This window comes from Ceratotherium simum, chromosome Y, assembly GCF_057802395.1.
Source record: "Ceratotherium simum simum isolate JZ-2026a chromosome Y, ASM5780239v1, whole genome shotgun sequence".
NCBI classification, from domain to species: Eukaryota; Metazoa; Chordata; class Mammalia; order Perissodactyla; family Rhinocerotidae; genus Ceratotherium; species Ceratotherium simum.
Window position 1 is genome coordinate 6549123 of NC_141941.1, and position 72089 is coordinate 6621211.

The window sequence follows — 72089 nt, forward strand, 5'->3', positions numbered from 1 at the left end:
GTGATGATGTGGAGTAGGCAGAGGTTTTAATGTAAGCAGCATTGTCATTTGACCAAGCAAGTAGAAAGGAGGGGAGAATACATGCAAAGGTGATGGTTGATATGGATCTCAAGGCGGTCATGGGGAGCAGAGAAGTCATCCAGGAGTTGAAGGATAGTACAAGGGGGGAGGACTAATGGGTTGGAATTCTCAGCAAGGTCAATAAAATATTGGCTAGTATTCCTAGGAGACGTATGCTGGCAAGATGGAAGGTGGTGATGAGACAGGTGGACTCATGAAATTGATACGAAATTGTGATTATGTGTATAGTAATAAGAAAAAAATGGAGTGCGTGGCTAAGAGTAGAAGACAGTCACTCAAGACAAGTTTAAGGAAGAGAAATTGTGGAAAAAGTCATCCACGTATATATAATTAAATAACCAAGAATTAAGGCAGAAATTACGTTAAAGAAAATGACAATGAGCCAGAAGCTAAAGTCATCCAGAAATGAGCATGGATGACCCAAGAGTCGTGGAATGATAGCAAAGATAATGGGAAATTGGTGATATGATGACATGACCTTCAAATTTAGGGGATTTAAGACAAGCAGAGGGAAAGATCTCAAAAAAGAAATAATACCGAGTTTGAAATCTGAACGAAGATTCTTAATCATGGGATTATGGAAACCAATCAAATAGAGATTCATACAGAAGAAATTAATAACCTCAGAGATTCATATAGAAATTACTAACCTCTTCATGTTTCCCTCTAATTTCAACCACTTACAGTCACAAATATGGTAGTTTGACATGCAATTTTCAATATTTACTCTGAGTCTTTTGAGACTTAATTTTTTAAAAAACTAATCAGTTGGTAAAAAAAAAAATCCATCACTCTCTATTGAAAAAGATTTTAAAGAGTATATCTCTAAGCAAAAGGTACTAGTCAGTAGCCCTTTCAGTGTATGGTGTAAGTGACTTGATTTCTCAGTAAATACACTCATCAAAAACTTCTCCAGTGTGACCTAAAAATATTACACAATGTCCTCCAGGCATTTTAGGAAATTTGTACCTCTTTCCTCAGAGATTACCCCAATTTAATGGTAAAGCATTAAATAAATGTTATCATTTGTATATCATATTTATATGACATTTCATTGTGGAAATATTGTGACACCAAGACAGAGAAGAGAAATTGCCCTTATGTTACATCTGATATGCAGTGTCACCTCTCTTCATTTCAGCCAAGGTTTCCAAAATCGATAAACTCAACGTAATAGTACTTCAACCAGTAACCAAGAAATAGGCAAGAAATTTCCTGGTGAAAAGTAACTTGAAATATCATTTTCCAGTAAAAATACTATGACACAGAAGAGAAAATGTGCATGAATTTTTTAAATTAAAAGAAGACTTGAAGGGGCTGGCCCGGTGGCATAGTGGTTAGGTTCATGCGCTTCACTTCGGTGGCCCAGTGTTTGCAGGTTTGGATCTCAAGCACAGACCTACACACCACTTATCAAGCCATGCTGTGGCAGGCATCCCACATATAAAGTGGAGGAAGATAGGCATGGATGTTAGCTCAGGGCCAATCTTCCTCAGCAAAAAGAGGAGGATTGGCAACAGATGTTAGGTCAGGGCTAATCTTCCTCAACAAAAAAAAAAAAAGAAGATTTGAAGAATCCCAACATTTAGAACATGGGATTGATTACATATGAGGTTGTTTTCATCAGTGCATGGCAACCCACACCCCTACCCCCAAACCTGGATATTTACTTTCTTTTGCTGTTGGATACATTGTTGGAGAAGCAATGCTTTGTGTTAACTAGTTTCATTGTTGGCCTGAAAACTGCCCTTCTTTTTCTTCCCTTTTTCCTCCCCATTCTTCCCTCCTCTGTTTCCGGAAAGAGGGACTTTACAGGTGAGACAAACTAAGAGACCCTAGGAACAGACCAGGTGAAAGGTGAGAGTGGAGCTATGGGTTCAGGTGACAGGAAAAGGAGAAGGATCCTGTGCAGAGGGGCTCCAGGAAATTCCAACCAGCTGCCTGACGACTAGAAATACCTTAGGTTGTCAGTATGAGTGTAAATGATTGAGAGCTACAATTATACATTCTTGCAAGTCATTCTGACACGGGTCAAATCTGTATATAAGCAAGGAGGCATTTCAGAACCACCTCCTTTAAACAGCAAAATTTTAATAACCATACAGCCACTAATAATTTACATTTTAATACTGCTTTACAGCTTTCAAAGCATTATCATAGATGGAGGCAATGTACAATTATCCATAGACTATTTACACATTTGTGGGTTCCCCAGAGCATTGGCATTTCCCCATCTTTCTGCAATTACCTTGCTTTTACGCATTTCACTGCCTCTCACTGCCTTTTCTAGCACTGTGGAGAAAGAGAAGATCCCAGTAAGTCAAGCTTACTATGTATTAGTAACCCCCACAATGGTGACACATGGAGGACGTTTGCCTAATAACTTCAGTGACGATTCTGGATCTGGGGACTGCTTTCCCATTCATGCATCCCTCTTATCCCTTAAATACAGAGGAGAAGTCATTTCTAGTATGTTTCTCTGTTATACCAGAGTCGTGCCAAGCATGGCTTCCAACAATCACAGTGCTTCTAACTCTCCCAAAGTCTGTACAGTTCTAGGGAAAAACACATTTCTTAAAGTTTCTGCTGCTTCTACCTCCAAAGATAACCTCAATTTTCTCCTGTTTTCTCCATTTTCACTTTCAACAATATTTTTGCCATCCAGACACCTCCTACAGAAAGGCCCTAGAATTTTCACTCTGATGTTGGCAGCCACATCCACCTTGGGAGGAATGGCCAGACGTGAAACTAGGTCTACTTGGGACCAGAAGTGGAATGTTAGTGAGAGGAGTGATTTTTTATTTTGTCCACTATACCTACCAGGGATGGTTTTGTCTGAAATGCCTACCAGGGAAAGAGTCTTTCTTATTCTTTATTTTTTCCTTTTGTGTGAGTGAGTATCATGGAATAGATAGTTGAGTTGAACTGTGAGGCAAAGTCGGAGAGAAGAGAATGAGACTGTTTAGACACCTTAATTCAAGTGGCTGCTTCAAATGCACATCCATCTCTGTTGCTTTGACTTCCCTGTTTCATCTTTACTAATTTGAACATACTTTTTAGATTGTTTATAAAGATATACCATACACCACAGAGTGCAAGGGATGTGGAGATGAAGGAGAAAATACGCGAGCATCCCATATGTGCAGGAAGCAGGCTGCCACCAAGGCAGGGTAGGTGGAGGAGAGAGGGTGGTGAGCAGCTGTGGCAGCCCTTGATCAGCAGCATGGGGGCCAGCCCCGTGGCTTAGCAGTTGGGTGCGCGCGCTCTGCTGCTGGCGGCCCGGGTTCGGATCCTGGGCGTGCACCCATGCACAGCTTCTCCTGCCATGCTGAGGCCACGTCCCACATACAGCAACTAGAAGGATGTGCAGCTATGACATACAACCATCTACTGGGGCTTTGGGGGAAAATAAATAAATAAATAAATAAAATTATAAATTGCTTGTGACATAGGAGTTTGCAAGCGAGAACAACTTTCTGCTTTCTCTGCGTACAGAGCCATGCTTCAGGGAAGAGTGTTGGAGAAGAATGTTTTGAGGCAGCAACTCAGTTGCCCCACCCAGGCCTTCCCTTCCCCTTTCCATGTAATATTTCCCCAAAGAGCCAGCATGAAATCATGAAATTCACTACATACATAAATGATGAGACAAAGTCCTCCACATGGAACACACACAAATCTATGGCAAGAAGATAAAAATAAAAGGAGATTTAAAAAACCCACAACTATTCTCTCAAAAAGCAGAGGAAAATGCACATCTTGTAAATTAACACAGTAAATAGAGTCAATTAAATTTGGATTCTCTGAGGAAAGGGCTATGGATGAAGAGCAAGGGCAACAAGAAATGCCAAAACACAAATGGAGAGGAAATATGTGCACACAGAAGCTTGGAAAGAAATTGTCAAGAAATATAAAATCATTGCAGAAATAAAAATCATATATGAGATTATATAAGGATAATAGGTCCCACTAAAAATATAGTTACGCGGGGCCGGCCCGGTGGCGCAAGCGGTTAAGTGCACGCGCTCCACTGCGGCAGCCCGGGGTTCGCCGGTTCAGATCCCGAGAGCGCACCAATGCACCGCTTGTCAAGCCATGCTGTGGCAGTGTCCCATACAAAGAGGAGGAAGATGGGCATGGATGTTTGCCCAGGGCCAATCTTCCTCAGCAAAAAGAGGAGGATTGGCAAATGTTAGCTCAGGGCTGATCTCCCTCACACACACACACACACACACAAATATATACATATATAGTTGGGATGATGGTGTAGGGGAGGAAGAATATTCCTCTACCCTCTAGGTCCTCCTGGCTGGTCTAAGAATTAAATTGACATGAGACAGAATAACGAGAGAAAATCAAATTTTAATAACATGTATACATGGGAGAAACCCAGGAAAACTGAGTAACTCACCAAAATGGCTGAAGCCACCACCTTAAATACCATTCTGCTAAAGACAAAGGAGAGTGTTGGGGGTAGTGGTTTGGGACTTCAAAGGGGAGGAAGACAATTTACATGGAGATGAAAAAGTAAATGTTTGATAAACAAATGTTTGCTGGGCCATCTACAGACAATGTGACCTGAGAGAGAACTTTGATAAAAATGGGCCTAGCAAGGTTTCTCCCAGTCTACCACACCTAGAGTCATCTATGGTGATAGCTCCTTCCTGGGACAGGCCTTCTATCCTAAATTCTTTTAGACAGTTTAGGGGAAAGGTCAAAGTTGCTTTCCGAGTCTTTTGTTCTTAAAAATAATCAAGCCAAAGAGACACATTTTGGGGTGGAAAATTCTGATCCCCCACAACAGAAAAGATTGTGCAACTGTATCATGCTCTCTTATTTTATTGTAGACTCTGTTCTTTTTATTTTCTTTGCTAATTGCGTGGTCAGTGAGTGAGCTGCCTGGCCTGGGGGTCCAACACCACAGTGGGGGTTCTGCTTCTGGTGAGGGATGTAAGGAAAGGCATATGTGAGCCATACATCTGCTGTGATCAAATGGATTGTTGTGGTTGTATCAAGGGCCTCTGTGTCACCAGGACCCAGCCCACTCCCAAGAGAAATGTCCAAAGGAAGAGAAAGAAACAGCCTTGTCCCAAGGGCAGACGTCTTCCAGGGAACGTGCAGTGGCTGGACCTGCTCCAAGAGATTTGTGTAGACTCATTAGTCCAACCTGAACGTCACCTTTGCTGTGCAAAGGTAGGCGCTCTAAACAGTGGAGTCAACTTTGAAGAAAGACCCAGGCCCATACTAAGACCAGACATAAGATCTAGGAATTATCTCCCCAGCAGACCATTCCAGGGGGTGACAAAGAAAAGACACAAATCCTTGGCATCGAGAACTTCCATTTCAGAGAAGATCAGCCACAGAGGAGCAACTTTGAAAAACATGACAGGAAAAATCAAGTAGTACGATACCTCATTAATACACCTTCCCTGGGAAAAATATTCCAGGCATATAACAAATCTGGAAGTAGCATTTGGAACGTGCTACAGTTTTTATTGTTATTTAATTACTATTTTATTATTATTATTTAACCATGTTGGGGCCTAGAGCAGGTCACACCAAAATATCCCACAATAGCATATTGATTATTTTGAATTAAAGTTACTTGAGAAGCAGAAAGGGCATTCTGACGCTCCTGTCTCTGTTCCCCCTGAAAGCAGAACTTAACTCTCCCATGTGAAAGGTACTCTCCCTTCATCCTTATCACCAGAGCTAGGGAATCCAGGGCCGAGAAGCCTGAATAAATAAATATTGCTAATTTACTACCTCAAGCCTAAACTCTGGTCAGATTCCTCATTATTTATGTACACCAAACCTAAGTTTCTTTGTTCTGTCAATTCTTCAGAAATTTATTATTTGTTTGTGTAAAAGATATATATACTGCCTGCTTTGTTCACTTCAAGCATCACTTGTTTATGATTTCCAATACGTACATATTAACCTGGGTTTTTCTCCTGCTCATCTGGTCTTGTGTCAATTTTATTATTTTATTATTCAGCCATAAGAACACAAGAAGGGAAGAAAGGGGATTTTCCCCACTCAGACAACGATCATCATCATTATTACAATTGCTATTATTATAACAATAAATATTTACATAGAGCTTGCTGCGTGCCAGCTGCTGTTCTAAGCATTTTTACATATATTAGCTCATGTAATCCCCAAAGCAACCTTATGAGCTGGTATTACTATTTTTAAAAATTTTTACTGTATTTATTTATACCATTGACTATGTCACCATGAGTTTACGGCATACACAAAATTTAATAGTGTACATGATATTTCTAGGGAAATACCAAGTTATTCTTAAACATTTCAGAAGCACTGCACTGTTCACGTATGAACAGTGATGCTGTTACTGTACAAGTTGGGTTCTCTTCCCGATGTGCATAAAAAAGAAAAAAAACAATTATTATGGCATCAGCTTTTGAGAAAAGACAAGGCTTTACCGTGAGGTTGACCTGCAAGGAGATAAGAGGCATAAACTCTCAGATCCGTCTCCCAGATTCAGGAATTGGGGCAAAATTTAAGAGGTTAGGGAGAACAGGCTGGTACATGGAAATGCTGGTGGGGCAGGTTTTGATTGGAGGGCTTTAAGCATTCATAGTAAGGTTTTAAACATTTATGGTAAGGTTTTAAACATCTATGGTAAGGTTTTAAACATTTATAGTAAGGCTTTACACATTTATGGTAAGGTGTAGAAGGGGCTTTAACACCGGGTCTTCCTGGACAATGGACCCCTCGCCTCTGACAAGCATCTGACTTTCAAGTTCCAGTCATGTCCCGGTCCTTTGGTTCCATGGGGGGTAGAATCTTTGGTTCCATGGTCATTTCAGGTCAAGATTTCCTCTTCTGTGCATGCTCTGGCTACGTGACTTTGCAAATTTTCTGAAAAATAACTCTTAATCACTCTGTTGATAACAGATGGAATCAGTTCAAACTGGTCCTAGTGGGCCCTAGTGGTTACCGTGTTGTTATACATATCTTTTTTGGAAACAGATATCCAGACCCCTGTTATGACAGTTCCTTTATTTCATTTTTTTAATTGACATATAATGACATATAACATTGTGTAAGTTTAAAGTTAGTATACTATTATTGTTACCACACCAGGTCCGTTTTTGCCCGCCGCCCAGAAAGCCAATCACCGAGACGACGAGATTGCAGAGACAAAGGGTTTAATCACAAGGCAGTCAAGTGTGGAAATGGGAGAATGAATCTCAAATCCACTTCCCCGAAAACAGGGACTCAGGGATATTTATGGGTTAGGAAGTAAGGTGGTCCGAAATGATTGGGGGTGAGGAGAGATGAGGTAATTGATGATCCGCGCAGGCTTCATGTCTCTGCATAGAACGCATGCTCACAGAATGGCGATGTCAGCATGCCCTGAGGGTGGAGTTCCAACCTCTTGCCGTCAAGAGGTCGCTCATCTGACACATGTCAACCCAGTTGATGGGTTGGTGGTCTCAATCTGGCCTGAAGTGGACAAGGGGTTCAGTTCCTGAAAAAAATAGCTCAGACACCCATTACCATGGTGACCCAGGCTCCAGGGGGATGTTACCTATAGGAACCTAGTAGGAGTCAGATAGCATATTGCCTAAACAGCACAGTTAACAATGGGTTAGTTGTTAGTTTATCATGCAGATTTAAGTCCTCATCTTCCGTTCTGATAAGTTTCTAGGTAAGCCCCCCCTCTTCTTCCTGGTACAGGGAAGAAGATACCTTTACAAATGGAGATTTCCTTTACAAATGAAAATGTCTCTTATAAAGGGTAACAAGAACTAAGAATGGGCTTAGCAAGGACCCTCCCAGATACCCAGAGATGTCTATGGTGATGGTCTGTTCTGGGGGCAGGCCTCCCCTCCCAAACTCTTTTGGTCAGTTAGTGGGGGTGGGGGCCAAAGTGACTTTCAGGCAGAGACACATTTTGAGGTGGCCAATTCTGATCCCTCATACTTACTAGCTGGTTAATCATCAATGGCTAACTGTTTGCCAGTTTCATTATCTGCAATGCTAATGAGGAAAACTGAAGTATGAGGAGCTCAGGAATCTTCCCCAAGTTCACACACTTCTGAGGGAGAGGAGTTCCTACTTTACCCACACTCCAAATAAAGGGGGAAACTGCCTTCTCAATGTACCGTGTGAGAGAAAGCTTCCATTTGTAAATCACAGCATCTAAGATACTGGATAATGCACACCGGGAAAGACAAAAGAGACAGCCTTCATATGAAAAACCACTGTGCACCACTCAGACCTCATTCAGCATCAAAAATTTCAGACCATAAAAAAAAAACAAACATGTCGAGATGGATGCTTTCAGGACCTGACATTATTTTTTTCCACCACAAAAGACATACTGGAAGGAGTCCTAGAATGCAATGAGAAGGAGCCCCTAGGGGTAACAGAGAAATAATAACGGAAAGAAACACAACAAATATGATTAGAGGGGAATAGCACTATGGCGTGACTCATTCAATAAATCAACCTACTTTGAGGTTATTTCTCAGTCAAGTTTATCTCCACTGGATGCCTTGTCATCCTTCAAATACAGGCTGTACATCCTGGCCCGAGGGTATCACCCAACTATCCCCTCTTCCTGACATCCTGCAGGCACCTGGGGCAGCCTCCTGCAAGTCGCTGCTTAAATGACAATGAGGCTAATCAAGATTCACTCCGTGTTTTTTGTCCTAACAACTGGGAGAAGGGAGTTTTCGTTAACTGCAGTGTTAAGAAAAAATCAGCACGCATTTGGAGACATGTTAAAATAGCTATGTGTTTACAATAAGAAGGAGTACAAGGAAGAACAACTGGGGGGCAGTAGGGATGCTCAAAGTAGAAATCACAGAGTGGGTGATGTCTGGACTCCAATGTGCTCTTTGCACTCTCAAGCTGCATGAGGCACACCATCTTTATTATGCATAAATCACGCTTCACAGGTTCAAATGTTTAATGGCAGTGCCAAGAGTCAACAAACACCTGGGCATAAATTCAATGCTCTTTGCAGTCGATAGTTCACTTAGTGTCAGCAAAACGATACGGAGTGCATACACAAGACCGGTATTACCAGATTTTCCAGTTTTTCAAGAAAAGCTGAAAAATCTGAATTTTTAAAATGTGAAATATTCTTATTTTTAAAGATTGGCAAGCCATTCAAAAATTTTTAAATGCTACAATCCAAAGAAAAGATTATGTCTTAAGGTTATATTCTTATATTCAAATGGGGAAATAATTTAATGTATAACATACCTATCGTGATTTGCTGGAATTTAAGATTTAATGAACTTTACTCCAAAACATATCACAAAGTTGAAAAAGAATTCTTACTGTCTGAAAACATGTGGTCTTGTCAGCAGGGATTATTTTTGGTTTTGATACAAGCTTAAGACAAGGTTGACATGAGGGAAGCCATATTGTAGAAAAGAAGCCCTACTGTAACTTTGAATAACCTCTGACAAACTAACCCAGCTGGATATGCACCCTCCAGGAGATCTAACTGCTCTGTAGATTTTACAACCCCTGCTTGTGCATGTACCTCCCAGCTGCGATAAGATGATAACTTTGTTCTTTTGAGTTCCTTAGGAATGTGATGAGCCCTGAACAGAGAATCTATGCTGATAGCCATCATCAAAGACAAATGAAAGACCTACGTATAGGGCATTGCTCCGGTCTCTGATGCATATCCAGTAAAACCAAAGACTATCAGAAACTAAGACCAGATGCCTCCTCCACCTGGAGGTTAGATGGATGCCCCCACCCAGAGACCAGATGCCTCCCCCACTGGGAGACCAGCCCCCTATATAATTGGCCTGTAATCTTTGTTCTGTAAGATGGTTTTTTTCAGACATTAGTCGGCCATCTTCCCTCTTGCTAGCAAGCTGTAATAAAAAGTTTTTCTTTCTTTCTCTGCCATCACCTTGCCTCTTGACTATTGGCATGTCTTCAGGCAGGCAGACGAACCCCCTTTCTGGGCAGTAACATTAGCACTATTTAGTTAATTATCAACTTACTAATTAATAATAATTAATATTAATGTTGCTAATAGTATTAGCCAAGAATAAACAGAAAAGCTTTTGGTCTTCCAGACATTTCATCCAGGGGAAGGGAAAGAACAAACCTTGTACGTGGAGGAATAAAGTGAGAGGTGAGCTGTGAGTTTATTCTATGAAAACTCCACTTTTTAAATACGAGTAAACTATTTAAATTGGAACACAATACGGCAAGATAAAAATCTTCCTAATTTTGTAAACTCTGAATTAGTATTTTGATTAAAAAATTCTAATCAGGTTGGCATAAATGTAAAACAAAGAAAAAAGCAATCATACTTATTAATGCAAGTAAAAACCACAAGCGAAATATTAGCAGAAATCAGAAGCAATTTTATTAACTAAAGTACCATCCCCCAAAAAGAAATAGCTTAAGGAAAGCTATTAAATCATTAACCATTTTTAATAGAAGGACATTTTTTCATGGGGATTGAGAAGGCACTGGATGAAATTCAACACCCATTCCTCAAGAAAACTCTCTTTAAAGAAGGAATATATGTGCCCATTCCTAAGATGGCAAAAATATGTATACTGTATATATATGTATCAAAACAAAAGTCAGTATCCTGCTTAATGAGGAAACATGGAGAACATACATGTAACACACACAAAAGGAAGACTAATTTTAGTAACATATAAAGATTTCAAATTGATTTTAAAAGTTCAAGAACCCAATTAAAAGAAATGAGCAAAGGGGCTGGCCTGGTGGCATGGTGGTTAAGTTCGTGTGCTCCGCTTTGGCAGACTGGGGTTCACGGGTTCGGATATTCGGATCACACTGCTTATCAAGCCATGCTGTGGTGGCATCCCACATACAAAAAAAAATAGAGGAAGATTGGCACAGATGTTAGCTCAGGGCCAAAAAAAAAAAAAAAAAAAAGAAATGAGGAAAAGACATATCTACCTGTTACATGAACAGGTAGATCACATCCAAGAAACAGCAATGGCTTATAAACATGAAATGACTGTTTAATTCTACTTCAACAAATGTCCCTTAAAAACGGAACTTTATTTTCACAAGTCCAGATTGGCAAATATTATTATGTATGGTTGAACACACAGTTGGCTAGTTTGTGAAGTAACAGGCTTTCTCATACACTGTTGATGAGGGTCAAAATTAGTATAATTTTGGAGGAAAATCTGGAAAAATACCAATCCTACTCTTGATTTCATCTTGCAGTGCTCTACCTGAGCACTCACATTTGAGTACATCGCAGCATTACTCGTATAAGCAAGAGGCTGCAAACATTAAAACAGACAGGAATTAGGCAGTCAGGAAGAAGATGTCTGCATGTAGGCAGCAGAAAACTTACTCTTCACCTCAAAATGTTGTAGACATTCTGGTTTGAAGCAATCCCTTTTGGGCAAGCACTGTGTTCCAGTTCAAGTTGTATAGCTCACAGCTCCCTTCAAAGGTTTGCTTCCCTTCGAAAGCATCCTTACTCCCCATCTTCCACTCCTCACTCCTAATCTCCCAGGGCATTCCGGCGCCCTGGTGCAACGGGGAAGGCAAGAGGAGATCGACGTTAGTGGGAATGCAATACTGAAACAGGGAGGAAGCTGCCTATTTCTTGGATCTCCTCTGCTTTTCACTCCAGCACGGGCACATACATTGCTCATGTCCATGATCATCTCTCCAGATGCTGATGGCGAATGAGGGAAGCTCCTTCCTCGGTCCATTACATGACCCGCAGGCACCTGGCTGAGATCTTGTGTTCAGTGGAAGCTTCCTGGCAAGGCTGATGTCTCTATGGCAGCACTGCTGCCCTCTACCCAGGATTCCCAGCAGTGGTCCATCTCAGCTTCTGCTGAAGGCTCCTGTGTGTATGTGCTGTGGTTCAGCCAGCTCAGACTAGAAGGGGGCTAGTCATCAGAGTGAATACTTCCCAAACGTCCAGGAGATTCCTCCAAGGATTTTCCAAGCCCGTCCATGCCACTACCTTGCACACTGTTCTTTCTATCCTGGGATATTGTCTTCTCTCCACCTTCTAGCTCTTTCAACTCATTTTATATCGCTTTTCCAGGCAAGGGGACAAACCACTTTCCTCCTGCTATGCCTCCAGGCACTTCCATCTTTTGTCTGATAAGGACTTATTAAAAGTAGCAGTTTGTATTCTCTTGACTTGGTCCCATTGGTGAGTGTGTCTTTGCTTATGTTCTGTGTGTGTATTTGTGGGTAGTGTGTGTGTGTATGTGTCTGAGTGTGTGTGTGTGTGCATGGTGGGTGGGGGGATGGACAGGACAAAAGGGAAGCAAACCTCATCATGCTGTGTCTCAGGTTATTACTAAGGGGACACGCATCACCTGCCTCGTTATACAACTGGAATATTCACAAATGGGGGTTGTTCACAGAAGAGTGCATATAACCTCTGCCATTTGCAGAAGCAACCTACATATACATATATTTCTGCTTGTACATACATTTACAATTTCGGAAAGCACTCTTAAGGCTGCTAACAATTTCTAGGGAGGGTGGCTCTAGGTTACTTTTGAATGTCTTGTTTTGCTCTTTAATTTTTTTAAGCATGTACAAGTGGATTTTTTCCAATAAAAACATAATTAATAAAAATGAAATTGAAAAACCAAAAAATTAAAATTAAAACAATGAGAGGAGGGAAGGAAGCTAGGAGAGATCCCTGGAGTCATTTTGTTTTGTTTCCTGTGTTGATTCTCCCAGCTGCGCTGGTCCCTTATGCTTCAATCATCGAAAGTCAGATCGCATGAACCCTCCCCAGAGGGTCATTTATGTCACCAGCGCTCTCCTCAAGGGTGAGTGAGGAGGCGTCTTCTAGGTAAGCAAACTGCTGGGTAATGAGTGTGCTGAGCAGCACGCTTACAGAAATGTTCCGGGGAATAGGTTTACGTGGAGACAGAATTAAACTCTGCTGCTATAGGAGATTGTTGGAGAAAGGCCTACGTATATAAAAATATGCCAGGGCAGTCCTAAAACTCTTATTTGGGGCGGATTTTCATTGGATTAACAAGCTCTTCTAAAGACCCCTGGGTCTCTTCAGTTCTATGTCAAGGCTGCCTTCCCCAGATGTGTGTACTGCCACCTGCAGGGTCCTGAACAATGCCCACCCGCGAGAAACACCATCTGCCACATTGTGGACCCCCACCCACATATCACCTTAAATTGCCCTGGAGAGCAAACTCGGCCACACACATCTGCCCCTGCCCCGGCGACTGTCCTGTTTCAGCTATCTCAAAGGCCTTCTCTTCCTTCTGATTCCCCCTGAAAAGGAGCCACTCAGCACATCATGATGTGGGTCTCTAGTTAGACGAGACAGGCACAGATCCTAAAACCTGCTCTCACCGAGAAAAGCATCCACTGCTTACAACTAATTGGGTTTAATTCCATGTTGTTAATACTCCTGGTCAAAACAGACAAAATTCTAAAAAGAAAACTCAGGCATCCAGTAAATCACAAACTCTCCAGGAATGTCTGTGTTTTCCTTCTCTGCTCACCGCTCAAGGAAAAGAGAAGAGACTCTGAGTACCAACCACCTTGAAAATGGAAATGGTTGAAGGGCCTCTGCTCACAGCTAACACACATAGCTCTCATCGCTGTGTCCAAGTGGGACCATGAACATCTGGGGTCCTTGAAGGCAGTGTTTTCAATCTCTTCCTCCCTCCCAAACAACACAATGTAAACATCACCAGGTGAAAAGTTTCCCCTAGAGTTGAAGTCCCATTCAACAGCTCATCGCAATGGGAAATCGATGGCACTGTTCTTGGATTCCAAATGAGTCACAATGACAATTTAGAATCCAGATATTCTGCCTCCTACTACTTGACTTAAAGATAATGAGACATAAGCACTTCATCTTTCCTTCCAAGGTGCCTTCAATGCAACTACAGCATTGAGCACTCAGAGCATCGTTCCTTCTCCAAATTGTCCCCCATTTTGTAACCTGTGTCTGTTTCTCTTTCTAAACTATGAGAGCGTCTTCTTCATGCTATCAGAGGAAGCCGCCCTTGCAGGGTGAACTCTCCCAGCTGAGCAGCTGACAATGTCAGAGCAGTTATAATGGGAGGCTATGGAATCATTGTTCTCATTGGAAATGGAACAAAAGGAGAGAATCTGTCAGGATTTTTCCCCTGTGTTTTATCCTGCTTACATTTAGAATAACCCAGTGTAGAACATGTGTAGCCAGGTTCTCAAATGATTTTGGATCTTCTTGAGATAAATTTAAGACAGAACAGGTCTACCGAAAACTTAAAACAATGCTGAGTATCAACAGGTGGGAATGTTCATGCGCAAATTTGTCCTCTAAAAAGATCTTTGGTTACGGACATCAGTGCTTAATAACAAGGTTTTTATAAACCCAAACTCCCCAATCCTCTCACCAAAAGAGAGCATTTAAATAAATCCCAAACAACGTGTCTAAAATTTGACAGCAGTCTATTTCCTGCTACAAATAAATACATCTTTGAATTTATAGATATTTCTTACATTGGCATATTTTTCCCTATGTTAATTAAAATTATTTTTCAAATTATATATACATTTTTAGAGGTACTGTTGTCCTTCCCTCAACTGGAAATATTTCATTTCATCTCCAAGGATACCACCCTCACAACACTGCCAAGAGCTAAAACATAGCAAGATTGATGACAAGCTTCTATAAGGAAAAATCAACCTGCAAATCCACGTTACAAGGCAATGACTTGGCTTTAATTAAAGTTAATGGTTATGCAAGCAACCACATCACATTGTTGAAGATAGAATCTTTCTTGCAGGCAAAGAATGATCGAACCTTATAGAGTGACTGGGAGTCTGCCATTTGGTCATCGCCTTGAAGGACTGAAGTGAGCTGCCCTCACATAAAACATGAGTGACAGGGCCGGCCCGGTGGTGCAAGTGGTTAAGTGCGCGCGCTCTGCTGCGGCGGCCTGGGGTTCGCCGGTTCGGATCCCGGGCGTGCACCCAACGCACCACTTGGCAAGCCATGCTGTGGCGGCGTCCCATATAAAGTAGAGGAAGATGGGCATGGATGATAGGCCAGGGCCAGTCTTCCTCAGCAAAAAAAGAGGAGGATTGGCAGATGTTAGCACAGGGCTGATCTTCCTCACACACACACAAAAAAAACCATGAGTGACAGCAAGAACATGGAGTGATTAGAAAACTCCTACTAGGTCTACTCATTTGTCATTCCATTGGGTCAAACCCCTTCTCCACTAGTGCCTGATAACAAGGAATCCTCTTATGCATGTAAGAACGTTAAACTTTCCAGCATTGAGTGTGTGTATGGGGGCCGGGGGAGGTGGGGGCGTCACACAGTGGGTTCAACCCACCCTGAGAGGTGGAATATTTTATCCGTGACATTGTATAGCATTTCTAGTGCAGAGTGATAATAAACAGAATGTGGACATTTAGTCTGCTATTTCATTGCATTTAGTTTGCTAGAACTGCAGCCCATGGTGTTCCAAGTTGCTCATAATCTTCCCTTCTACACACATGGCTTTAGGGCTTGCACCCTGGGGGCAGTGCTCCCATCGCCACCCAGCCCACACAGCACCAGCCAAGCGTCCTACCTCTTTGAGTGTGGTGAACGTCACCGCTGGTATTTTAAGGCGAGGACACTGAGCCTCAGAGCTGCTAAATGATTTACTCAAGGATGCTAATGAGTGCACACTGAGATGGGAGGGCAAGTGTCTTAAACCAATATCCACTGTTAACCACGATAGATATTCTACATTCTGAAAAAGTAATCTGATGATCTATGATCACTGTTTTAGCAGCAGAATATTTTTGTTACATGAAGCACTTATTCAGAAGTCGAGTGTTCCTTTCAGATAAAACCACAGCTCCTTCTGTTTTGTGGCCCTGAAGACCCCAGAGGAGCCTTGAGAAGAGGGTCTTGGTTGGATACTGGAGAATGGGGATATGGAGACCATCCAGGACATGCTGAGTGACCACATCCCAGGGTCCTGGGCAGTCAGTAAGGCCAAGGAGGGCTTAAGAGACTGGCAACAAAAGGGAGGCTGCGTGTGGCAGGCAGCACACTCAATGCTGGCGTTGTTTATAATTTTACCTCATTTCAGGCCTATAGTGGGAGATAATTCTATTTCCAAAGACAGTTGGACTTTATTCTCTCAGCTGAGTACTCCCTTCAGGGCAACTCCAAAGTTTCTTTATAAAATGTGCTTACATGTTATATTGGCCTTTGAATTTCGATGGCCAGAATTGACCTTTCCATGCAACGAGGAAGGGAAACATAATTTCACGCCCCAGTTTAATTCTCATGTGCTTTATCCTATAATTATTGTCCCTTGAAAATATGAGTCTAACCTTAGGATATTGGCAAGCCCTCATTTTATTAATACACGGGTTTTTCCCTAGGATCGTGAAGGAGTTTCAAGAAGCCAGAGAGAGCTTGGACTGTCTCCAAACCTTCCTGCCACCTCACACTCTGGCCTTCTTTCATCTCTTTTGTTCCTACAATGTGGAGAGAATTGTTTGTTCTCTCAGCTTTTGGTTTCTGTAGCTCTGTTTCAGCCACCCTCCGTCTACGCTAAGCCAGGAGGTGCTTTGGTTTGCACAGTCGAGCCAGCTGTTCAAGTTGTAGATTTCTTTTCCAAGAGAGAAAGGCAAGCAACTCTCTTCCTCAACAAGCAGGAGACATTCACCAGCCCAGGAGATATTTGCAAGTCATTCTGTCCACTGAGGAGGAGCACAGACAGTGAAAACAAACGAAACTGCTGATCTTTTCTGCTCCTCCAGAACTGCAATTCTTCTGGGAGATAAGAAATCTCTTCCCAGCCATTTTTCTTGAATTATATGAATCCAGGGACGCTCTTCTGGAGAAGACTCCCCTAGGAACATTGGTAGAATGTTAACTTTGCCAGCCCCTTCTAGCTTTGTCAACATAGGTCCCTTGGAGATGTGTCCCCTGTGCAGTCTGAAACCAATTTTTCTTGTGACAAGATTTTTAAATGAACTGAATGTTGGGCAATCGAGATCGTTGCCTTTTTGTTTTCTTTCATTTTGGAATGCACAGATCATGGCACATTACCATTATTTGCCTGCATAAGGCAACTCATTATGGTTATGTGTGTTAGGTATAAATGCACTCATGCATGTGTTTATCCCTAATGTACATATGCACGTTCTCTTTTGTCCACATTCGTCCTCGCGTTCCCCTAGAAAGAGGGATCCTAATGTACATTTGTTGTATGCATTCATGCCTAATGTATATTGCTTCCAGCTACAGACGTATGTCTACATGGTGTATTTTGTTCTATGTGTGGTTGTGTGATGGGCACAGTTGTTTTGTGGAATAGATTACATGCTCTTTGTTACTTTTTTCACTCAATACTGTGCTTTCTGGATCTGTCCATGATACAGTGTATGCAGATGGTACATAGCTTCTGACTGCAGGATAATGCTCTGAAGTATGCACCTTCTGCATTCTATACATCCTCATCCCCAGTGATGTCTTCAGTTCCTGGTTAGTACACACCATCATGATGAACCCTCTTGTATGTGTCTTTTAGAGGACCTGTTTCAAGAATTTATTTGGGTTATATACTTAGAGTGCAAATTTGGGTCAGAGCATATTTCAATACTTCGTTTATTTAAACACTATATATTTTTATATTGTTCCCATATGGGTTTTTCTATGATATCCCAGTTGTCTATGCTTTTGTCCTTATATCAAAACTGTGCTGTTTTGATTACTATGGTTTTTGTGTATGTCTTAATATCTGTTAGGGTAAGTCTTCTCTCTTTAGTATTTTTTGTCATTTTCATGGAAATGTGTCCTTCAATACAAATTTTAGATTAGGTTCATCAAGTTTCTAAAGAAATCCAACTGAAATATTGAATTTACAGATTAATTAGGAGAACTAATATTTCTATAGCACTAAAATTGTATCATATCAGGAAAGGTATGTCTCTTCATATATTCAGATTATCTTCTAGGTCTTTTTTAAGAATTTTGCAGTTTTCTCCATAGACATTGTGCATAAAGATACTTGATAGTTTTTGTTGCTATTGTGAATAGTATCTTATGTTTGATTATATACCCGAGTTGCTGGTTGAGAGAGTTGCTTCTGATTTTTGTAAGTTTGTCTTGCTTCCAGCAACCTTGTTGAACTCCAATTATAATACTTTGTCTATTGATTCTGTTGCTTTTTGTACGTAAATGATTGTTTCATCTGCAAATGATTTAGTATAAGAAGTCCTGTTCCATAGTATAAGAAAAGTAAAAGAAATCAGAAGTATAAGGATTGGACTATTTTGGTATATGCTTCTGTGAGTTTGCAAAAATAATGTATATCGTTTGCTGGTTTCAGAGTTCTTTCTAACTATAATATCTCAAGTTTATTAATTATATCATTCATATCTTTTATAATGGCGCTTTTTTGGCATCTTGATCCAACCATTTCTTAGAGGAACATGTTACAATCTCAAACAACAATTGTTGGTACATCTATTTCTCCCTAAATACATGTTCATAATGATTGACTCTTCTTAGAGAATTGTTCCTTATACAGTATAGCATGTATCTTTGTCCCTTATGATATTTAGGTCTTGAAATCTATTTTGTCAGATTTTAAGTTTGTTACCCCAGCATTCATTGATTGTTACCCCAGCATTCATTGATTCATAATTGACATCCTTTATTTTCATGCTTTCTCTGTCTTTTGATTTAAGCATGACTCTTCTAGGCAACAAATGGTTGTTTTGTCATTTTGTAATCCCATCCCTTAGCCTCCATCTTCTAATTGGTGAGTGTAACGTATCTAAATATTTACATTGATTTGTTTCTACCACCTTATTTCATATTTCCATTTGCTATATTTTATTTTTGCTTATCTTTTCTTTTTAGTCTTTCTTGACATTTTATGGGAGAGTCCTGAAAATTAGCTCACCCATCTGTTCTTTATTTTATCCTTTATTTTAACTGTCATAACTAGTGTTATGAGACTTACCCTAACAGATATTAAGACATAATTAGTGATTGTACACTTTGAGCATCTAGTTACTTTAGTCTGTGAGTGTATGTTATTCCAGAACAGGGTTTTCACCTGAAGTAATGCTGCCCCCCAGGAGACATTTGGCAATGTCTGGAGACATTTTTGGTTGTCACAACTGGGTGAAGGGAGCTGCTATGGGCATCTAGTGGGTAGAGGCCAGAGATGCTGCTTAACATGCAACAATGCACAGGACAGTCCCTCACTCCCCACAACAAAGAATTAACTGGCCCCAAATGTCACTACTTCTGAGGCTGAGAAGGCCTGAGCTAGGAGTCCCAGCTACTCTGTGTGCTGGCGAGGGGCTGGGTCCCAAGGGTGGAAGCCCCTGGCAGCACAGAACCACTGTAGGCTACTTCTCTTCCCTCAACAATACCAGGCAACCTCCTGGTCAGCATTTCTTCTAATGCTCTTGTCTAAATCTTCTCTCCCACTGGTTCACCACTGCTGGGTGTTTAGAAGAGATGTGAGCCAAGGAGGAAATGCCTAAGAGTGTAGGTCAGCCCCAATGGAGACCTCTTTCATCAATTCCTCACCACAGTGGGGATGCTGTGCTGTCCTGATGTGATCACTCACCCTAAGAATATCATTGGCCTGGCTATTGCAATAGTTTCCTTGTAGCAAAGGGGACAGACAAAGACGGCCCCATTGTCTTCGGTGCAAACACCGAAAGCAATATTGAGAAGAGGTAAGAGGAGAAATTAACTCTTTTCGCCAATTCTCTCACTGCCCCTTTGGCAGCCTGGTTCTAGCTTAATGAAGCAACCTCCCACCTGTCAACCCCAAGAGATGTGCAAATCCATTTCCAACATCCTTGGGCCAACCCAGGGGGCTTTCCTGGCTCTTTATGAGGTGTTATCTCCTCTCTTGCAGCCTTCCCCTGCCTCTGTAGCTGTCTACGGTTGCTGTTGAAATTTCATAGGAATCTTATCAACTTAAAAAAATTATTAATTGTGAGTCCCTTGTGAAAACTAAGATATTGAAATGAATATCTCTATAAATTCCATTCTTCATTAATGAATGATGTAATAGGTTCTTGTAAACATGTTTTAATGGTGTGGGATATATTTATGAGTTATTTTCCCCTTCTTTGGACACAAAATTATTTTTCTCTTGACTCTGACAGTTATTGTGCACATAAATATCCAAATGATAAGGAAAATGAAATGCTATTCCCCCCCTTGCAGTTTCTACTGAATATGGTTTAACATCACAAGTCCTTTCACCTCAGTGAACAGAATCTCATTGCTAGCCATTAATAACATTAATCAAAGTAGTCTTTTATGACATTTAAATAAATGTATTTTCCTTTACACACACAAGGACAATATAGATGATCTGTAGAAACTGGATATTTATCACAGTGATATATTCCTGTTATCACACTGCCATTATTCAGCCATTGATTCAGAGAAAGCAAACTGCTGAGGATATCAAGATCTCGTGATGGCAGCGTAAAAAAAGAAAATAGCTTATGAAAATTCAAAGATGGCTTTCATGGCCCACTCCCTACTTTATCATTAGAGATTACTTGTGTGGTTTATAATCAACCTTAAAATTCAGACTTAACATTAATAGCACTTTTTCATGAGAAAGCACTTTTTCACATATATGTATGATATGCAATGCAAATAATGCATTTCAGAAAAAAATTTTAAAAATGAGCTTAAGCTGTCTTTCTTGAAACTAGGTTTGTATACATTCAAATGTCTAAGGGAAAAAATGACTTTATTTTTTATCTACCTATGTCTATCTATCTATCATTTATTTTGATGGTTTGGTACATAATCATTTTCCATAAGCTACCAGTTGAAATCAAGTAGTAAAGTACAACCAATTATTTATCAAACTCTAGAAATAATAACTGTAAATACAAATATTTTTGCAAATTCTACTATATCATAAGCACTGATGAGCTGGAAAAAAACCCAATTTGATAACAAGCAGCATATAGATAATCTCAACTCAAGAGTAACCTGGATATCTGTAGATTTATGCACATAAATTTAATGTACTTCTACAAAGTATATTTTTGGACAAAAACAAGTATACAACAATGGAAAACTTTTGCATACTCCAGATAACACAAACACTAATCAGATAAACCAACTGTCTCCTGATTCAGGTTTTCCATTCTGGTCCTTTGTTTTAGACCAAGGGGCCAGCAACTACTACCCTCAAGCCAAATCTGGCCCACCAGTGATTTTGTAAATAAAGTTTAATTGGAACACAACCACACCCATGTGCCGACGAACTATCACTACTTTCACTCTACAGCATCAGAGTTGAGGCCATCTGAGTTGAAGCCATCTGAACCACAAAACCTAAAACATTTACTACCTGGCCCTTTACAGAAAGAGTTTGCTGACCTCTGGCTTAGGCCATGAATAAACAAACACATATTGAAGATGCTGCCATGTTCTCTACTACCACGTTATCTACTGGTGCTTGGAAAGCTCTCCCTATCTCAGTCAGGAACTTTCTCTTGGAGTCTTCCCAATGTCTCCGACATGACGCATCTTGTCATAAAGTACTCTCTTCTCTTGCTGTGGACTGGCAGGATTTGCCTGCCACTGGAGCTGTTTACAACAGCTTCCAAATGATCTTACACGTTCATTCTTAACTTATTCTAAAATTATCTGCACAAATATTCCCTTTGTGCTAAGCTTGGACAAGCAGTGATTCATTCTTTGGTGGGCAAAATTAGAACCTTGATTAGAATCAATAATATCAAATAGCTGCCATCAATCAGAAATGTTTCCAACAAACCCTTTGTGGCCATGTTGTGTAGATAGATACAATCTGGATTTATTAGGGAATGGATGGATCATAGTGAAAGGTATTGATTTTTCCTTTTTTTCCCCCAGATACTGGTAGTGTACAATTGATTTAGAGTATCGTTAGTGTTGTTATGGTTCTAAGTATTTTTTAATTGCCCTTGTTATTTCTTCTGTAACCTATGAGTTATTCAGGAGTGCATTTTTAAATTCTCAAACACGTGGGATTTTATTAACTATCTTTGTATTGTTGATTTCCAATTTATTGCCTCATGGTCATTCTCTATATTGGGGGTATAAGTTTATGTATGTATCATACACCAGGCTTGTTAATGTCATTGCTTAAACCTTCTATCTACTTTCTAATACTCTGTTATCTTGATCTACCAATTTTTGATAAAAGCACGTTAAAACCTTAAAACTGCTGATGAATGTGTCCATTGCTCTCAGTAATTCTGTCAGTTTCCTTTCTGGAGTTCAAGGTGCATATAATTTCATATTGTTATATCCTCTTGGTAGACTTGTTCTTTTGTGTTTATTATATACCGTCTTATTTTACTAAAACAATTTGTGCATTGTATTCTATATTGTGGGATGTTAGTATTAGTAAGCTTTCTCTTTATTAGTATTCTCCTTGGTTTTCTTTAGCTGTATCGTTTTTATATAGTTGGATTTTCAGTAGGCAAATCCATTTACTCTGACGATAATTATGGGTATATTGGGACTTACTTCCACCATTTTATTTTGTGTTTTCTGTATTAGCATTGTTTTCCTTTTTTCTCTCCTCCTAATTATTTTTTGAATTAATTTTTTATTCACTTTTTTCTTCTCAATTTTGGTTGTTATTTATCATGTTTTATACTTATAGTGGTTATTTTCATTGTTACATATACTAAACATTAATTTGTCTAATAAAATCTGAAGTTATTCAGTAATTGCATACTTCATCAACACACTGCATTCCTACCTTGTTCTTGTTGCCAGAGTTTTTATTTTCAGTGTTTCATACAAATTGCTATTTTTACATTTAGCATTTAATTAACTTGTTGGTATTATTTCATCCACTTCTGTACACACTGTTTCTTTAATCTCACCTCTTCTATCTTACCTTCTCACTTATCTTCTTAATGAAGAACATCCTTTAATGTTTCTTTAAGGGTTAGTTCTAGAGTCTGTGTATATAAACTCTGTGTGTGAAAAAATGTGCTTATTATATGTTTTCTCTTGACTGTTCAGATGGCAATTGCTTTCCTTCTAACACGCATTACTGTAGATGAGAAGTCCACCATTAGTTGAATTGTCATCCTTTTGTAGGTGACTGGATATCTCTCGCTGGTAGTTTAAGAATTTCTCTTCATTCTCAACGATTTGCAACTAACTATTATATGCCATGGAATGGATTTATATTTATTTATATTTTCAGTTCAGAGAGTGCACTTTTGATCTGAAGACTTCAATTATGAATAATTTTGGACATTACTTCATCCAATTCCATCCATTCTCCAGTCATTTATCTTTTACGAAAATCCTATTGAAGTGTCTCAATCTGGACTCCAAATCTCAAAGCTATTCTTTTATATCTTTATATATCTTTTTGAAAATCTCTCTTTTCTTGCTATTCTGTTTGTTCTAGTGTTGTATCAACATCTAATTATCAATTTCTTTTTGAGTATGTGCAGTAAGAGTTTATCCCAAACACAGTTTGTTTTTTTTGCTGATAATTGCTAAATTTTTCTATGATTTCTAGTTTTTTATGTTTATTTCTATCTTGATAACTTCCCTGCTGTTTAAAAAAAAGATGTTTTTAATTCATTTATCCATTTAAGTATCTTAAATACATTAATTTTAAACTCTCAGTCAGACTGTTCTAGAAATGCTTTTCATTTCAAGTTAATTTTTTTTTTGAGGAAGATTGGCCCTGAGCTAACGTCTGTTGCTAATCTTCCTCTTTTGTTTTTTTCCTTTTTTCTCCTCAAAGCCCCCAGTACTTAGTCGTGTATCCTAGTTGTAGGTTCTTCTAGTTCCTCTATGTGGGATGCCGCCTCAGCATGGCCCAACGAGCAGTGAGCAGATCTGCGCCCAGGATCCGAACTGATGAACCCCAGGCCGCCGTAGCAGAACGCGCGAACTTAACTGCTGCACCCCTGGGCCGGCCCTTCAAGTTAACCTTTTAAATGTTGATTTTATTGACTGTGATGGACTCTTAGTAACAAGTTTCTTCACAGGTTTTGGAATTTTGGATTGTGGCTCATTTACAGGGTTGATTTTTGTATTTTCTCTTTTCTGTTTCTTTCTCCCTCTCGCCCCTTTCCCTCCAGGCTTACTCCTGTGTCTAATGATTTCATGGATGGTTGTACCCCTAATCCCTCTGTGATGGTTAGTTTTGTGTGTCAACTGGGCGGGGCCACGGTGCTCAGATATTTGTTCAAACATTTTTAGGACGTTCTGTGAGGGCATTTTTGGATGAGATTAACATTTGCATTGGTGGACTTTGGAATAAGAAGATTGTCCTCCATAATGTGGGTGGGTCTCATCCAATCAGTTGAAAACCTGAAGAGAAGAAAAAGACTGACGTCTCTTGAGCAAGGAGGAATTCTGCCAGCAGACGACCTTCAGACTTGAAAGCAACATCAGCTCTTCCCTGGATCTCCAGCCTGCTGGACTCCCTGCAGATTGTGGACTTGCCAGACTACATAATCATGGGAGCCAATTCCTTATAATAGCGCTCTCTCTCTCTCTCTCTCTCTCTCTCTCTCTGTGTATTTATATATACAGATATGTTGGTTAAGTTTCTCCAGAGTGTAATGACTAATACACATCCCCCCAACCCTATCCAGATGAGATATCATAATAGCATTTCAAGGCTTCTGCTGTGTGATAGTGAAATTCAGCACAAGCAGATATTGTCCATGAATGACTGGATGACTTGGTCCAATCACTGGTCTTTTTTTGTGTGTGTGTGTGAGGAAGATCAGCCCTGAGCTAACATCTATGCTAATCCTCCTCTTTTTGCTGAGGAAGACCGGCTCTGAGCTAACATCTATTGCCAATCCTCCTTCTTTTTTTTTCCCCAAAGCCCTAGTAGATAGTTGTATGTCACAGTTGCACATCCTTCCAGTTGCTGTACATGGGATGTGGCCTCAGCATGGCCTGGCAAGCGGTGCGTTGGTGCGCGCCTGGGATCCGAACCCGGGCCGCCAGTAGCGGAGCACGCGCACTTAACCGCTAAGCCACAGGGCCAGCCCCAACCACTGGTCTTGAGGCTAGGTCTGTGTTCTTCAGCCTCTCTAACCTATAGCTGGCTAAAAGTCATATCCTCAGGCAGTGGTAAGCAGCTCTTTTCCCCCAGCCTCTTCACTGGGGTCACGGGAGAATCTCACCTAAGCTGCTAACATGTCAAAGTGAACCTGGATCCATGAACATTGTGACAGGAAATTCACAAGCTACATCTGGGGACAAATACCAAGTATGGATATCTCCCCCTCCTTTCTGTGATAACCAAAGAATGGAAAGGAATGATGACTTTTATAAAAATGCATTTTGGAAAATATCCTTTGGAGAAAAGGGAACTTCATCCAGAAGACCCAGAAGAACAGTCTGATAATTTTTTGCTATAAAAGAACTTTTACAATTGATTGACAGTCTCAATAGGCATCATGAAGTTACAGTTCCTACGAAGACAATTTGTCATATAGACTGAGATTAAAAGATGATGTAATGAGCTACAGAGAGATGGTTTTCTCTATAGAACACCCCTCTGCCTGCCTCCATCTTATCCCTCTTTTGGATCTCAGATAAAACATTTCTTCTTCTCTGCCTGGCTCAGACCTTACTCCTCCTCCCCACCACCACCACCACCACCACCATTAACTGGCTTAACGTCTCTCCTACTTGCTCCTGTGACATCCTGGGCTACCCTACTGGCACATTCTCTAGGGTATTGTGTTATAATTTCTTTCTTTTTTGGGGGGGGAGGGAAGATTGGTCTTGTGCTAACATCTATTGCCAATCTTCTTCTTTTTCCTTTTTTCTCCCCAAAGCCCCAGACATAGTTGTCTATCATAGTTGTAGAGTTGTAGCTCTTCTATGTGGGACACCACCTCAGCATGGCTTGATGAGCGGTGAGTAGGTCTGCACCCAGGATCCGAACTGGCAAACCCTGCACCACTAAAGCAGACCACACAAACTTAACCGCTACGCCACCGGGCCGGCCCCTATAATTTTTCATTTATTATCAGTGTCACTCATAATGAAATATAAATCTTTTAAGGGATAGAATCTCTTCTATCTTATGGATATTGGAGTTGGCTGTGCCTGGACTCATGCTTAGCACGTTATTACTCCCTAATAAATATTTTTTGGATGGTTGACTGGCTTCTCTTTGTTTTGAATAGCCTTGCTATTCCTGGGCATTTATGACCTACATACAAAACTGTTCCCATGAGACTTTACAGATCTACAGTATGTTTTACAACAAACATTTGATTGATTAAGACAGTCTCTTTATTTGGTACATGTAGAGTCTGTATATCCAGCAAGAGCTGTTGTCTTCCTCTGTGGAGCCCTCAGCATTCTCCTAAGTGGGAGCGACTCCACTCAGCTTTCCATGCTGTTCTCTCCCAGTCGATGGAAGGCTGATGTTTACGATGTTTTTCCTATGCTTTCCTGTACAGTCTCAGCCTTTATGAATCTTACTGGGCTCTGAAACAAATTATAAATTTTACCAGCACCTAAGAAAAAGGCCACTTCATCTCAGTGGAAATTTGAACACATGATTACAGCAAAGCAAATTTAAAATATAAGCACTATGTGAAAGCTTTTTTCACACTCCCTCAAATCAGAAAGTCAATAAGGCTCAGAGGAGTGAGCAGTCTGATGTGACTGCAGAAAGGTTTGAACTAATTACAGCACTCGCCTCCTCATCAGCAGGAAGGGCCCATAACGCCTGTGTAGGAAACAGAACTTCAATCGGGCAGAATTATCGGTCTTACATCAACCGCATTACGAGGCCATCACAGAACAACTGAAATGAGTTCTGGAAGAAAGCTGTCCCAGCCCTTCAGGTCTCCACAAATTACCCATTGAAAAACTCTTCAAAACCCAACCATCATTTAAAAAGACATTAGGGAGCGGTGATGTAATGCAGAACTGTCCTTACATAACCAGCCCCTGAAAAGACGTGTGGAATAAGAAATGAAGAAACAGAGAATGGATTCCAGGCAAAGATTTCTTCTTCAGATTCCAACGTGAATGTGACTTAATCTTTCAACTAGGTGGGGAGGAGAGGAAGAGAGGCATCGCCCTGTAGACATCTGAACCTCTCCAAGGAACAATAGTTTCTGAAAGTGCATTTTAACAGATATTTTTCGCTACAAAATTTGCAATGATTTATCAAATAATTCACAGGAGTACAGATTTGCGTCGAAGTTCATGTAAGCATTTTAAGCCCTAAGGATTAGAAATAAAGAAAGTTCTTTCAAATATTTTATTATGAGTTTTTAATCTAAATGGGCAAAAACTAGTTGAAACAATGATGGTATCAGCAGAGAAGGGACATTAGGAGGTTGGCTGATAAGATAAGAGTGACTGCTTAATGCAACATTGATTAGCATTTTCTCTCATTACAATTCTCACCAGCATTCTCTACGTAGAAAGTGCAGATCTTTGTCCTATCCAGTACAACCTGAGTTGTCCATCTTAATTTAGCAAACCTAAGGCAGGTAGGACCAAGGCCCTGGGAGAGGGTATACAGAAGTTCTCTCTTCCCCCATGCTGCCTTTGACAAACTCCAACCCTTCTGTTTGGCTGATTTACCTTCCAACAACCCCTAGCAGCAGAGCCCTTGGCTGATTTACATAGATATTAATGAGTCCCGAATATCAGAGAGGTAACATCAAAAAGCCATGGTCTAAGTTAAATGCCTTTGGCACCTCTGGTCAAATGAGGGAGTTCTGTTGGCAGGAAGAGGATACCCTTTGAGCACGGGAGCATCTGGTCTGGTGTTCTATGCTCGTCCCAAGACCCCGACTGGTGACAGGGAAGAGCTGGTTCTGGCAAACCCACTCGCCAAGCAGAGGAGGCCCCTAACCTTGGGAACACTGACTGGACAAGTGAGGATAGGGTAAAAGGCTGTGACCTGGCGACCTAAAGCATGGTTTGGAACCTCTTCCCTGAGCACAGAGAGTGAACCATCCGCACAACTACATCCACGTGCACGGGCGTCAGCTGCAACCCCGGGGGAAGCAGCAGCAGCAGCCCCAAAGCAGCAGATTTCTGCAGCCTGGTTTCTGGGAGACATTTGGAAACACAACTGACATCTATGTCTTTTTCCTGAAGCCTAACATGTGACTTTGTGGTCCAAAGGATAAGCAATATAAGCAATACGCCCCCTCTGTGTTCTTCTGAATACCAAGCAGTCCAGGGAATTTAGATCTCCACCTATTTATTCTTCCTTTTGTGGCTATCTAGTCACCATCAACAAAAACAATAGCAAAAACGGATGAGATACCATTGCCAAACAGCGCCTACTCTCACAAAGAAACAAAATCCTTTAGCAGTCACTAAATGTGTGTCTGCAAATATTAGCTATGCCACCCTAGTTTAAGATGCTTGAGAAGACTGAGCTGTGCTAACACAATTAATTTGCTCATTACATACATCTTCATCAGGAGAGGAAAGGTAAATTCCAGGCTGGCCTGAGATAGCATTAAAAATTCCAAATGAGTGGGTTTTACAGCAAAGAGTATTGAACGTTTTAAGGTGTTTTTCTCTCTTCTAGTACTACCACTGTTATTCATGGTCACTGTGCTATTCCACATGGCCATGCCAACAATACTAACCTTTTAGAATCTCTTAAGATAATCACCTTATAGCTTTGGTTGAGAAGCTCGCAGTTTGCAGCTGAGTTTCTGGCCATGGTTACAGGCTGGTAAGTTGCAGAACCCAGTGACGTCTGAATGTCCTCCCTCCTGTTCAAGGGCTCTCCCTATCACATCATGTTGTGAAGCTGCGGTCTCCCTACCCCTGGTTCTCCCCACACCCCCTCCAATCTCCCTGCTAAAGGCTAGTTGTTGTCTCTACTGCAGAATTTGCACGTTGATTCTCTGCACAGAGGTCTGTGCTGCTCCCTGTGTATGGAAGACACGATTTCTACAGGTTGAGAGTTTACCCACCCCAGACCCCCATCTCTAATGCCACCTCCTCCGTGCAGGCTTCTCTGATATGCCAAATCCCACAATTCTTTACATGTCCTACTAACGACATTTATCACCTTCTCCTGGCTATACATTTATTTGTATTCAAACCTTACTTCTCCAGTTCTTTTTAAGAGCAGGGAATGAGACTTCTTTGTGATTCTAAACTCACTTCTTTCCTGGGCTGCAACAGGCCTTCAGTCATAAAGCACTGTATTCTGATTACTGACTTGCCCTGCCAAAGCAGGAGTAGAGTTGGATCTATTTACCTTCAATGGCAGGATCTGAGGTCTTCCCTACATGAAAAGTGATCTCCTCCTGCAGCACCACAAGCCGGCAATTCCACAGATAGAGATAAATTATTTACCATTGAGCATCGGAGTCTCCAAATGCTGATTGTCATGGGGAAGATAACGCACTGTTATCTGCACATTTGATTATCAGATGGTTTTCCTGGGACAAAAAGAGATGTAGAAAGGCAAGCAGGGATTGACTACTTACAGAGGAAGAGAGACCAAAAGGAAATTGGTTAGAAATGAAGATTGAAGGATCGAAAACCGAGTTAAGTCACTGATGTCACACTTTTTCCCAGGGGCAGCTCTGCAGGTGACAATAGCATTCTTAGAAGGTTATTGCCTCGAGGTTGGTCAGGGTCTCTTCTTGACCAGCCACTGCAAACCAGTTCTCCTGAGAGTGCGTTAATGTAGGGCACTGAGGATGATACTAGCTGTCTCTAGGCTGTGGTCCCTGTACTGGGCTGCTCTTCTCTGCAAAAAATCTGATATTCTCCCACTGTTTTTTGAATGTGAGGCCTCCAGTAGCACATTTGATTTTAATTACTAAACTTGTTCTTCCCATGCAAACTGGATTTCCAGTCCCAAGGTAACTAGGCTGAGAATCCATCCAATACTAACTCTCCATATGATCATAAAGATAATTAGAAAATGAAATAAATGCATGTCTTGGGAGTGGGGAAAAAACATGACAACCCAAACTCTACCTGTGGCTAAATTTCTCAAAGAGACCAGCGCACTTGCTTGTAACATGAGCACATCAAAGCTGGACACATCCTAATGCGCCAGAGAAAAGGCAAGAGCACGCACGAACTGGGTAACAGCATGTGCAAATGGCTGGCGAAATGCACAATTACCCAACGGGTCTCCACAAACAAGGGGCAGATCATCTAAGCCACCATGGGTTTTTCCTGCTGAGCAGATGAAAACGGCATATTTTAAAATTTTCCACTGTGTGTTTCTCTATTCATGGAAGGCATCGATTTAATAGCTGTGATGAGAGATGGAAGCTTCTCAATGTCCAGTGACTCATTTCACTTTTGGATAATTAGGGCAAAAGAGAAATAATTCTATAATATGTTCTTTGCTGCCCATATGGCAGAAGCTAACCCATTTGCAATGGTGCACAATAGACTCACCTTAAAGTAATTAAATGTTATAAGGGCATAAAACGTAAGCGCAGATTAGAAACCTCTTGATATCTTTGAATAGGGCCTCTAACTCGGATGATGTCGAAGGAGCCAGGCAGCCCGGGAAGGGTGGGGCTCTGTGTGCTGAAGAGGGCAGAATGGTTCCGCAGTGATTCTCCTTACAGAGCCTGGGGGATCAGAGCACACGGCTTTGAGGCTTGGTTCCACCATGAAGCCACTCTCTGACCACAGACTCACTACTCTGTATCTCCCTTTCCTCATTTATCAAATGGAAATAATAATACCAGTTACAGGGATGTTGTGGAAAGAAAAATTAAGAGACATAATACATGAAAAGGTCTTTCAAAAACTAACATTAAAAATAAAAGATCCTATTTTACGGCAAGCTGCTCTTTATCCAAAGTTCACTTTTGCACATAATAGCTGCTCAACTCATATTTGATGCTTCAGCTGGTGACCATTGATGTCCTAGTTGCTAAATGCCATGAATTCTTTACAATCGTCATCCACCTCCGCCTCTCTAGCTTCCTTGTGGCTTTTATTCGTCTTTCTCTGTAAAACTTCTCCTTGTTCAACTTCTACTTTATCGTTTTCTTCAAAGTCTTTCAGTGGCTTGTCATCTCCTGGCTTTGGAGTGTCACAGCTCTCCAGGAGTCCTGTCTCTGGGTCACCTCCTCTGCCCCCATGTTCTACTCACTCTTATGTTTGTCTCTGCCTCCCAGATCTTGATCTCTAGCCGCATCATCTCCTCTAAACTCCAAACTGTATTTCAACAACTTCTTGGGTGTCTCCATCTGCAGCTCCTATCCCCATCATCTCCTTAAAACTGAACCATCATGTCTCCAGCCCCTGCCCCTACAGGCATCCACTGCTGGAGTCCGCAGTCCACTATATCGTCATTAGCTACCAGGAGCCACCACTGTTCACCCTTTCTCTTCATCCGCTGCCCTCATCAAACCAATCACAAGACACCTAAGTTTGTCCTGGACATATTTCTTGAATCTGTCACCTCAGCCACACCTAAGGGAGATTCTTTTCATACCTTCACCGAATTATTGCAAATAACCACTCTATTGATCTCCAAGACCTCCAGACTTTTCTCCTTCCGAACCACCCTCTACACAGCTGCAGACTGATCTTTCTAAAACTGAAATCTGGTTTTGTCACTGCTTCATGCCCCCCAGAAACTCCACTTTGCCTCCAGGAGAAGCCATACACTTGAGCATTATATGATGGCCATGAGGATGAGCCTCAACGACCTCCCCCTGCAGGGAGCATAATGGACCAAGAGCCGAAGCTCCAGAATCCATCACTGCTTTTGCACTGAGGTCATGCCTCCCATGGGCTGCTCTCTGCTGATGATTATGCATGAGGGGAATACTGACACAGATCCATTTCAGAGAGACAAGAGACCCCTCTGTTGGCTAAAGGACTCCACAATGGCTTGGCTGAACCTTCCTAAGAGTTCATGGCAGACAACACCCAACCTTGTCTTTCTCCTTCATTCAGGGTCAGATTTTATTGTGGTCAGAACCTCTCCTGGCCTTCTCCAGCTCCTTCCTAACTTCCTATCACATGGGTATTTCCCCTAGTGAAATCCTTGAGAGTTTAACACTGCCTTGATGTCTGCTTCTCAGGGCACTCAGACTAACACACATTACAAACACTTATTTTTTGTTTTGCAAATCCCCACTTGCAACGTTGATCGTGGTCATGTGTTCTTACCTTATCTATCCTCTCTGTCTGCATCATCATTTTCTTCTTTTCTGGATAAGTTCTTTCTCATAAATAGAGCATCCCTTTCTTTTAGTTAAATTAGGTGCCCCTCCTTGGTACTTATCTATCATACTAACCACCATTCTCTGTTCCTGATTGTATTTGTGGGTTTTGCCATCTATTTCCACTATTAGAGTGTGAGCTTTTCAAGGGCAAGAATAGTCACATACATAGTCAATCTCTAGAGTCTAGTACAAGGTATAGTATCTGTGGCTGGCACATTCTCACATTTAGATTTGTTCTGGTTGGCTATTGCTGTGTAACAAACCTCCAAAATTTAGTGGCTGAAAACAGCAACCATTGCATTATGTGCGTGATTCTGTGGGCCAGGAATTCAAGCAGAGGGCAGAGGGTACGGCCTATTTCTGTTCCTTGAGATCTGGGCATTCAGATGGGGTGGCTCAGACAGCTGGAGATGGCATGTGCACACATGTGGGGTCCTGGTCCTTCTCACTGTAGTGTCTATTGTGGCTGTAATGGCTCCTTTACTTGCATGTCTAATGCCTGGACTGGGATGGTTGAAATAGCTGGGGGCTGGCTGGCATCACCCTCTCTCTCCTTGTGGCCTCTCCATTTGGCTGGTTTGGGCTTCCTCACAGCATGGTAGCCTCGGAATAGTCAAACTTCTACATGAGTGCCTTACAGAGGAAGAGAAACAAGAGCTCCAGGTAGAAGCTGCAAAGAATCTTTTGACCGAGGCGCAGAAGGCCTACAATGTCACTTGTGCTATAGTCTATTGATCAAAGCAGGCACAGACCAGCCCACATTCAAGAGGATGGAGGAATAGACTCCTTCTCTTAATACAGAAATGTCAGGCGTGTACAGGGAGAGGAAGAATTAATGGCAGTCATCTTGGAGACAAGCTACCTCAAGATTCCATCTTAAACGACGTTTAAAAGACCTCCTTCCTTAGACATCTGATCTAAGCACACTGTCCCCACCAGCTATTCTCTGTCACAGTGTTTATTCCCTTCAATGCATTCATCACAGTCTGAAATTTCTTGTCTATATGTCTAACTGTTTAGTGACTGCCTCTTTGCTAGAATATAAGCCCCATGGGGATGAGTTCACCATTGTTCCCAGCACCTGACACAGGGCACAGAGCACAATAGATCCTAGCTATTAAGTGTGCAAACTAGAGACAAAATCCCTTGTTTAACAGATCCATAGGGTGCAATTTTGCCTCCCAAATTAGACAAAGTTTCTGCGCGACAACCACTATGTCCTTCTCAGGAGGCTTTTGAACCTGTCCCAGTGCCAAGCACAAATAGAGCTCACATAGTATTAATAAATCTTTGTTGAATAATAGTAACAATCTTGGTCCTTATCCAGAAGGTCATTGGAGGCACATTCTCCAAGCGTTTCTAGTGGAAACCATCTTATACTGCCACAGGAAATGATCACAGGTGCCATCTTAAAACTTACACCCCTCACACTTGTTCATTCTGCCCCATGATGAAGGGCACCTTGCCAGTAAGGTTCCTACCATGGTAGTTTATCTCTAGTCTCAGCTAGAAGGTGGAAGAGGGAAAGATGAAAGACAAGGAGCAAGGTAATTATCCTTACGCAAATCACTCATCTTGCCTGAGCCAATTTCCTCTTCTCTAAAACGTAGCAATTGCACCTATCGAGTTGTATTAACTGAGATAATACATATGAAGAATTTAGTGCCAAGTCTAGTAGGAGGCAGGTGTTCAATTCACGGTATTTTCCTAGTCTCTAATGCCTGTGGTTATAAAGGAGCAATATCTCTAATTCCAGAAGTCTATACTTTCTGTATTTGACTTGCTTTCAACCTAAAGGAATTGATAACTTTCGTCTTTTATTTTCAAACAAAGAGGAAATGAAAGGACATGGGAAAGGACCACAAGAAACACAGTGTTCCAGTTCCATCTGAAATAACAGAAGTGAACAATGCTTCCATTTAGACTTGTTGTATTGGCTTGATTCACAATTGGCTTGAGGGGTGGCATGACCACACTCGATCAGCACACGAAAGCCATCAGAAAAAATCAAGGCTGACTTCTGTTAATCCTCTAAACTACACTAAGAAAGGTTCTAGAGAAAGAGTTGGTATCTGATCTGTAAGCATGCTAGTAAATCATAAACACTTACAATATTATAAGTCTGGACACCATGGAGACAAATAAAATACAGATACCTTTAGACTTAATGCAAGTTAATAATGCTGCTCTCAGGACGTTTCAGAAGAATATCAAAAAAGATATTTCAAATGCACAAACAAAAACATAAATACTGCAAAATACCAATGTACTCTAGTCTCACGTACTGAAGAAAGATGATCTGGTTTACAAATCACACATGTCACTAGCTTAGTCTGTTTTTCTTCTTCCTACTGTCAAGCTTTAGACTCATCTGCAAAATAATGAAGAGTTGTACCAAACAGGAGCCAGATGAGAAGAGAATTATAAAATAAAAGTAGTTCCTTTTTGCACATAAGATTTTCTTGTCAATTTGTGGATAACGAGAAGAGAGCTGAAACAGGTTTTGAGATCATGTTTAGATTATACTGATTTATGCTTTTTTTCAGCTCTTTGTAGTGATAGCTGCAAATTATGCTGTTGCAAATAAAATGTGTAGTGTCAAAAGTAGAGCCCATTTAAAAGGAAATTACATGTATAAAGAAAAGGAGAGAGAGGACACTCTGATTATTTGGGGAGGCAGAGCATACAAGGTAAAAGGCGTAAAATCACACCATTATTTTTAAATTTCCCTTTAGATAGACAATTCAAGTGGATTGTTTTCGACCATATCGAAACCATATGAAGACCTGCTCTTGGATTTAGGTAACACTTTAGACCAGAGGTTGGCAAACTCTTTCTGTTAAGGGCTAACAGTAAACACTCTACTCTGCTGTTATAGCATAAAAGCAGCCATAGACAATATATAAATGAATGGGTGTGGGCGTGTTCGAATAAAATACTTGACAAAAACAGATGGTGGGCCAAATGCGGACCATTGGCAGTTGTTTGCCGACCTCTGCCACAGAACAGTATAAATCTATGCTTCCCAAAATAGAGACAGCTCTAGAAGTGAGAAAAATAAGCTAAAATGCATGTGCAGAGCCTGAGGGAGGTAAGGAAAAGTCACTCGAAATAATATTTAAGTTTAGCTGCATTTTTTAGTAGCTACCAAAGACAGACACCTCTCTTGCGCTATCTGTTCATAGACTCCTGCCATCCTTTACCCCGGGCAACTATTGATCTGTTCTCCAGCACTCTAGTGAGTCTGTTTGAGAATGTCAGATGAAGGGAATGATATAGTATGTAACTCTTGGAAACTGGCTTTCTCTCTCATGCCGGATTATGTCTTTAAAATTCATCCAAATTGTTGCATATATCAATAGTTTGTTTCATTTTATTGCTGGATAGTAAACAATTGTATCTAAGTATTTTTTTTTGTAATCCAGTCACCCATTAAAGGACACTGAGGTTGTTTCCAGCTTTTGGCTATCAAAAATAAAGCTGCTATGAACATTTGGGTACAGGTTTCTGTGGAAACGTAAGTTTTCATTTCTCTAGGGTAGATACCAAGGAGTGGTATTGCTATGTTGTATATTAAGTGTATATTTCATTTCATACAAAACTGCCAATCCATTTTCCACTATACAGATTTTCTAATCATTGTACTTATTTTTGTATATTAGGAAGTAACATCCAGCCAGTGAAGCTCCCACATGAACTGGCTCAGTGACCTTCTCGAGCAAGCTATTTAGGCTCTAACACTGTGTCCTAGTTTTTAAAATGGGGATAACCATGGTTCTTATTTCATGTTTCATGTGAGCTAATGAGATGATGCTACTAAAACACTTGGGCCAGTGCCCACCCTAGTGGCTCCTAACCAGGGCAATTCTATCCCCAGGGGAACTCGGCAATGCCTGGAGAGATTTTTGGTTGGTACATCTGAGGGAAGTACTATTGGCATCTGGTGGGTAGAGACCAAAGATGCTGCTAAACATCCTAAAATGCACAGGACAGCCCCTCCAACAAAGAATTATCCAGGCCCAAATGTCACTGATGCCAAAGCTGAGAAACCCTGGTCTACACATAGATTTATCATCATTTATCACTGATGCTAACATTAACAAAGAGCAAATATTTCCACATTTCTTACCACAAAAAATTATCTTTCAAATCTTAAGGGACGAAGTCAAGATGGCGGCGTAGGCAGACTCTGAACTCACCTCCTCCCGCGGACACAGCCAATTTACAACTACTCGTGGAAAAATTACCCCTGAGACAGAACTGAAAACTGGATAAGAGGAACTCCTGCAACAAAGGACAATCCTAATTGAGGTAGAAGAAGCAGAAACTCCCTTCTGGAGAGAAAAAACGCTGCCTTCACAAGCCCCAGTTCCTCACGGGGCACCTGGGAGCAGCCCAAAGGTCCGCAGCCCTCCCTGGAGGAGCGGGGCCCTGAGCCGGGAAGCACCCCCGCTGGGGGCATTTTGTGGACCCAGCACAATTGAGAGGAGTGGCATAATATCTGACTTTGCCTGCTACTGAAACATTGGGGAGTAACCCGAGAAAAGCTGGTGCACAAAGAAATCAAAACCGGCTCTTAAAGGGCCCACGCGCAAACTCACCTGGTTCAGAAAGCAACCTAAAATCACCAGCAAGAAAGGTTCACAGTGCTTTGGTGAAAAGAGACTCACCTGATAGGCCCTGAGTGCATTGCAGTGAGAAGTGAGACCTCTCCAGGGACTGGGACATTGGCGGTGGCCATTGTTGTGGCCTGGTGTGGGCCTGCTGACACAGACGCCATTGGAGTTCCCCTGGGGTGGGCTAGCCCAGGGTCTGCCCCATTCACTAGAGCACTGATTTAATCCAGCTCAGCCAGGGCGGGCAGCCCACACTAGAGACTGGCCCCACCCAACAACAAGCCAGCAGGCAACTTGTGGGCCTGCATAGATTGGTGACTAGATTCTCTGCAGCCTGGCAACTGAGCCGACTTCAGTGGGGCAGGGTGTGCACAAGGAGGGGGTGGAGAGTGTGGGGTGGTGGTGGAGTGTGTGGGGCTCCCGCCGTGGAGAGGCTGGGTCCACTTCGGGAGGTCGGGGCATGCACACAGGGCAGGACTGTGTTGACTGTGTGTGTGGATCTGTGGGTGGCAGGACTTGTCAGCTGCAGAAGACATGTGCTTCTCAAAGACCCACATAGGGGGTTTGCCCCACCTTCCAAAGCCTGAAACAATTGGGTGCTCCCGTGCCTGAGGCCAGCCCCACCCAGCTGCAATCCTCAGAGAGCTGACAAGAGACCTAAAGGCTGGAGGCTTATAGCAATTGTAAGGCCCTGAGCCTAACAACCTGCCATGCTAGGGGCCTACTCACTTAAAAGAAATACTGCAACACAAATGTGGTATTAGAACTTGCAGCCAACTGTGCTGGGGCTCCCCACACCTGATAAAGAGACTGAAGGGCCCACAACAACTACAAGCAGCTGAGCATTATAACAGCTGGCCAGGAGCATAACTCGGCCTCCCTGGGTCCCTACAGGGAGAGCAAACAGGCCACAACAGAAGGACACACGTAGCCCACATAGGGTAACCCCTGGAACATTGAGAACTGAGGGAAGCACACTGCAGGACTCCTAAGGTGTCACTTACATAAGGTCACCTATCCAAAAGCAGGAGACGTAGCTGACCTACCTAATACGTAGACAGAAGCACAGGGAAAGAAGCAAAATGAGGAGGCAAAGGAATACATTCCAAGTAAGGGAACAGGACAAAACCCCAGAAAAGGAACTAAGTGAAACAGAAATGAGCAACCTACCCGACAGAGAGTTCAAACAAAGAGTGTTAAGGATGCTCACTGATCTGGGGAGAAGAATAGATGAACTCAGTGAGAACGTCAACAAAGAAGTGGAAGATATAAAAAGAACCAATCAGAAATGAAGAGTACAATACTGGAAATGAAAAATTCACTAGAGGGACTCAAAAGCAGAGTAGAGGATACAGAAGAACGGATCTGCGAGCTGGACGAAAGACTAGAAGAAATTACCCAAGCTGAACAGGTAAAAGAGAAAAGAATTAAAAAGAGTGAGGACAGTCTAAGGGACCTCTGGGACAACATCAAGCGCACTAACATCCGTGTTATAGGTGTCCCAGAAGGAGAAGAGCGAGACAAAGGGGCAGAGAATCTATTTCAAGAAATAATAGATGAAAACTTCCTTAACCTAAGGAAGGAAACAGACATCCAGGTACAGGAAGCACAGAGAGCCCCAAACAAGATGAACCCAAAGAGGCCCACACCAAGACACATCATAATCAAAATGTCCAGAATTAAAGATAAAGAGAGAATCCTAAAAGCCGCAAGAGAATGTCAAGTTACATACAAAGGAAACCCCATAAGGCTATCAGCTGACTTCTCAGCAGAAACCTTACATGCTAGAAGAGAGTGGCATGATATATATAAAGTGCTAAAAGGAAAAAACTTACAGCCAAGAATACTCTACCCAGCAAGGTTATCATTCAAAATGGAAGGAGAGATCAAAAATTGCCTAGACAAGCAAAAATTAAAGGAGTTTGTCACCAAGAAACCAGTGCTACAAGAAATGTTAAAGGGACTGATTTAAGGGGAAAAGAGAAGACCACAAATAGGAAAAATTATCTATTTCCATGATAAGAGGGTAACGGATACAAATGCATAAAAAAGAGGTTTGATATGATATCAAAAACATAAAAGGAGGGAGGAGGGGAGTTAAAGAGTAGAGCTTTCAGACAGAGGTCAAACTAAAGTGACCATCAATTCTGTATAGAATAAGAAAGGAACAGAGAAGGACTACTGAAACACTGAGAAAAAAAAAAGTTAAAAAATGGCAATAAGTACATACTTATCAATAGCTACTTTAAATGTCAATGGACTAAATGCTCCAATTAAAAGGCATAGGGTGGCTGATTGGATAAAAAAACAAGACCCATATATATGCTGCATACAAGAGACACACTTCAGACCTAAAGACACTCACAAACTGAAAGTGAAGGGATGGAAAAAGATACTCCATGCAAATGGCAATGAAAAGAAAGCTGGGGTTGCAGTACTCATATCAGACAAAATAGACTTTAAAACAAAAACTGTAAAAAGAGACAAAGAAGGGCATAACATAATGATCAAGGGAACAATCCAGCAAGAGGATATAACACTTGTAAATATCTACGCACCCAATGAAGGTGCACCTAAATATATGAGGCAATTATTAACAGACATAAAAAGAGAAATAGACAGTAACACAATAATAGTAAGGGACTTTAACACTCCACTTACACCAATGGATAGATCATCCAAACAGAAGATCAATAAGGAAACATTGGCCTTAAATGACACACTAGAACAGATGGACCTAGTAGATATATACAGAGCATTCCATCCAAAAACCGAAGAATACACGTTCTTTTCAAATGCACATGGAACATTCTCCAGGACTGATCACATATTAGGCCACAAAACAAGTCTCCATAAATTTAAGAAGATTGAAATAATACCAAGCATCTTTTCTGACCACAACAGTATGAAACTAGAAATCAACTATAGGAAGAAAATCAGAAAAGCTACAAATACGTGGAGATTAAACAAAATGCTACTGAACAGTGACTGGGTCAACGAAGAAATCAAAAAATACCTGGAGACAAATGCAAATGAAAATACAACATGCCAGAATTTATGGGATACAGCAAAAGCAGTTCTAAGAGGGAAGTTTATAGCAATACAGGCCTATCTCAACAAGAAAAATCTCAAATAAACAATCTAACAATGCACCTAAAGGAACTGGAAAAAGAAGAACAAACAAAGCCCAAAGTCAGTAGAAGAAGGGAAATGATAAAAATCAGAGCAGAAATAAATGAAATAGAGACCAAAAAAACAATAGAAAAAATTAATAAAACCAAGAGCTGGTTCTTTGAAAAGATCAACAAAATTGACAAACCTTTAGCTAGACTCACCAAGAAAAAAAGAGAGAAGGCACAAATAAGTAAAATCAGAAATGAAAGAGGAGAAATTACAACACACACCTCAGAAATATAAAAGATTATAAGAGAATACTATGAAAAGCTATATGCCAACCAATTCGACAATCTGGAAGAAATGGATAAATTCTTAGAATCATACAACCTTCCAAAACTGGATCAAGAAGAAGTAGAGAATTTGAATAGACCGATCACCAGTAAGGAGATCGAAACAGTAATCACAAACCTCCCCAAAAATAAAAGTCCAGGACCAGACGGCTTCCCTGGTGAATTCTACCAAACACTCAAGGAAGACTTAATACCTATCCTTCTCAAACTCTTCCAAAAAATTGAGGAGGGGGGAAGCTCCCTAACTCATTCTACAAAGCTGACATTACCCTGATACCAAAACTAGACAAGGACAACACAAAAAAAGAAAATTACAGGCCAACATCACTGATGAACATTGATGCAAAAATCCTCAACAAAATACTAGCAAATCGCATACAACAATACGTTAAAAAGATTATACACCATGATCAAGTGGGATTTATTCCAGGGATGCAGGGATGGTTCAACAGTCGCAAATCAACCAAGATAATACACCACATTAATAAAATGAAGAATAAAAATCACATGATCATCTCAATAGATGCAGAGAAAGCATGTGACAAGATACAGCTCCATTTATGATAAAAACTCTGAATAAAATGGGTATAGAAGGAAAGTACCTCAACATAATAAAGGCCATATATGAGAAACCCACAGCTAATATCATCCTCAGTGGTGAAAAACTGAAAGCTATCCCTCTAAGAACAGGAACCAGACAGGGATGCCCACTGTCACCACTCCTATTTAACATAGTACTGGAAGTCCTAGCCAGAGCAATCAGGCAAGAGAAAGAAATAAAAGGGATCCAAATGGGAAAGGAAGAAGTGAAACTGTCACTATTTGCAGATGACATGATTTTATATATAGAAAACCCTAAAGAATCCACCAGAAAACTTTTAGAAGTAATAAACGAATATGGTAAAGTTGCAGGATACAAAATCAACATACAAAAATCGGTTGCATTTCTATACACTAGCAACGAAGTAGCAGAAAGAGAAATTAAGAATACTATCCCATTTACAATTGCAACAAAAAGAATAAAATACCTAGGAATAAACTTAACCAAAGAGATGAAAGATCTGTACACCGAAAACTATAAAACATTGCTGAAAGAAATTGAAGAAGACACAAAGAAATGGAAAGATATTTCGTGCTCTTGGATTGGAAGAATTAATATAGTTAAGATGTCCATACTTCCTAAAGCAATCTATAGATTTGATTCAATCCCTATCAAAGTTCCAACAACATTTTTCACAGAAATAGAACAAAGAATCCTAAAATTTATATGGAACAACAAACGACCCCGAATAGCTAAAGGAATCCTGAGAAAAAAGAACAAAGCTGGAGGTATCACACTCCCTGATTTCAAAATATACTACAAAGCTCTAGTAACCAAAACAGCATGGTACTGGCACAAAAACAGACACACAGATCAATGGAATAGAATCAAAAGCCCAGAAATAAACCCACACATCTATGGACAGCTAATCTTTGACAAAGGAGCCAAGAACATACAATGGAGAAAAGAAAGTCTCTTCAATAAATGGTGTTGGGAAAACTGGATAGCCACACGAAAAAAAATGAAAGTAGACCCTTACCTTACACCGTACACAAAAATTAACTCCAAATGGATTAAAGACTTGAATGTAAGACCTGAAACTGTGAAACTTCTAGAAGAAAACATAGGCAGTACGCTCTTGGACGTTGGTCTTAGCAACATATTTTCAAGCACCATGTCTGACCGGGCAAGAGAAACAATAGAAAAAATAAACAAATGGGACTACTTCAAACTTAAAAGCTTCTGCACAGCAAAGGAAACCATCAACAAAACGAAAAGACAACCTAACAATTGGGAGAAGATATTTGCAAACCATACATCTGATAAGGGCTTAATCTCCAAAATATATAAAGAACTCATGCATCTCAACAACAAAAAAACTACCAACCCAATTAAAAAATGGGCAAAAGACCTGAACAGACATTTCTCCAAAGAAGATATACAGATGGCCAACAGGCACATGAAAAGATGTTCAAAATCACTAACTATCAGGGAAATGCAAATCAAAACTACAATGAGATATCACCTCACGCCTGTCAGAATGGCTATAATTAACAAGACAGGAAACAACATATGTTGGAGAGGATGTGGAGAGAAGGGAACTCTCATACACTGCTGGTGGGAGTGCAAACTGGTGCAGCCACTATGGAAAACAGTATGGAGATTCCTCAAAAAATCAAAGATAGAACTACCATATGATCCAGCTATTCCACTGCTGGGTATTTATCCAAAGAACTTGAAGGCACCAGTGCGTAAAGATACACGCACCCCTGTCTTCATTGCAGCGTTATTCACAATAGCCAAGACTTGGAAGCAACCTAAGTGCCCATCAAGGGACGAATGGATAAAGAAGATGTGGTATATATACACAATGGAATACTACTCAGCCATAAGAAACGATGAAATCCAGCCATTTGTGACAACATGGATGGACATTGAGGGTATTATGCAAAGTGAAATAAGTCAGAGGGAGAAGGTCAAATACCGTATGATTTCCTTCATTAAGTAGTAGATAATAACAACAATAAACAAACACATAGAGACAGAGATTGGATTGGTGGTTACCCGAGGGGAAACGGGGAGGGAGGAGGGCGAAAGGGATAATTCGGCACATGTGTGTGGTGATGGGTTGTAATTAGTATTTGGGTGGTGAACATGATGTAATCTATGCAGAAATAGAAGTATAATGATGTACACCTGAAATTTATCCAATGTTATAAACCAATGTTACTGCAATAAACAAAAAATTATTTAAAAAAAAATAAAGAAATAAAATAAAAAATTAAAAAATCTTAAAATACACTGTAAAATAAACATTTAAATGTTGCTAGTCATCAATTCAAATCAGTTCAGCTGAGATAGATAGACTTTATTTATGGGTATGACAGGATTGCTATAGATTTAACCTAAGATGAAGATGAGATAACAAAACGAAAGTACTAGAATAGTCCTGTCATTGAGGGTGATTTCAACAAATGTTAGTTCCCCTTCGATCCTTCTCCTCAACCCCTAGTCTCCTGGTAGAAGTAACAAGCGAAGTGCAACACAGCGTCACTCCACTTAGCTTAACCAGCACCTTGCCACAATCAGCTGCGTAACTGTGTGCATGTTAGACCTGTGGTCTCTTCATCTGCAAATAGACCCAATGCACCATCAAGGCCCCTTCCAGGTCGAATGTGCTCTGGGGAAGCTCCATGGCCAGTCACTTTTAGGACAGCCCTTGGGAAGAGGCTGGGGAGAGGCTTCGAGCTGCTCCTCCCCTTCTCCTGCAAGTCCCAGACACAGAGCAACAATTCTTCTCAGGGTTTAGCCAACCTGGGCTTCCCAGGTAAATCAGGAGTGGAGGGGCTGGCAGAGTGGGTGAGTGTGCAGGGAAGAATAAACATCGAGTTTGTTTAATGTCTTAAACACGTTTAGAATTTATTCAAAGTGCATCAAGCAGTCCTTGAAAGAATGTTAATATGATTTTATTTGCAGTTTTTGTTTGCTTTATTTTTTCCTTTTTTGTTGCTTGTGACAGCTTTATTAAGATATAATTCACATATCCATGCAATTCACCCACTCAAAGTGTACAAGTCAATGGCTTTTAGTGCATTCACAGAGTTGTGCAGCCACAATCAATTTTCAAGCATTTCATCACTCCAGAAAGAAACCCTGTACACCTCCTAATCCCCCACGACCCATCACATCAAGTTTAGCTCGGTGGATAAGCCATCTAAGTAAATTGCACAAATCCTTCAAAAACTGCTCTGTGCCCAGTGTTCCTTTTTCACATTATTACCATCTTTTTGTTCTGGTTTCTCACTGGCAACATTTACTGCAAGGTTAGAACTAGGCGAGGAAAGGACCTGGCCTCCAGCGCAAAGTCACCAAGAAAATACTGTAATGCAATATCTTTAAAATGAAAATGAACACAAAAGCCCCAGAATTGTAAATAAAGACAGAGTCCCCTAATCTCTTCTGTGATAAAATGTTATTTACAAAAACAGGCAGGCGACCCATGGGCCATGGGTTACGCACTCGATCTTGGACACTGTTGCAGTGAAATGTTCTATATCTAGATGAGTTCGTGTTTTGGGTGCCCCCTTACATTTTGTGCCTTAGACAAGTGCCTCACTCTCCCCACCCTTGTCCTGGCCTGGATACAGTTTTCATTTTTTTCCTTCATTTTGCCCTTTCTCTTATAGACTAGTATAAAAAAGAAAGCAATTTTGAAAGGCTAGAGACGTTGATAGAAAAGAAGAAAGAAAATTAGATGATCCGCAAACTGGGTGGTCAGCCCCTGAATAATGGAGGCATTGACTGAAAACATCTGGAAGGACTCAGCCCCGGGACCTGACAACTGAGCACACAAACTCTATAGCACCACGCCCAACCGGGCCACATTATCAAAACTCATGCTGCATGAAGTATTTATTAACGATCTTGGGGACAAGTAAGTAGAGGGATAGTAAATGTTACTGACGCAAATTTATTAAGTTAGTAAAAATTACGGAAGAACATAAACAGCAGAGTCATAGAACAGGGCTCTGCAATTGAGCCACCTGATAAAATTTAACCCAGAAGGGAATAATTTAAGGACTAAAACTCAGAGCTAATGACCAATGGCCCTAAGAAGCTGTTGGTTTCGCAAGATCCAAAATGTGTACAAGGTGTTTGAATACGTTAATGAAAGAACATGGAAAAATTCAAAGGGATACTATAGGTACGCGTTTGGTGCCTTAATTAACTTCCACCTTACACAGTAACTCCTCCACCACCATCTCCCCCCAGAATGCTTGCTTTTTTAAAACCTCTGGCACATTTGATTAAGGAGCCCAAGATGGGGACAAATGTTCCAAACACAGTCGTATTTTAAATAGGAGGTTCAGTTAGGTCAATACAGCTGAAAAATAAGGAGCTTTGAGAGACACGTGCAGACAAAACATGCCAAAGTTTGGGTCTTGACCCTCAGAAAGTAGAGGAACAACTAAGATTTTATCCAACGTAGAAAGCACAAGAAGGGAAAAGAGCAACGGTAAACTGGGATCTCGCATGTTCATTTGTCACGAGAGACAAGAGCCAGCTGAGGAAAAACAAGAAAACTAAATCGGAAAACAGACGAAAAGGAAATGCTTCCTAGAAAAGGCACGAACAGTAGGAGTTATTGACACCTGGCGGTGAGCTTGTACCTGGGATTATGATAAAGGGGCGGTAAACAGGGACGGTTAGGCACAGGCAGAGACGGGCATGTGGGCAGGGCTCCTCCAAGTTCCATGGCAGCGGAGAAACGAGGAAGCCTCCCCAAAGATGATCAGCGTCTCAGCTCACACGGCTCCACTGGAAAGGAAGAAGAGCTTGAAGCCAGTTACGTGTCAAGCAGTGTTGGGGTTTTTTCTCTTTACGCCTGGTTGCACTTTCTGCTCTTTTCTACCCGCTTCATGCTCTAGGAGTCCGCCCTCCATGGGCTGCATCCGTGGGTTCCTGTGCCTTCTGGCTTCCAGTTTTGTAATAGGCAGCCCCCAGAACAGGAGAGAGAGCACCTCTGAAGCTTCACCACGTCTGTTTACAGCACAGTGGAGATTTCCCAAAATGAGCGGGAAATGCTCAAGACCCGGTCAACACCCACGGTCAAGCCCTGAAGCTTCTGCCTTCTGTACTTGGCTATTTCAGCAGTAAATACTGGTGTAGACTTAGTGCATCCTGAGACTGGCAACATTTGGGTTAGGCTCATAATTTCTCTAGGGAGAAATATGTATAATTCTGTCCATTTTACAGATAAGGACTCTGCGATAAAGTACGGCCCTTTTACGACAAGCCATGGACCATCTTCCTCCATATCAGGGTTTCCTTGTTGTTTTATTGTGGTAAGATACATATAACATAAAATATGCCACTTCAACCATTTTTAAGTGTACAATTCAGTGGCATTATTACATTCACACTATTATGCAACTGTCACCACCATATGTTTCCAAAACTTTCCCATCACCCCAATCTTCAATCTCTTTTTCTTTTTTAATTTTTTGTGGTAAAATATACATAACATAAAACTTGCCATCTTACCCATTTTTAAGAGTACACTTCCATGGCATTAAGTACACTCACACTGTTGTGCAACCATCACCACCATTCATCTACAAAACTTTTTCATCTGCCCAAACTAAAACTCTCTGCCCATTAAACAAATCCCCATCCTCTCCTCCCCCAGCTCCTGACACCAATCATTCTACTTTTTGTCTCTATGAATTTGACTACTCAAAGTACCTCATATAATTGGAGTCATACAGTACATGTCGTTTGGTGTCTGGCTTATTCACCTAGCATAATTCCTTAAGGTTCACCCATGTTGTAGCATGTGTCAGAATTTCCATCCTTTTTAAGGCTGAATAATATTCCATGGTATGTATACATCACATTTTATTTACCCATTCATCCATTGACAGACATTTGGGTTATTTCCACCTTTTGGTTATTGTGAATAATGCTGCTGTAAACACTGATATACAATATCTTGAGTCTCAGTTTTCAACTCTTTTGGATATGTATTTAGAATTGCTGGGTCATATGTTAATTCTATGTTGAGTTTTTGAGGATCTCCATGTGAGTTTCACTTTTTTATTCAAAAACAGAAAATAAAAGGTTAAAAGCTTTGACCTACATGTCCATTATTATGTAATTTTAATAAGTAGATACTAAGCCTACAAGAATTTCCAGTAGAACCATCTAAAGAGTTTTAAAAAAAATATACAGCATCTAGGGAGGGTTATAATCCAACTCCTGGTTCCTGACCTATTAATACTGATGCCTTATGCCATTGTTGAAAATGCAATAATGTGTCAATAGATGCATCACCCTTCTTTTTTTTTTTTTTTTTTTTTGTGAGGAGGACCAGCCCTGAGCTAACATCCAATGCCAATCCTCCTCTTTTTGCTGAGGAAGACTGGCCCTGGGCTAACATCCATGCCCATCTTCCTCTACTTTATATGGGACGCCGCCACAGCATGGCTTAACAAGTGGTGTGTCGGTGCGCACCCGGGATCCGAACCGGCGAACCCCGGGCCGCCGCAGCAGAACGTGCGTACTTAACCGCTTGCGCCACCGGGCTGGCCCTGCATCACCCTTCTTTTGAAGTTAAAGTAGTTTTAGAAACATCTTGTTAAACTTGACTTCTTCTGGTGAAGCAGTCAGTTTTATACTACTATTTTTAGGAATATAATTGCGTGAAAAAATTCCTTATTTTGAAAATGAAAGCCCTGCCACACCTACGCACAGAGACGAGATGGGAGAGAGACTAAACTCTCCATCATCCCTCCAATCTTTGAGCCCACACCTGCACTACAATACCTCCACCATATCCCGACCCGGAGCTGCTCTGTAAGGCTCTCTTTATTTTTCCCCATTAAATCCAATAAAATATCAGGGATAACTCCATGCTTCTGCTTGACAAATAAAGAAGGGAGTCATTTATCACCTGGCGAGACAGAGGCGGAATCTTCCAGGCAGCGATACCTATTTAAAGCGAGGGTCAGAACAAAACGTCAGCCGAGCGTCCCTGTCTCCTAAGTGCATCAGTGGTGAGGTGCGTTTTGAAAAGTGATGATAACGCCAGGGGAGCAGAGCCTGTCTGATGCTTAGTGAAGACTGACACATCAATTCTAGGAAACTCGGCACTGCTCTTGCAAACATCCTCTCTCAAATTCAGTTGGGGATTGGGATCGCCATGATGGTGGGGGTCTTGGGGATGCCATGCATTCATCTGAACTCGTTTAGTAGCAGGGCATAACTAAGCCCCGGGGATATCGAGTCTGGAACTCCCATTGGACACAGCAGCCCTGGTCCCAGCTTGTAATCAGATGTCTTCTAAGACAAAAAGAAATGGCAGCTCCTTTCACAAGGATAGTCAGATCCACAGCACGCAAACCCAACTCTGATTCCAATGTTGGGTGGAAAATTTATCCTCCCTTTCTTTTTTTTTAATTTTAGGGAAAAAATTGTTAACAGTTTTCACAGGGACTTTTTAGAAACCTTTTTTCCTTGAGAAGTGGAGGATGATGTAACACACTGGAAAGCAGTCCTGAGACACCCTCACTCAATAGTTCTCAGATTTTAGAGGGCCAAAATTCACCTGCTGCATGCTGGTTAAAAATGCAGATTCCTGGGCTCCCCCTCTAGAAGGTTCTGATTCTTTAGGTCTGAGCACTAGGGATCTGCGTTTCTAGCCCCACCTCAGGTAAGCTGGATGGGGCGGTGTGTTGTTTCACTATTGCTCCTATCAAATTACTACAGCTGAATGGTTTAAAACACGAAGTTACTATCTTATAATTCGGAGGTCACAGCCAGACAAGAGCCTCACAGGGCTACAATCAAGGTGTCAGCAGGGCTGTGTTCCTTCTGGGGACTCTAGAGGAGAATCTGTTTCTTTGCTTTTTCAAGCCTCTAGAGACTTCTGGCGTTCCTTGGCTAATGGTTCTCTTCCTGCATCTCCAAAGCAGGCAATGTTGCCTCTCTTTGACCTTGCTTCCGTCCTCACATATCTCTCTCTCTCTCTCTCTCTCTCTCAACCTCAGCCAAGAAAGCTTCTCTTTCTCACGTTGCATCTCTCTGACTTCTTTTCTGTAGTCACATCTTCCTTCTGCCCTCCTCTTATAAGGATGCTTGTGGTTGCCTTGGACCTGCCTAGATAATCCAGGATCATCCTCCCCATCTCAAGGTCCCTAGACTCAATCACATCTGCAAAGTCCCCTTTGCCCTGTTGCTTCATTGGTTCTAGGGATTAGGGTGTGGTTATCTTTTGGGAGGAGAGCATAGGCGTTATTCTGCCTACCACAGGTGGTCTGCAGAGCAGATGTAGAAGAAAAAACTGCAAGGAGCAGTGTTTACTCCATTTTTCTAGTGACCCATGATGCCCATAAGCCAGTGGTTCTCAACTGCAGAAGGGGGGTGATTTTTCTGCCCCAGGGACATTTGGTAAGTTCTGGAAGGAGTCATGCATTAGTATGTGGATGGAGACAAGAGAGAAAGAGAGCCCGTGGGTAGGGAAGCCAGCTGGTGGCCAATGGGTCTACATAACTAAAGAGCAGCTGTATTACCTTCCACGCGTCCTCCCCTCCAGATGCAGTCCTAATGGAAAGTACACGCAACGCAGTGTCAGGTGAGCCTGCGTTTGTGTCGCAGCCCTGCTGTTATGCCAGGCGTGACATGGAGCTTGTTTCATTAACTCTCTGAGCCTCAGTTTGCTCATCTATAAAGCGAGAAGCGTCATACCCCTTCCAGAGAGGTGAGATGAGCCCTGGGATGTGATGCAGCTAACAAGCCCTTCACCTGGTTAGCTCCCCAACCACTGACTAATGAGTATCCATTTCAGTCTTGCTCAGGTGGCTTCTCCCAGAAGCGGGGCTTCAGATTGTTTAATGTTGCATTAGAAACTGCCCAAACCTCCTATATCTGGATGCTTACATCTAACTGATAGTGGTCAGATCAAAAGGACAACCAGCACAGCAGCAGCTTGCACTCGAAATAAGCCCAGGTGTTGGCCAAATGTAAGACTTAAACTACAACAGTTAGGGAAGGGATTATGAAAAGTCATCAAATCCTATAGAAATGTGCCTATCACCAGTCCAGTCCCCAAAGCAGTGCACACAAAGTGACTGTCGTGGACATAAATGGCGGATGTCCAACCAGACACCTATAGAAAAGGAAGCCTGTTGCGGAAAATAAATAGAAGGTGAGCTAAGGGAAAATGAGTCTGTATGTTTTCTACATGAGGGGAGGCCTCAGCAGGGGTGACATGCCGCATCACAGATGGGTTAGATACAGCAGGGACAGCCTCGCAGAGCGGAAGTGGTGCCGTCAGCCTGGCCAGTTAGTACACTTCACCTGGGCGAGCCTCAGCTTCTGGGTCGTGTTGAAACCAAACACATCCTGGCTGAGCCTCCGTGTGCATCCTGGCAGGTCCTGTTTGTGGAAATGAGCACGAGCAGGTGAGCACCCCTAATTGAAATGCAGCCTGGTTGTGGGAGACCCTGCTGTGGAAGCCAGATGCACAGCTCGTGCCTGGCACCACAGGGCAGAAGGGGACACACCAGCACCATCCGTTATCCCTGAGTGTGCGCGTGAAGAATGCACCCGCATCTGAGAAGCAGGGAAGGATCGCCATGGAAACGCTTAACCGCTGACTTTTCAGCTCCCGGTACCTATAAGGGGAGGCGCTGACTGTGACCCATTGCTAATGGCTTATCAAGGTAAGATGAGAGCATCTTGTCCTTCCCTGGTCAGAAACAACACTGGGCATAATTTTCCTCTCCTCTTCCCTATACATAGGAAAGGCCTTGTAAAAAGTGCATATTAGACCCTTTTTCTTCTGGGAATGCCCCACAAGATACAGTGAGATTTAACCTAAAAGCCAAAGATCTACCAGATTTTTAAGGTGAGAGGGCATCCTTCTACAGCACAGCTTTTATGTCAGACCAGCTTCTAGGGGACAGCTCCATCACTGTCTAAGAATTACACCGAGGAGTTAGAGGATTGTAAAAAGGAGTGCAAAATTGCTTCTCCCATGTCACTGCAAACCCATCTCTACTGCGTGCCTCTGAACTCCATGTGATGTATTCAAATTCTTGACTCCATTACGGTTGACAAATGGGTCACTTTATCTAAAATGGGGCCCCTTGGCATCCATTTAGAGCAAAGACACCAAAAATTAAGAGTATAAATTGTTAGCCTGGCTTTAAAATTAGCAAATTGATTTGATTTTTGTGTCTTAGGGTCAAGAAGACACATGAGAAAGCCTGGCTTGTCCATGAACGTGTCATGGCTTCACAGGGAAGAAAATATTAAGGAAAAAAAATGCTCAGCTTAGATCTATATAAATATAATCATCTATATTGATCTAATACTTTAAACTTTTGGAAGGCCTTTTATAACTGTTATCTTATTGATCATCCCTAATTCTTTTTTTTAGATAAAGCATTTACATATATTGTTATGGGCTGAATTGTGTCCCTCTCAAATTCATATGTTGAAATCCTAACCCCCAGGACCTCAGAATGTGAGTGTTATTTGGAGATGGGGTCTTTAAAGAGGTATTTAAGTTAATTTGAGGTATATGGTGCACCCTAATCCAATAGGACTGGTGTCCTTATACAATAGAGATGGGCACACAGACACGCACAGAGGGCCCACCATGTGAGGACACAGGGGAGGAGACAGCTGTCTACAGGCTAAGGAGAGAGGCCTCAGGAGAAACCAACCCTGCCCACACCTTGATCTTGGACTTCTAGCCTCCAGAACCGTGAGGAAATATGTGTGTCGTTTAAGCCCCCAGTCTGTGGTACTTTGTTACAGCAGCCCTAGCAAACCAATACATATATTATCTACATCAACTGCTGGCAGGTCTCCCCTCTTTGTTTCATAACCTCCACTTCTTGATGGCCTGCTATGTGTCAAGCACAGGACAACAGGTTTTAGATTCCTAACTCAGCTAATTCTCTGGGCAAGCCCACACAGTATGCATTAGTAGCCCCAGTTTATGAATAAGTACACAGATGCTCGGTGTTAGGAATTTGCCCATGATCACACTACATGATGCAGCCGGACCTCCAGTCCAGATATATCCAAGACCAAGTCTTGTTTTGTTTCACTGTGACATTGTCATCCTCCAGGGCACAGGGGTTTTAAGGAGTGAAATGTGTCTCCAAGTGTCAGGAGGAACACTTGTGCACTGGGGATGCCTGGAGGGAGCTGAGAGCTGTGCCACGCCCATCTGCGAAGGGCCCACCACCAAGCCCATGGTGGCGAGACCTGGGTCACCCTGAAAGGGAAGTGGGGGCTGAGACGCCCACCCTAGTACTCAACCTCAGCAGAACGTGTATGGGACACCTTGGGTGAGAGGTAAGACAAACCCACTTTTCCTCCTCCCTTTCCCTGTTCCACCACATCTCCTCGTGTGGCCGATTCCATCAGCTTTGTGTCTATATCTGTTAGCTACTGCTGCATAACAACAGCTTAAAACAACATCTACTGATCAGCTCGCAGATCTGTGAGTCAGAAGTCCAGCATGACATGGCTGGGTTCTCTGCTGAGGGTCTCATGAAGCCGAAATCGAGGTCTCTGCTGGGCTGAGCTGTTACCTGGAGTGTACAGAAAGAATTCATTTCCAGGACCATTCAGGTTGCTGCATAAATTCAGTTCCTTGCAGTGGTAGGAGTGAGGTCCCCATTTCCTTGCTGGCTGTCAGCCAGAGATCACTCTGTGCTCCTAGAGGCCACCTACACTCTTTCTTACATGGCCCCTCTGATCTTCAAACCACCAAGAGCGCCTGAGTCCTTCTTAAACATCAAATCTCTCTGACTTCCCCTTCTGCCACCAGCTGGAAGAATATCTCTGCTTGTAAAAGGCTTTGTGATTAGATTATACCTACCCCACCCCAACAATCTCTGTTTTGCCGATGAGGCAACATAATTAAGGAAGTGATATATGATCATGTACTAGGTTCCACCCACACTCAGTGGGGAAGGGACTATACGAGGGTCATTGTTAGAATTCTGCCTACCACAATATGTCACAAACACCCCTGTGTTCTTTCCATCTCTTCCTTCCATCCCACACCAGCGTTCTAACTGACCTCTCCTCCTCCTAACCATGCCTCCAGTCTTCCATTTTCCACCCTGAAGAAACAGGGATTTGTTCTCCAACATCAACGTGACCTTGTCACTCCTGTAGCTAAGTCCTCATTTCATTCACTCCACATTTATTGTACACCTCTGCATGCTCTCGCACTACTCTGAGCACCGTATTTAGGGAAGCCAATCAGAGAAACTCTGTGCAGAAGGGCATGCCCTCCAGGAGGAAGAGAGATCACCCAAACACAGACGGGTATATGGGCAAGACTGCCACAGAGCATGATAAAGAGCTACGAAAATGAACAGATGATGCAGTGGCTGGACAGGGAATAGTGGTGGGGCTAATTTAAACAGGCAGCCTGGAAAGGTCTGGCTGAGGATGGGGAGACATGAACGGAGACATGGAGCCACCCATAGGAAGGTATTGAGGACAAGTGTTCCACAGAGAGACCAGGAGGTTGAAGACCTTGAAGTGAAGAAGGACTGGCTGTTTGAGGAGCTAGGGGCAAACACACACAGGGCAGAGCCCCTGCTCATGAGGAATTCCTTGAAGAAATAAAGTCAGAGAGATGCAATGATCTATGGAAGGTCGGCATAGTCACCGAGTGCAAACTGCACAGGTACCCAGTTCAGGTCACCTCGAGATGAGCTGTGACCCTCAGTAGAGGAACATGGCCAGCCTGAGGTGATCACATGGGGGGGAGGGGCAGCAGTTGGGGAAACAAATGCCCTGACCTCACACACCTCTCTCTCTCCCTCCATCCCTCAGGCTCCTGCCTGGGCTCACTAATGGGCCTCTTTAGGTGGAACCCAACCAGAAGCTCAAGGGCACACCTCCAGTTGATGTGGTCCACAATGGTCGGCCTCCAGGGATGGAGAGGGGGATGGAGAAGAATGCAGAGTGGATCTGGAGGGCTAAAAGGACCCTCACGGCCCCAACCCTGAAGTCTGGAAATGTGCCCACGTAGACAGCTGGCACTCCCTACTCTCAGGTCTCCTAAACATTTAAGATTCAGTAATTAGAAGGCATTGCTGATCGCCATTTCTTTATTTCAAGAACCTCCATGTTACTGAGGAACCCAATACTGAGAATCCTGTTTCCCTTCGGGCTCGGCTGATGTCTCGGCTCTGCTGCCCAGAAGTGTGGGGCACTACCCTGCTCCATACTGGGCGGGCAGCTCTCTTCTCATGTCCTCCGAGCTGGAGCCTCCACAGGCATTCTGGCACAAGAGGGCTCGGCCAGCAAGATGTGTCATCTTTTCTACAGAGATTTTCTCTTATGGGATCCATTTACTAGTGGCACAATTATTACTCGAGTGTAGCCCTGTGGTCTCCAGCTGAATATCATCTCTTTATCCTTCCTTAGTAAAAAAGGCTCTCGAAGTCTGCAGACACCCACCCCAACCCTTAATGAGAATCACCTTTGCTCTGTCCGTCTCACATCTTTTATCCCCAATCCTTTGCACAGTTCCTGACCCTTCTTGAACATTTACTGAATGATACATTCTGGGAGGAAATTAGCACAGAAAATTACAGGTCCGTGGTGATGAAATAAATGCACTGGACAAAGTCAGAAGGAGAACCCTGATACATCACATTAACATATGATCTGGCTGAAAGGACAAGTATCCTAGGTCTCATCGGTGAAGATAAACAGACCTTACCTCCACTCGGGGACCTTCTGCTTAGAAGTCGCCTACATCCACACTAGTTCCAAACCCGTTCTGGCAGCCGACTCCCAGAGAACAGGAGGGAGGTGTTGTTGAAAATGCATTCTTGGTGTAGCAGCATGCGATGCAGTGACAGTTTTATACTGGGTGTAAACGTGTAAAACTGTAATCACCTTTACTTAGAATGAATTTAGGGAGCAAAATGGTCTTGGTTGTGGCTTACTTACTGATAGCGGTACGTGGTAGTGAATCGACTGCTAAACAGTGCATCATTCTGCCATCTACGTGCTCAGGTAGAGCAGTGTTGGAAACTTTGGTACTATGGGCCAGATAGTTGTTTGTTGTGAGGGTGGTTCTGTGCATTGTAGGATGTAGAAAACTTTCCTAAAATTTGGGCTGAGGCGCTGTTGCACACAGGGCTTTGTAATAAGAACTGGGTTAGAGGACTGGGCCCATTGGCCTTTCACTGCACTCCCACTAAATGATGACAACTGTGGGAGCCAATTATGCAAAGCTTTCACCCTCGTACATGCTTGGTCATGCGCCTTATTTAAAAGTCAACCTCTCTGGGGTCTGCGCTTTTCAGATGAGTACCTATCTTCAACAGCTCCACCAAGGTGCTTTCTCCTTTCAGGTCATGTCTTCTCTGCATAATGAGGCATTCTTCTGGGACCTGCAAGACTCCGAGGCACTCTTCCAGTTGGATGTCAGGTGGAAGGATAGAAGGAGGATGTTTTAAGGTGCAGAGCAGGCCTGGCTGCCAGCCTCTTGAAGACCTTGCTCTGTGATTGAAGAGACCAGGCAGCTCCCTTCAGCAGCCATTGACCTCTGTTCTGTTTTACGTTTACTGTATGGTGTTCACGTCAGGGTAGAATCCTCCCAATGGCTAAGCTGCAGGGTTTCTTCTCAACACAGTAATTACATCTTATGTCTCCAAAGGCAGCCCTTTTAGTTCAGCCCTTCGTTTTAGGGAAGTAAATACCCTTCTCTATCAGCCCGGAAGACACCATTAGTCTCCTTTGTATAGCCAATTGTGCTAACGACATTTAATAATTATTAATGTCCCAAATTTCACCTTATTTTGTTGTTCAATAAGCTTGATTACTGCTGATTACCTTAAATTACACCATCACCCAGCTTCACTTAGCACTCACATAAAAACACCTGCTCCATCTCCTACCTACCTACCCCACAAAAAACTTTAAGAACGAGATGTGATTCCCTGCTTTTGTCCAAAAACACACCCTCTGTTTCTAGGCGTCATATTCTATTTTTCTAGTGTACGGTTGGAAAGATTTCTAACTTGAAGGAATGTGGGCTTTCCCTAGCTGTGAATGTGGTCTCTCCTTCAGCAACTTCGACCTTCCGTTGGCGTCTCAATGAACCTGTGGTTGTCTATAAGCTGCCTCTTGTTCTTGATCTCATTGGATACTCATTTGATGCCTTTTCCTATTTTTATGGGGAAACTAAAGCCAGCAAGTTGAGAGGGACTTTCACTGTTGGGAGAAGAAGGACACACTCCATTCCTGCCCTCCCCTCTTACCCTGCTTGACCCTTCCCTTGAAGCCCTTAATTACAGCCAGCCTTCTGACTCATTCCTTTTATTTTTTATCATTCTCATTCATTAAACTTTTGTTGAGTGAATAAATAAATATATGCACGAAGAAAATAAATAGTGGTGTCAGAAGCTTGCTCCGTGTCACCAAGCTAGCTATAATCCGAGCATGTCTTTTTCTCCCAGCTTTATTGAGATGTAATTGACACATAACATTGTGTAAGTTTAAGGCATACAACGTGTTGATTTGATACATTTATAAATTGCAAAATGGTTACCACCATAGTATTAGCTACCACCTCCATCCCTTCACACAGTTACTATTTCTTTTTTGTTGTGAGAACATTCAAGATTTACTTTCTTAGTGACATTCAAGTATACAATACAGTATTCTAAGCTTATAATCACCATGGTGTACATTAGGTCCCCAAACGGTAATCTTATAACTGGAAGTTTGTACCCTTTCACCAATATCTCCCCATTTCCCCCACTCTTCAACCCTACTCTATTCTGCTTTTTCTGGGTTTGTCTTTTTTAGATTCCACATATAAGTGAGATCATACAGTATTTGTCTTTCTCTGTCTGGCTTATTTCACTTAGCATAATGCCCTCAAGGTCCATTCAAGTTATTCAATCCTGCAAATAGCAGGATTTCCTTCTTTCTCATGGCTGAATACTATTCCATTGTATATGTATACCACATCTTCTTTATCCATTCATCCATTCCAGACACTTAGGTTGTTTCCATATTTTGGGTATTGTGAGTAATGCTGCAATGAACATGGGAGAGCAAATATCTTTTCAAGATACTGACTTCAATTTCTTTGGATATATACCCAGAAACGGGATTGCTGGATCATATAGCAGTTCCATTTTTAATTTTTTGAGAAACCGCCATACTGTTTTCCATAGTGGCTGCACCAATTTACATTCCTACCAACAGTGCACTAGGGTTCCCTTTTCTCCACATCCTCTCCAACACTTGTTATCTCTTGTTCCACCTCATTCTTTGAGTAGCTACTTCACTATTTTCTATCCTATAGGGTTTTTTATTTCCCACTTGCATTTATTTTCCTCCCATTTTTTCTGATTTTGCATGTCCAAACTCAGTTGCAAACACGATAGCAGGAATCGTGGTCTTTCTGTAAATCACTCATCTCCCCTTGAGGTCTGAACCTGTAGTAGCTTCACCCCCAAATTGAGACAACTGCTGTTGTTTTATTTAACATTCCAAAGCATGCAACATTTCCAGACTGTGAGTTTCTTGAGGGCAAGAAAGGTGTCTTGTGCTTCTTTATATCTTCAAAATCTTGCTCAGAGCCTGGCACAGGGTGGATTCTCAAATGTTTATTGGATAAAATGAGAATAATTTTATAATTTTATAGTCTCTTCTAAAATAGAGACCTTCCATTCCCTCAATAAATACAGCATGAGAACCAACTATGTTTCAGGCACTGGGATATTGGCATAGCCATGCAGACAAGTTCCTTGCTTACTTGGAATTTAAATTCTAATAGGGCAGGTAGACCAAAAAAAAAGACAAACAATGAAAAGGGTGATTTCATATGGCCATATATGCTATGAAGAAAATAAAGCAAAGGAATGCGGTAAAGAAGGGGGCAAATGGATAGACAAATGGTCATGGACAGATTCTCTAAGGAGGTGACACTGGAAGTGAGAGACCTGAATGATAAAGAAAAGAATCTGTCATGTTACGACCTAGGAAACAAAGTTTTCCAGACAGTAGAAGGAGCAGCAGGTGCAGAGGCGCTGTGGTAATGAGAAGCTTGCATCATAAAGACATGGGAAGAAGACCAGTGTGGCTGGGGTATAATTTGGGGTTTTGAGAAGATAGGAAATGAAGTTGGGGAGTAGCAGAGCCACTGGGTCAGCAATTAAGAGAAGATCCCTTTCACGAGCAGCAGAAGGAGAAGGGAGTTGTGGTATATTCTCTGAGGCTAAAAGAGTAAGAGAATTATATAGTGTCCTTTGGGTGTCATTGCCAATAATAAGACCAGGTTGTTCATCCAGGACCTCACACCCACCATATATTCAATCATCCAGCAACAGCTTCCCTGTCTCTGGCAAGGGAGAGTCTTTATCACGTGGAATTACGAGCCTGCTGGGGAAGGCTTGTCATCATCATTTACAGTGTGAGCTGCCTCTCTGGATCATGCCCCAGTATGTTCAGTCCTGGAAGGGAAGATCAAATTATACTGAGAAGAAAAATACCCAGCCACAACTCATCTTCTCTATTTGAGCCTATCACTTAAGCTATAACCAAAAACTCAGAAAAGAAAGACATCTGGAACTGTCCCCAATCTGGAAGTTCCAAGATAAAGAAGCAAGCTTACTAAATGCATAAATAAATAAGTGAATGTGATGTGATTTCAACATATCAGACTGGTGACATATCAGAAAAGCACGATAAAACCAGAAATATGAGAAAACGGCAATACAAACACATGACTGGTGGGAAGGAGAACTGATATGACCCCTTTGGAGGCCATTTTGCAAAATCTAATAAACTTCAAGATGGGTATAATCTACAACCCACCAATTCTACTTTTAGTTATACACCCTAGAGCAATTCTCCCAAGTGCCCACAAAGAGGGAGGTACATGGATGTTTGCTACAGCACTGCTTGTTATAGCAAACAACACATCAGCCAAACAAAAAATCTAAGTTCCAGCAAGAGGGAAATGGATGGGCTATGATACGTTCATAAAATGAAACATCTCATGACAATTAAAGCAAAGAGACCAGAGCTACTTGTGCAAACATGGGTAAACTTGAAAACACCACGTTGAACGGGGAAAAAAAAGTTGAAAAATCTTTGGTAAAATAGACCATTTGTATGAATTCTGAAAAACTCAGAACAATCCACATGTAGTGAAAATCTAAGAAAGATCATTTAAATGGCATCGACCAGCTCTGGGAGGGAGGGAAGGAATGTTGGCTGTAGAACCATCTTGGTAACATTGTGCTTCTTTTTACATACTCTGAAGCAAAAGTGATCAAATGTAAATGTTGTGTGAAATCTTTTTGCTGGGTACCCTTAAGATACGTTTCCGTAAATTAGATTGTGGAGCATTCAAAGGTTCTGTTGGCAATAATAATTCAATTCAGCAGTGACAGGATTTGGGGGAATCTGGAGGGATCACTGTTTCTTACTAGTTGGAAACTCTGGTTGCTAAAAACTAAACATGACATCATCTGGATTGCCAAAGGAACAATTCAATTCTTCAAAACTAACAATGTTCACATATTATTAAGAATTTCTTGTTTTTCCTGAAGAATTGTGACTTCAGGCTCTACCAAAGTAATCTTGTTTGTCTTAAAAAAATAATGAATTCTCTAGTAACCTGAGAAGGCATTTCCTACTGTTTTATCTGAAATTTTATCAGCAACAGTAGCTCTGTATTATTCATTAGAAGGAACATGGAAATTTCTTGACAGAAATGTGTTGCAGTCTCTGAAAAGAAGAAAAACACTAGGAAAAAAAATGCAAAAACAGACCTGGATTAGTTGGTAAGGAATTTGTTTACTGGTGTTTAAAGAATATTATGAAATGACACTGGTGAACATGAGTAAGCTCTTATTATCACAGAGGGTAAGAAAATGTCTCTCTTCCTCTTCCCCAAATGACACTGAAATAGTAAGTGTGGTAATATTGGTAAATTGGTAAATATTTTTACCAACAAAAAGTTGGTAAAATAAAATAGGAGTGTGCAGTAACAATGGGAAATAAGGAGCATCTACAGTTACTATTTATCTTTTCCAAACATATTATTAGCGAGAACATTTCTAATAACAAGCCTTTCTATTTACATCCATTGGGATAACACATAAAAATATTTGCTGCTAGTTCTGTAATTCTTTATTTGAAATTTTGCAGAGTGCCTGTCCTGATCTCATTTTGGGGATGGTCTGCAATCATTACATTAACTAACTCAAGACCAATGATGGGCAAAGTCAGTCATAAAGCATTTTGTATTCGCAGCTTCTGCCTTCTCTTACTTTCTGTCTTCGGCATATTCCTTCAGCCTATCAACACCGCATCATAATAGTACTTGCTTGGTGCACCATCGGCCTCCTCCAAATATTTGTCCACAAATAAAAAGAAAGAAGGAAAACAGATTGGTTCTTTCTAGCAAACAGAAGAGCAAATGTCTCCAGACTCCCCAAATTCATTCTCATGAGAGGCCATTAGCCTCACTGTCCAGAGATCCGAAGGATTGGAGAAAAAAAAAATCCAAGAATTTAGATGAGCATATGAAAATATATTACCTAAAAGTGCCCCTAATAGTTTTCTTTTGTTTAAATAGCTGCTCCCCAGTGAGAATTTGCATTGTTCTATTGTGTAATAAATACTGAAAGAGACTCATTATTGCTTAACCATACAATGAGCACGCACACTGCTCCCTGGGATAGAGACTGCTTATCCAACTGAAGAAGTTAACTCCTTCAGGACCACAAATGCCAAGTCTACGTGTGCCCTCAAAAGTTCCTTAACTTCATAACAGGTTGATTCTCTGAGGTATTTGTGCACAGAAATATCTGATTAAAGAATTGCCTTGTTTAGCGTCTTAGGAAATCCTCACATTTTTAACTCCCTGATTCAATATTATGATTTTTAAAACCAGGTAGACATCATACATAGTTTACTGAAATTCTAAACTTTGTCATGCAGAATTGAAAGTTTTGTTAAAAGGGAGTTCTATATTGGGGTCCTAGTTTGCGGTTGGAGCATTTCTTCTTCGGTCACCACTGGAGCAGAAAATACCACATTTTCCCAACACACATGTAAAACTGAATACAGAGACTACCAGTGATGAACTTTCCTTCATTTATTCATCCATCTGACATATATATGTTTGAGCACCTCTTATGTGGCCGTACCAATAGTAAACACTGGGAATTGTGCAAGGAACAGAATCTGAGATACTGCTATCAAAAAGCACAGATGTTCTTGAGGAAAATACAAACGGCTTGGGGAAAGGCAGACAGAGAGCAATGAGTCGTGGAGAGATTTTATACAGGTTGAGGAGGAAATGCAGAGACTTGAAGAAAAACAAAGCAGTGAGTCCTGTAGATATGGCGGCAGCGGGGACAGTGCTCCTGACAAAGGCCCTGAGATGAGAGCATGTTTGAGGAGTTTGAGGACCAGCAAGGAGCCAACACTGCTGAGACAGGGGGATTCATGGGAGGGGAGATCAGCGCAGAAGCAGGGGCCAGCCACACAAACCCTTGCTGGTCATTGTAAGAACAAGACAGGAAGCTGTTAGAACATTTTAAGGAAAGGGTGGAAATTAACTAACTTACGTTCTGAAAGAATCACTCCATACAGAAAGGGGAAAAGAAGAACTTTACAGGGAAGAAGTCCGGCAGACAGCGCCTTAGCCACGTGAACAAGGTTAACATCACAGTGATGCGTCCTGTGGACATCATGTATCCCGTTGGCGATGTGATGAGGAGGGCCCTTCACCTCTATGTTGCTCCTCTCCAAATCCACAAACCCCAGTCTAATTGTGAGAAAACATCAGACAAACCCAAACTGAAGGTCCTTCTACAGACCTTCATGCCTGACCAGTCGTCCTCAAAACTGTCATGAAAGACACAGAAAGAATGGAAAATTGTCATAGATAGAGGAGACCAGGAGACATGTAACTAAATGCAGTGTGGGATCCTGGATGGGATCCTGGGACAGGGAAAGGTCATTCATGGAAAAACCTGGGAAATCCAAATAGAGTCTCCACTATAGTTAATGGTATTGTATCAACATTAATTCCTTAATTTTGACAAATGTACTGTAGTTGTGTAAGGTGTTAACATTAGGGGAAGCTGGCAAAGAACATATGAGAACTCTCTGTAGTGTCCTTGCAATTTTTCTAAACTCTAAAATCAAAAAGGTTTTTGTAAAAAAATAATAATAATAATCTAGCCATTCACAAAGACAAGTACAAGAGCAAGAGGACTAGTTAGACGTGAGAAACAACAGTGACTTAGATCAGGTTGGGAGAAGTGGAGGGGATGACCAGTGGGACATGCTTTGAAAGAAGAACCCAGGGAATCTGCTGCTGGATTGGATGTTGGTTATTAACAAGTGGGAGAGAGGGGTCAGGGATGATTCACAGTTTGGCGGCCTGGACAACAGGAAGCATGGAGGTATCAGTGAGTGAAATGGCCAGACGGGCTGGGGAACAGGATTCAGGGGAAACTAAGAGTTCATTTTGTGGTTTTGTGTGTGTGTGTGTGTGGGGAAGATCAGCCCTGAGCTACCATCCATGCAAATCCTCCTCTTTTTGCTGAGGAAGACTGGCCCTGAGCTAACATCCATGCCCATCTTCCTCCACTTTATGTGGGATGCCGCCACAGCATGGCCTGACAAGTGGTGCGTCGGTGCGCCCCTGGGATCCCAACTCGGGCCACCAGCAGCGGAGCGCACACACTTAACCGCTATGCCACGGGGCCGGCCCCTAAGAGTTCCTTTTGGACGGGTGAAGTATGAGATGCCTGTTAGCTATCCGAGCAGAGAGGCGAAGTCGATGTATTGGAATGAATTAGTCTAGAGCTCCGAAGAGAGGTTGGGGTTTGAGGTACAAATGGGGCATCACCAACAACAGGTATATAATCCCCTGTGAAAGGGGAAGAGAGCCCCTAGAGACTGGGGTTGGGTGTGTGGGAGGGAGAGAAGGAGAGAAGGGCAGGGAGGGAGGGAAGACAGTCAATAGGCAGTGCCCTCCATTACCAGATGCAACTCCTATAATGTAAGGAAGCCTTTCACAAATGAAGATGGAGGCTTAGTAGCCAGGATGCTGAATAGCCAGGGCAGTTGAGGTGGGAGTTTGTCATAGAATATATATGTATGCATGTGTGTGCATACACACTGTATACAGACACACACAGATAGGTATGTATTTCACTTTGTACATTGTCTTTCCTTAACGTAGGTTCCCTTTCCAAGATCCATGGGGATTTCTGAGATTTTGCATCATCAGCTGCATGTATTCAATTATAACTCATCTGCATAGCAAACTACAGATAACAAAGGGGCAATTTTCTATGCCAAAGGGCTTAATCTGGACATAATTACCACTGAAATAATGACAGGGGTTGGATAGTCAGGAAAAACTCTTTTCGCTCAAGAAAATAATAAACTTAATAAATCATATCTACCCCCAAAGGCAAAGTCTGCAAGAATTTAGTATAGTCAATGAGAACTGTTTTCCCCTTTCCATTCTAGCCTTAACACAGCATTCTTAAGTCCTGTGGAGAGAGTCCTGAATAAACAGTTTAGGAGATTGGAGAGCCCCAATCACAGTCCCCATGGGATTCTCTTACAGGGAAATTATGACTCAAATTACATCTGAGAGTATGTAATGCTCCACACTACTTTTTAAAGTGGATCTTTTTCTAAATGTTAAATCATACAGAAAGCAAGGGGCTGCATTATCCCACTTCGAGTTTTCTTTGGTTCTTAAGTTTGTTTTTTTATGCAGTCCTTCTCCAAGCTATTTCCCTAGACTTGCAGGACTCTAATTTGAATGGAAACTTACTGCTGGTGCGAGCACATCACATCTGCCTCATGAAGATTCATCCTCTCTCCTCCCTGTGGGGTACCATCTTCCTCTCCATGGTGAGGCATGAATTCAAGGGGAAGTTGCAAAAAGGGATTCAGGTGGTGTTGTTTTTAAAGGAAACTGTCAAATAAGAAACGAATCTGGACTTAGTAAGGAGAGATCTGTTCGAAAGGACTGTTGCAAGGGGGGGAGAGAGGGCCTGCTGTAAGAAGGGAGAATGCTAATCCAAGAAGGAGAACCCTCTGACCACAAGGACTGCAGACCATTCAGTGTTTGGCAAGGAGGGGTCTTCTATTACAGGGAGGAGTAAACAAGGCTAGAAAGAAGCAGGTGTGGGGAAGTGGGATGAAAGGCTGGCCTGATTGGTCAGTCGATGTGAAACTAGTTTACCCTGAGACCAGCCTGTCCTCACTGGGGGGAGCAGGGGGATGCTGTCTGCCCGGCTCAGGCTGAGAGTGGGCCAAAGGTCAGCACCCTGGGGGAAGGAGAGAATCTTAACCAAAATTTGGTTAACAAGTGTCTTAGTGTGTTCTGGAAGCTGTAACAAAATGCCACATTAATCATTTCGCACTATATACCTGTCACAAATCATCACATTGTATACCTCAAATTTACACAATGTTGTATGTCAATTATATCTCAATAAACATGGGGGAAAGATTTTATAAGATGGGATGGGCTTATAAACAGCAGAAATTTATTTCTCACAGTTCTGGAAGCCGGAAGTCCCAGATCAGGGTGCCAGCATGGTCAGATGAGGGCCCCCGTTCTGGTTCACAGCAGGCATCTTCTTTCTGTGTCCTCACATAGGAAAGGGAGGTCTCCTGGGTCTCTTTTATCAGGGCACTAATCCCATTCATGAGGGCTCCACCCTTAGGACCTAATCCCCTCCCAAAGGCCCCACCTCCTAACACCATCACATTGGGGGTTAAGATTCAACATACAAATTTGCGGGGGGGGACACAAACTTTTAGACCATAGCAACGAGCATTTTGTTCCGATTGGTTAGTGGGGACACGCAGTTCGGCTGATCATTTGTGAGGCAAAGAATGGGAATTTGGCGAGTCTGTGTGTGGCCTTGTCCTGGGTAAACAGGGTGGGGATGAGGGGGCATATGTGAGTCCTATCTCAGTCATAGGGAAAATGGTGGTTCTTCACAGCAAGTTGTTTTCCAGAACACCAAGGATGGAGGGATTTCTTAATCATCACTATTTTCCAGGATCACAGGGCTTGGGTAAAGTTTGACACTGTCAGTACCAATGAAGGAAAATTTAAAACTATGTCATTAAAGGACAAGACAGGAGCCACAGAGGTGGCAAACTGATGACCTGAGCAACCAGGAAAGCTTGCTCTTAACTCACTCCCAGAAAAACACATAAGCAGGATGAACGCCATTTTTGTAACTTCTTGGAAGTTAAATAATTGCTCTTTTCTCATGTCCCAAGAATGAGAAATCCTGTGGCTGGAGATTTCACTAACTGTTTAAGTGACTATGAAAATGCCAATGCCACCCTGCCATTTAGAGCTTCCTGGGGACGAAAATGCGCAGGAATATCAAATACTTGAGCTACATAAGCCTTGTGACCTTTCTTGGAGATCAGATTGGAGGGGACAACCACAGAGATGAAGCCCGCCCCTCGTCTTTCCACCACTGTCGGCTCATTTTCTTTTACTCTTGACTTTTTAACAAATATTTTACAGTTCCTGTTTAAAAGGTCAGTGCCTCTGGGAAGGACTTCAAGTCAGAAGCTGATCAGAAATATGCAGGATTCAGATAGGGATGGGGTTGTGGAGAGAAAGAATGGGAAGGCAGCAAAGAGAAACTTCCCCCAGAGCTGGCCCTAAACCTGAGGAGAATCCCACCCTTTGATTTTGTTCACCCCAATGACCAGTGGACAGAGGGATTTTTATTTTGATTTGGCTTATGTGAAGGACCTTCCTCCTTCCAAAGTCACCTGCCTTCCCTCCACCATATCTGCCCTTGGGGAAACTGTGCTCCTTCTCATCACTCAACAGGCTACTGAACACAGCCCACCCTGTTCTCTGGATGTTAATATGGTTTTCCATCTCAATGGAAACCAAATTCAATATTGTTTTTCTTTAAATGTTTTCTTTCCACGTTGTAGTGGTTTATTTTACAAAAAGGCTGCTTTTATAAGAAAACCAAGACATATATTTTCAATGCAAAAACTTCAGAAACAAAAAATCACATGGGCATTTACAATCATTAGGATTTTAGTGATTCACTGTAGAGATAATGATTTGGATTGCCTGCATTTATTAAAAAGGAATGGACTGTGTGCAGAAAATAGCATAATTTAGAATTTATGTTGTTCATTGTAAATGTAGAAATAAAATCACCACCACCAAAATACGTTTGTAATTTTAAACATTACATTGCTATTTATACAGCTTGTTAGAATTATGTGTAATTTTACTTAGTTGCACATTAAATCTATCACAGGGAAAGCAAACAATCCTACTATCTTTGTTATTAAAAGCTCTCTCATATCTGAGAGATGACCCTATTAAGTAAAAGTTAGAAAAATCAAGGAGGAACTTAGCTTCCAATTTCTACAGGAAGTTGGACGGTATCAGAGGTTACTGACAGTGAAATCTCTAACCACCTAGCAAAGGAAGACATGTCCTACAGCTCTCTGACCACCCTAGCTTGGATTAATATTGCTCAATGAAGGCCAGTTTGGGTTTATAGCCTATGCCACTTTGTCCAAGAATAGAATTCAATGAGGTTGTAAAGTAGTTTAAGCCTCATTTGGACTCACTTAAGTTATAAAGCTATTAGATAAAGTACATAAAACTTTTGATAGAACACATAGAATCTCTATGTATCTTTTAACAGAATTGAGGTTGTAAATCCATGATCCCGCCACCACTCTGACACTGAGGGTGTGGGAGGGGGAGGAGAAATACAACGAACACCAATTTTTAGTAAAGAAATTATAAAGACTCCTAAAGAAAAGGAGGGTGAACTGGTGTTCACAAGCTATCAAAATAAAAAATTTTCATAAATTATGCCCAGTAAATCAAATGCCATTTGTGCATTTTATGCATACTTGCAACAAAGAGATTCAAGGAAGATGGTGGGAGAGGGCGTTTGAAGAGACCACTGCTTAAGAATGACTTACAAGGGATTCTTCTGGCTGAAGTCTCCAGTAGGATCCCCTGGAGCTCGAGCTACTTAACGTTTATTTGTATTAGCGATATTCTGTGTGTCAAAACTCACAGAGGTTGGGAGAGTGACAAGCATTATTGTAGAGAAAACACTACCAGATTATTTTTATATAAAGGTTTATTCAGGATTTTTAAAAAATGAAAACATTAAATTTTAATGCACATTATAAATATAGGGAATTCAGTCTCCTTAGATGAATAATGTTTTATCAAGTTAACTCTCCATTAACCCCAAGCAGATTATCTACAATTCAATGCAACACAATTATTGAATATCACAAGGCACCATGCTAAATGCTGTAGATAAAAAGAATAAAATAGCCTCCCTGCCGTCTGAGTCCTCACAGTCTAATGGAAAGAATAATACATGAGCAACCAATTAAAATGAAATATGATAAATGCTACACATAGAAGAACAAGGAAACAATTCTGCTGTTTTGTTTTGGCTTCACCAGAGACTGAGGAAGTTATCAGAAAAATAAAGACAAAGTGACATTTGAGCTGGGCACACAGTTTTCTGGGTTAAAAAAATAAGTGGGGATGGACACCCAGGCTGAAAGAGCAGTATAATTAAGGCACAAAGGTACAGAAACTGAGGATGAGCCCTGGGAAGCATGAGGAACCCAATGCAGGCATAGCACAGAATACACGGAGGAGAATGTCAGAGAGGACCTGGAAAGGCAAAGCTGGGACAAGGAAGTAAAGACCCACCAACAGTTCACACCCAGGGAGCCGTTTGCCTGGATCTGTGTTTTAAAACCCATAGCTTGCATGGAGGATGGATTAGAATGGCAAGATGCTGACAGTACAGAGACCATTTGGGGAGCCAAGGGACAACCAATGGGGAGATGATGAAGGTCTAGGCAAGAGCAGAGAACAGCAAGACAAGGCAGGAAGAGCTGAGAGAACAGAGACTGAACTGAGGGTATTTGACGACCAGTGGAGGTGTGAATTCAGGAAAAGAGTCAAAAACCTGCAGCTCTTCGTTGAGGCAACTGGAGGTTGTCATTACTAATAAGCTGGAAATCCTGGAGGAGACACATGTGGGAGGGGGTGTGATGGGGACAGGGTATATTAGCTGTGGGCACACTGATTTTGAGCGGACCATGGGACATCCAAGTGGACCTATATGACCAGAAGACAATTAAAAGGACTCAGAAGAGGACTGAAGATGGAAAAATAGACTTGTATACCATCATCACATGGAAATTGATAAGGACCTAGCAGTTCTTTTATCCCCTGAAAGAAAGAAAATGCAAGAAGCCCCAGGCAAGGAGCATACCCAGTCTGGGAAATGTCCTCCTTCTTCTCTCCTTCTTAGGGTCTCCAAATCCCGTTACCACCTCTCCCTCATCCCTATACCTGATGCCAGTAGGAATGTTTACATCTCAGTTTGGATTCTGGCATTTCTTTGTGGTCCCAGTTACTGGCCATTCATATTCAAAGTTGCTTCTCAGCACAAGAACTGAACCTCTCCCCACTGACAGACACTCAAGGACCTTCCTAGTTGTGGTCTGCATCCCTTGATCCAGACTTAGTATTTCACGAGGTGCAACTCGTACAACAGCTTCCAAGGAGGAATGTGCACCAGTGGCAAGGGGAGATGGGTGAAGGTGGAACACGGGGAAACATCAACACCTTAATGAGGAGAAGCTGGAGAAGGGGGCAGAGAGAGGCTCTGAGGAGAGAGATGAGATGATAGAATTTGTGGCCAGAGTATATTTCTAAGATACTGGTATTGGCTGCGTGAATATGAGACGGACTCAGATGAACTGAGATTAGCATTTGCAACTCCATTTTGCGAAGGGAACTGTTTATCTCAGTCTGGAGCTCTGGCCTGCACTACTTCTTATCCTCCCAGTACCAATTTGCCTTTTTTTTTTCTTACTGACAGAATCCCATATTTACACGGACCAGCAATGTTTAGCTAGCTATACTAATAATAGTTAGTTCTAAAGGAAGCTAAGCTAACAATACTCATTATCACAGCCTCCCTGTGGCTGAAGGAGGTAGGGTGGAAGACGGCACACAACCCAGTTCCAGACAATGACATATAGGGAGAAGTCCCTGGGTCAGGAATCCATGTGTGAATCAAAAGATGAAACTTCATAGAGAGGAGTTTTTGGCTCCCACATTCTTCTACTTGAATGTGAACATGACGTTCGTAGAAACAGTCTGTGTTCTGATCATGAGAGTGAAATCAACACGTGAAGAACGGCAGAACAAAAAAACGATCATGGGTCCCCGATGGCATCTTCAAGCCTCTGCCTCAGCTTTAAATATCCTACTTCTAGGGGCCGGCCCCGTGGCTTGGTGGTTAAGTGCGCGCGCTCCGATGCTGGTGGCCCGGGTTCGGATCCCGGGCGTGCACCGAGGCACCACTTCTCCGTCCATCCTGAGGCCGAGTCCCACATACAGCAACTAGAAGGATGTGCAGCTATGACATACAACTATCTACTGGGGCTTTGGGGGGAAAAAATAAATAAATAAAATCTTTAAAAAAAATAAAAAAATAAAAAAAATAAACATCCTACTTCTAGAATTATTGGTTTGTGAGGAAATGAAAATCTTTTGTGTTTAAGCTATTTTACTTGCCTTTTTTGTTGTTGTTACTTGCAGCCTTATGCGATCTCACTTCACGTATGAGGAATGTGTATGGCCATCACCATGGGAAGCAGAGAGGAAGTAAGAGATACTGGTATGAAGGAGGTCAAAGAGGTGTGAGGTTAGACCTTTAGAAATGTCATCATGCGAAGTCTGTATTCTCCAGGAAAAGGGGAAGAGGTGAAGAGGCAGGACCACTGGAATCCCACCACTGCAGATAACTCTATGAACACTGTATTATGTAAGCGGAACCTGCAGTAGTATATACTCAGAAGATGTGATAAAGAAACGTGATAAAATTTTATTCTGGAAGCTGCCACAGTTATCCAAAGCTGAATTACAATGCAGATGCAGGCAGTCTTTTCCTAAAGCATCAGGTAAGCATCACCAAGCAATACTAAGTAGAACTTGTGACTCTATCTGCAAAGCAGACTCCAATGTATTACCCAAGGTCGGGAAGCAAAGCTTCAAGTTTAGGGCTTTTGAGGGTGACCCACTTGGAGACTCTCTCTCTCCCAACTTCTCTCTATACACTCAATTCTCCCAGTCTTTCTTCCTGAGCATCATTAAGCCTTCACCTTCCTAGAGAAGCACTAGCTCTCTTTTATGAAAACGAACTCTTAGCTTTGGGTCAATTTTGTGTCTCAAGCTCAGCTTCAGTTGGTGCCTCCAGGGTTTCTCTCCACTCTGACTTTGCAACGCTATGCTCTGGCACTGAACACAAGCACAGGAGAACATAGGGGCTTCTCCTCCAACAGTCCCCTGAGTCAGGTTCTTCCTGACCTATACCAAGAGCAAGAACACCTCCTACAACTGATTAATTTTCTACCCAAAACATGGCTTATTCTCTTATCCAAGAAGGTATATTCCTCCAAGGAACATAATTCTGACAAGACTCCTTGAAAAACGATAGCCTAGGGATTACTGGGCTGAAAAACATTGACTCATGAGCCTTACATTACAAGGATAAGTCATCACCTTCTCTGAGGCTGGCTCTGACCAAGCCATATGGGGTGAAAGACATCAAAAACAAGGTAGATTTTTTTTTCTGATCCCAAATTATCTCCTATGATAGAAGAGGAAGAAGGTCTTAGTTCATCTCACGATATATGTGAGTGCCTGAAATATAGGAATCATTCATTAAATGTTGAATTGTCTTCTCTTCCTACCCACTCAATCACAGCTGATTTCACCATTTATTACTGATGCCATGTCACCCAATCCTGGTTCATATGATACTAAATATAGGTCAAGTTAACACCATGGTAGCATTGTGTTTGATTAAAACACTAAACCTTACTTACATAATTTAGTGCATGTTAATTTACCTGACATCAAACCATAAGTTCACCTAGACGGTATTTACTTAAGTAAATACTCTTTCACTTCCTTTCTTTAAAAATGCAGGTTTTGCTTTGATTTTTAATTTTGGAAAATATGTAAAATTACCCCTTTGAAAATTCACAACCCTAGAGGTTTAATGTGGCTACAGGGCTTAAGGAGTCTGGTAAGTTAGGAGGGAGCCTCACGTTTGAGAAAGCTGCATAGCCCCACCTATTTCTTGGCAGCAAACCAGCAGAAAAGTGGACTGCCTGGAGACCATCATGATCATAAGGAAGCATAAAATTGAGCCCCCATGTTCTTTTCGTAACATGAAGCGTGACTCTAAGTTTGAGTCTTACTTTTTACTATCATTTTCTGGGTCTCAAATTCACGTAATTTAAAGAATATGCTTATTAGATTTTTTTCCAAATTATAAAAGTAAAGTATGCTCCTTGAAAAAAGATAATCATATCTAAAAAGAAAAAAGCCAACATTCTCCTCTCTTCCCACCTAATTTTACTGTACTTTCTCACATGTGTACACACCACCCCCTGGTAACAGTTTTATGTGCATTCTGCCACGCTTTCCTCAATGCATATTCTGTATACAAACAATTCTATTCCTTTCAGTAAAAGCTATTTATAAAATGTATAGTAAAATGGGTTTGAATTTTTATAACACTGGAAGTCTAATAAATAACTTCTGATTCTTAGGTTCTAAAAAATCAATTTTTGGTTTGAGAAATATGGATAGTATAGTTACAGTGGACCAGGAAAAGTAACATCAATATCTGAACTGATAACACTGATATTTGTGTTAAGCATTAAAATGCAATTGATGGTGCATTTCCAAGAGATTTCAGTTCTGTCTAACACCACATAAATACCCAGGAAAGTAGTTCTAACCACCCTAAATAGCCAAATACCCTAGATCCTTTCAGAAGAGAACAGAGAACCAAATAAGCCCATTAATCAATGTTTAATTAATAGGTGAAGGAAATTCTATTTGGTGGTTGGTTGATTGAAAACTACCTGAACCAGATAATTTGAATAGATTTAAATGCTCACACCTACCATCTTCCAAATATCATTGAAATATCTGAAGTTAAAACAATTGCCTGGTTTTCATGTCCCAAACAA